A 61,067-nucleotide genomic window follows, 5' to 3' on the forward strand; every position below is an offset into this window, starting at 1 on the left:
CGTAGGTACCTACCGGTGGCGGCAAGAGCACGCTAGATTAAAATTCTAAGCGGTTAAAAGGTTAAACCTCTCACAAGCGAAATTCACTAATATTATATTATGTCTTCCACTTGTTAACAATAGATTACATGAGACAATACTGTACAATAGGGTAAGATTGGCAGTAAAGTTAATTTATATTTAGTATGGCAATTGAACACACATCTTACACAAAAGCAACAAGCAGCTGGAGGTTTTTTAAGCAAAGAAATGTGCAATCCTAATCAATACCTACAAAGCTGGCAGCGATTTTGATAGCCCAGACGGTGCAAGTGTTATTTTGAACGTCAATCTTCGCACCGCTGGTATGTATATCAAAATCGCTGCTTAGCTTGGTCAAACTCTAGTGATTTTAAGGTAAATACCACTTACGCTTAAGACAGACTACTATTTTCTAAATTCAGAGTGAAGTTTATAGCCGTAACATTAACATACTACCGCACCGCACCGCGACGTTGGGTTGGTAGTGTGTTACGGCTTTTAGAAGACAACTCTCTGTTGGGACTTGGGAGATAATTCTTTTATTTTATTATTTATTTCATTTTAATTCATTTAGAACACAAACAGTCACATACTCAAAATTATTAGGGATCAAGTCGCAATTGTGTGAGACATCTTTCATCCCTTTCGTAAATTACTAATTAGAAAGAGGTGGGTGGTCTTTATCGCGTGAGACTTAAGCTAAAGAGAGCCACATCATTTCTTTGAATACTCGTAGTTGGCATATTTTTAAACTTCTTTGCCTTCGTTAGAGCGTTTTCACATTGTCCAATCCGATATCGGATGTCGGAAGGAGTAAAATGTAGGAAATATGTCTCTGTATTTATTTATATACATCTAATAAATCATTATTCCAAAAAAACGATAGACAACACAAAAAAAGGCGGACTTAATGCCAATGGCACTCGTCTGCAGCTGTTTTTGTCATAGCCGCCTTCCGATATCGGAAAGGCGCTTCCGTCGCCGTCCGTCGGAAGCCCATGTTTGCGTGCGTATGTGTAGGCATAATGTTTGTTGTAGTGTGCGTGACTGACTACGGGGGTGTAGGATCCTACATCCAATATCGGATCGGACAATGTGAAAACGCTCTTAAAGTAAGGGCGCTAAGCTTGAAGAATTTCGTACATTGACCAGTGATTTGCTGTCTCTATCGCACGCGCATTCCTCTAGTTATATTGCTATGACTGACCGCCAGCCTCATGGGCGGGACAGCAATATGATTGAGTGCGCGAGTATTACGCGTGCGATAGAGATAGTAAATGGCGGGTACGGCAATGTTTGAAATATTTCGTGTTTTGCATCCTTACGTGGAGCATTCCATGAAATTGTCCACCGTTTGTCCCGTACAAACGCGAATTTCTGAAGATTTGCAGGTATAAGAGTTTCCTTTTCTATGACAAATGGTCTAAAAATATGCACAGAAAAATAATCGCCTGCTTTAAACTCCGAAAAAAAGTCGCAACATAGGTATTAAAATGTGTTTGTACGGGACAGCCCGTGGAATGCTCCACTTACTTGATGCCAACCCTAAGGGCTCATTTAGACGATGCGAGTTTCATTACATTGCGGGTTTTGATCAATCGGTTGAATTGGACGTAACCAACAGTACGCAATGTAACTAAAATCGCGTGCGAGTTCGCGCGCTGTCTAAATCAGCCCTAACAGATCCTTTTCATAGTGTAAGAGCATAGTCTAATAAAACATGGTGTTCTCTTCCCAGAGTGACACAAGCCTACGTCACAATAACCTAGCCGCTATATATAGCGCTATCGCATATTATCATATAGCGCTGTCGCATGATGACGTAGGCTTGTGTCAGTCAGGTGACCTAGAAAAGACGGGAAGAGAGTACCAGGCGGAGTATATTATTATACCATGGTGTAAGAGCTTCATTACTATAGTTCGTTTTTTTTAGCATTAGAAAGAACTCCACAGAAGTAAGCGTGCAGTTTTTATCAAGCTCTTTAATTGTTAATAATTATTGAATTATCTAATGTAGCATGGTCAGTACATATAATTTACTTCAAATTATTACCGCTAAAAGTGCCGGATTTGGAACCACACGCTTACTTCTGCGAAGTTCTTTCTAATGCAAAAAAAAACGAACTATAAGTAATATACTTAATAACTTTGAAGGGTTAATAAAATATGAGGGTATGTTTGTACCATCGCCCACAATGTTAACCTTTTGAACGCCACAGACGGCAATTGACGTCAACGCAAAATCGTGACAACGACGCCAAAGACCGCATTTGACGTCAATCGTTTTTTGATGAAAATTTACTGAAAACGCCCCACTTTTAGGTTGGCATTATTTATTCACAAAACTAAATTTTACCTCCCTGGCGTCAGTGGCAAACGGATGCGCCGTTTGACGTTCAAAAGGTTAACTGTACATAGGCGGACCTTATGCCTTTAGTAATAAGGTCCACCAATGTACAGTTAGGAGTGTTGCTGTTGTACCCTCTTGTAAATCAGTCAGACCGCAGATCCAAGTTGCAGTAAAATTATTATCTTGTTAAGGCCTCAATACTTGAGTCACAACTGAAAATTGGGTTGGAAGTTTCTTGAGGGTTTGGGTTTGTTTATGGGAAGTCCAGCATCTGAAAATGGTCAACAAATAAATTAATTGTTTATTGTTAATATAATTTGTCATTCATTATGATATAGATGTCTGAATGGAATCTTTCTAAAGTCTCTTCTCGCCCTTCCGGGCAGGCAACAGGACTATGCCTCACAGTCTTTCACAGTAGGTTGAGGAACGAAATATTTAATGTGTTGTTTAACACATTCATTGCCACCCAGCACCCAGCCAAACAAGATATCTGAGCCAGGCCATAACAACTTTGTCATATAAAGCAGTAGTAAGTACCAAGATCCTGACTATAGATTTGTCAGGCCTGGGAATAAAATCATAAAATACCCGATAGTCGGGTTTTCGGCACTTAATGTGTTAAAGCTTGAGTATAAATTATCTTACCAGCTGCGGTAGGCATTTTTCAACATGCTCAATGTCAACTTTGTCACAAGATTCCCGCAGTGCCTGGCTCGAGGCACGGAGACAAGTCTCCGTAACAAGGCATTTGGCCACTTCCACAACCAGAGACAACGCATCATTGCCCAGCTTCGTCTTGTTGTCTTCGAAAGAGCTGTTCAGAAGCTCCTTTATGACGTCCTATGTATTTAGAAAAAACTGATTATTTAAAATTCTAGGATCAAGTTATGGCATTTATACCTAAACTTGCTATTGCATTTATAACAGATGAACGGTTTCTGATTCATAAGAAGATTCATTGAACCGAGAAATACGAGTTTTCAATACTTTATTACTTATATGTTATGCTTCATCGAGTTTTGTCAATAATATCTACCTGTTTGAAGGTATTTTTGACGTTAGAGGCCACGGAAGCTGGATCGATGTTGTCGTCTTTGTTTTCATTGCTGTTTCGAGCCATGGCACACCTTCTGTATTATTTACTTGCCACAAAAATTGCGAAAAGTATACAAACGCAACACGGAATGCAGCTGTGCAGCAAAATAATCTAAACTTAATCGAAATCGAACTGACTGATTTGACATTGACGTCATCGACATTTGTGATACGTTCAGAAACTTGTGTACAGAGCAGCTACCGCAAAAACCGAAATTCGTTGTCGATTATCGTAACGATTTGTCATACACACGGTTCGATTTATCTGCACAGTCGGACTGCACAGTTTTATCGCAACGATTTATCGTTACGTATGTAGCCGACATTACAGAATAAAACGATTGCACACGTTGGATGTAACATACATACGTAATATAAGAAGTAGAGTTGGTAAAAAGCGGTGTAAATAATAGTGTGGTTTGAATTATAGCCTGACAAGTTCTTTTTTAGCCCTGATATAATGTCGCTACAAACAGCTTACATATAGCAACAATACGTGTACGTCATGAATAGTCGGGACAGTGTGTATTGGCATCGTGCAAGAGCGAGTGAGGTATACAATTATGTACATGTGAGTTGTAGAAGTATGTTTCCCAATCGAAACCCAATCGAAAGAGCATGTTTAGTTGATAATTAAGTATGAATAATTTACCTATCCGCCATAATTTGATTCTAAATATTCGACCTCCGTATATATATTTACCAGATTCAGTCACTCGTGGTGGTAATGGCTCATTCTTATAATAAATATTTTTGATTATAGCACTAAAGACGCCTTAAATGAGAAAAATAATAATTTAATAATTAATATTCATATTTAGTACAAAACTAACCAGTTTATTACAAACTCACTATGAAAATCAGTACCCGTCATAGACCTAGGATTCGCTTGCGCTTGACAGACAGCTGAAGTGTGCGAAAGGGAAGCCATCACGTATATGAACATCCCATGAGTGCGAAAGAGTCAGACTACCAATGAGAAAACGTAACCACTTTTGAGTTTGACGACGGCCGCGGACGGCCAAGAGCGTATCACGGTAATTTTCAAATTGAAAAATATACACGGATTAGGACGAAAAGTATTAAATAAAGTAATTCAGTGAAGATGGTGTCTTGTAGTGTGCCGGATTGCAGTGTCAGAGGGCCAAATAATCCAAGCAAATACTCATTTCAGAGGATTTATGATATTCCGAACGAAATTTTCATAACGATATTGTGTCAAATTAACAGCGTAAAAAGTGTAAGAAGCCGGTTTATACAGTTTATTATAAGTTTTTCTTCCGTTCCGTGCTAATATTTTATCATATTAGTCAATAATTTAGGATATTTTGTGTAAAAACATAAACTGTTCGTTTACGCTAGGGCTTGACAAAATGTTCATATGACAGTATCGATAACTTGTCGGTATATTAATAGCTATGTAATTATTTCTTCACAAGACATCATTAAGATTTTAGTTTTTATAACCGACTTCAAATAATAACGATTGTTATACCTTTTTGAAGGTGTTCATGTTTAGCGTGTCATGATAACTTCACTTTGCAACACAGTAAGAGTTACATTAAGATAAGTCTGTAACGATTTTGATGGCAAACGCAGTGCAATTGTTATTTATACGTCATAATGTCGAAGAATTTTAATGTTTAAAATAACACATTTGAAAAAGTAGTCGATAAAGCAATCAAACATCGACAGATTAGTAATATGTTGTAACATGACATCACTATTTTTGATCTCACATAGACAATTTACGCACACACTTGCATTTCATTTTTGGTCACACTTTTGAAGATTGAGAGTTGTTCTTTGTCATATAATTCTTTGGTACCCGTCATGTCAACAAATAATTTCACAACATTGTTTAATGGAATGCTACTGAATCCCGTATCCTTTTTCTGTCGCAAGTATTTTAATGTATTTAAAATTATTTGTTTAGCATCGGTGTGAATTATTTTGGGCATTTTGATTGCAAAATCTATTATTATCCTGAAATATTTACAATCATTTTCGATTTGTTTACATCGGTGACATTCAATGACTTTCAATGTCGGATGTCAAACAAAATAATTGCCATTAAAATAAATTAGTTCCATCGAAAATCCGCAACGTGGCGAGGGCTAAAAAGGAACTTGTTAGGCTTTACCTGCGCATATTCTTTGGTAGAAGTCCTCAACATGCGCTGTGTGCAATTATACACAATCTTATTCTAGTCCAAACCAAAGAATATAATACTCACTAGGAGAAGAACGATAACTCCATAGATAGTTCTAGTCTGTCAAGCCATTTCCGTCAGCGATTCTGATTTCCGCCCTTAGAGAATATAACCCAACGGAGTGGTCATTAACAGGCGTTCCCCACTGTCGAAAATAGGCGGCCAATGGTCAACTACATGTCAACCACATGTATGGACTGACGTTTATCTGACATGATGTACCTATACATTTGATGTGCCCCTCCCCCGCAAAAAACGGCAGACTATTTTGTACTGAAAATTATAGACATGGCGTCTCCGTTGGTTATATCCTCTAAGTTTCCGCCGGTAAAACAAAGCGGCAAATAAAATAAAAATATATACACAAAGGGTTAATGACCCATAGCAGCATAGAAAATTTGAATTTCGCGTCTTTCTCTACTGACAAAGTTATTTGACAGGCTGTTCTGCTTGTTATCCTGCACAAGGATCTACTCACCCATTATTATGATAGTAGTAGGATATTTCGAACCGATTTCAAAAAACTTCAGTTTCATTGAGCATAGCTTCTAAATAAATAAAACAATACCAATCAATAATTATACCATTATAATTAAGTAGTGAATTACTGTTAGCTTATCAACTGATCATTTGTTCATTAAGCACTAAAAACTCTAACAAGTACAGCATTCGTTCCCTAACATCGTCCAAGGATTTCTCTGGTAGGCTCTCAGAGGCCAGCTGCACGACTTTTTTCTGCTCAATGATTTCCAAAATAGTTTTATCCTTCATCTCTTCTGGGGTCAAGCTCTGCTTCAATACTTCTAGAAGTGTTTTATCTTCGTCTCTTTTCCACTCAGGGGCCTCGGTTTTGACTGTGTGTTCGTCTTCTGACATGATCATCATGGACATTTCGGAATCGGAGTAATTTCGGACTTCGGTTTTGTTTATGGTAAGATTTGGTGTGTCTATCATGTTTTCTGATACAGGCTCCTCCTGAAATATATAATACAAGAATTTTAAATATAAGTTCTAATTCAGGGTGAAATTAATTACAATACGATTAAGGGTGAAAGAAAACAAAAAATGTTTTTTTGAGTACAATATATAATATCATAGGTGTCTTCCCTGTGCCATAAGCAAATTGTATTATATAGTGGAAGAAGTGACTTTAAACAACCCCCATGTAACTCACGAAGTTGTACCTTATTACAATGCGTTAAGGTACATTTTACAGCTCGTGTTTCAATATGACAACAAGCCTTTTAATAAATTATGATTGAAATGCGACCAATGCCCATAGTGGTCCATAGCTGTCTTGCACATGGTCGACATATACACGAATTTAAACTGTCGTGAGCTGTACGCGGCGCGCGGCTCTCGTGAACTGTTAGTGCTTGAAAATAGAAACGCTTTCCAAAACATGTCGCGTGAGCGACTAAAAATACGTGAGCCTGAGCACAGTATGTGAGCCTGAGCACAGGATAAATAATAGTACTGCCGTACAGAAAGGAAACTTCCTACAAAACCGAAGTTTGACAGCGGTTCAGGGTCGAATCATGCTGTCCCTTTCTAATATATGGCACTATCCCTTTCGGCTATTTAGGGTTGTCAAAATTCGAGCCATTGTCTTATCTGTGGTCGTGCACGCAAAAGGGACGTCAAGTTGTGTCAACCCTAATAATTGCTCGAAGCAATGTTGAGCCGAGCGGAGCCGAGTTTGGCCGAAGTCAGGAGTTTCGCACCCCTGACATGAGCTAAACCGCTTACCCCCTTATTCATAAACGCGCTACAAACCTCATTTAGTTAATAATCGTTCGCCTTTGTCTGTCATTTTAACTTATGTATTTGTAAGAAAGGAATAAAACATAATTTAACTAAATCAGGCCCGTAAAATTTTATGAATAAGGGGGTTAGTGTATGATTAATTAAAATTTAAATGTACTTACTGTTTTAATATCACTGCTTTGTATTTCAGTTAATTCTTCGGGATTTTCATTAATTATTAAACTATCATTCCTTGAGTCGTCATCACTGAAACAAAAGTTGTAATTTACGTACAGTTATTCAATATTTAGATAAATTTAGAATTTACAATTTTTTTGTGATGTTAAAATCCACAACAGCTCTTGCAAATTAAACTAAATATTTTACTAATAATTGAATTTTCATTCACTTAAGTATTTGAATTTAATATCACTTTTGTTGCATTCAGACTTCACGTAAATTTTATAATAATGAATTTTTGTAATACCTGGCAGAATGATCAGCTTCATAGTCCATCGCTTGTGATTCAGACTCTTCCACATTCTCTGTGGTTTTATCATTGTCTACCTCCATATTATCTGTACGTTGCTCTAATCTGTGCTCTACATTATCTGTGCTTTGAGCCTTAATGTCTATGGTTTGTGGTGCACTATTCTGTATGTTATCTGTGACTTGCGAGACAGTGCTATCTTCTTCGTCTGAAAGTAATGACACTACAGCTTTTTCTACGTGTGTAGATTGGGGGCCATTATTTTTCGCCATTTTGCTCTTCGATCGTAGAATTCTACTACTCTGTTCAGGGACGGCACTATCTTTCCCTGTATTATTTTTAGTATTATTCGGAGTCGTATTTATTACTATTCGAGAACTTTGCACTGGTGCGCTTTTGTTTTGTTCACGGATCGCCACTTTATTCTGATTCTTTGGATCAAGTCTGTAAATATACAAATATTAAATGTTAATACTGTTACTATAGTAATTATATCAACAACATAATTACATATTCAATTAAAGTGTTATATAACAACATAATTATTTATGAGTAGTAGTATTTTTTGTGTGCGCTACCCACTGCGCTTAAGCTCTGATTTCCTAGGATAGCGGTGCCATCATATAGCGGCCGTCTTCCTACAAAATGCTACGACATCCATATTTAGCAGTATTATTTTGTATAGACGGCCGCTATATGACAGCACTGCTATTCTAGGAAAACAAAGATTTCCCGCTGACTTCATGAAAGAGGTTATTTAAATTTAAAAAAAAAAAAAAAAAAAAAATCCCATAGAAAATGGACCAGCCAAAATGTATGAAACCGCCAAAAATTTTTTCGCGTTTGCGGGTTTGGTCTCATAGTAAAAGTTGCTTAGTATAATCCCAAAACCTCCCTGGCAACGGAAATGCAGTTATTTTTTAGCCATCATGTATAACTATCATATTCCAAATGTACCTGTGTGACCTGTAAAATATTTTTTACCTATAAACTGAACTGGTCACTCACGGGTTAGACCGGTCACTCACGGGTTAATCTGATCACTCACGGGTCAGTCGGGTTACTCACATTGGGTTAGTGTGCGGGAACAGCGAGAATACGTATTCCGCCAGCGACGGGTACCCGTCACACGTGTCAAGGATTCGGGAGCAAATGTCACACGCGTTTCTTCGTTGGACCACTAGAGTGTTGTACACGCATTGCAGGATTTCATATTTACGCTTCCTGCATAGTACTACCTCCTGAAGTAAATACATCAAAAACATGAATCTAGTATACACGGTGTAACATGAGGAAACCGAATAATTTCAACCACGCATTTCTTAGGTCAAAACAAGAAAAAAATTGTAATATGAGTTTAGGTCAATTTCGCTAAAAAAATTTTTTTTTTGTTTTGTTATTTCCACTTTTTGAATGTATTTGTACATAAAAAATAAATGTTATTGGTAAACTTGTCACTTAAAAACGATTTTTAAATTTTTTTTCGTAAAACCTACTTTTTGCAAAGTGTTACTTGTCACTTTTTGACATCTATCAATAAGGATGTTTAGACTACGTCCCATAGCAGCAACATCGCCATCAAAAAGGCGTTTTGCACTATGTAACAGTAAAAACATGTTTTTTTTTTAAATTGGTATTAACTCTGAAAGTACGCGAAGTTTAAAAAAGTTTATAGGACATTTTTGTCTCTAAATATGATCAGGATTACGCTGTTGAAATTATTCGGTTTCGTCATGTTACACCGTGTATAACTGGATCAGGCATGAGGGGTGGGGGGAAATGACCGAACGGGATAGTCTTATGTATCTTTCAGTGGGAATAGCAGCGAACACGCTATTGTTGTTTGTCCTTGTCACAGTCTTACATTTTTTGATTCCCCAGCATTTAATATGGATTATGGTGGCAACAAATAAATTCGACCAATCATAGTGTCGCATTGCGTATGTTTTGTCCCTCACGGAGGCACGCGTGTAGCACATCTATAGGATCCTACCATCTATGATCAAAAATTTATTTATTTTAACACGTGACACTAACCAAGGAAGTCATGTTGCTCGCACATTGACTATTATACAATGTTATATAACATCGTGTGACAGTGACAACATACGTCCGCGTTCGGTATTGATAGTGCTTTATTATGTTGTTCCTGTCACACCATTTTATATATCATTTTATAACAGCCAATGTGAAAGCACTAACTTTCGCCATTTGATTCAATCAAATCAATTTTTATTTTATTTTAATACACGTCTAGCATTTGATTCACAAACTTATATTGGTTATTAATAAATAATGATGATGTTTGACGTGACGACTTGTAAAAGTTATATACTTATTTATTTGAAAAAAAGTCCAATTAATACTTACCTCAACCTTCTTCATCAAGCCCGTAAGGCACTCTTGGTTAAAATAATCCACATAATTCCCAATCTTATCCGCCTGTTCCATCGTCAGAAACCCCAAGAACTCCTTGTAAACATCCACTCCCTCCGTGTCCAGTATTTTCTCGATATTTCTCATGAATGTGTAGATGTCATCAGTGTCAGGGTTGAATTGGGCGATGGTGGTGTATATCTTTTTTTTAACCCATACGCTGCGCGCTACGTTGGAGCGCATTGTTAGTTTGAGTTGGAATGATGTCACGGCAGCTGAAATGTTGGACTTATTTAATATAGTGAAAGCTTTATACTTATTTATTATAAGACCAAAAAGGGTTATTAATTGCAGAAAATTTAGAAAGTCTAAGAAAATTCGATCCATGGAGTTTGACAGCTGAAGTAGATGGCGCTGTACGGTGCCAAGTTTTGTTGTAAATGCATTGTTGGATTAATAAGTCTTAGATATAAGAAAGCTAATAAAGTTTACTTCACCCTCTTCTTGACAACGTATATTGTAAGTTTACATTATATATAATATACAAGAGGGAGTAAAACTATGTATCTTGTAATCTTACAATTATTGTAAGATTACAAGATACATAGTTTTACAATTATTGTAAGATTACAAGATACATAGTTTTACAATTATTGTAAGATTACAAGATACATAGTTTTACAATTATTGTAAGATTACAAGATACATAGTTTTACAATTATTGTAAGATTATAAGATACATAGTTTTACACCCTCTTTTTTTGTAAGTGTATTTTGTTGCTTTATCAGGCGCAAGAGAAGCTGGACTCACGAAAAAAAAAGGGGGACGTTGTAGGCACAATAACTAAAGATTATTTTAAGTATGAAAAAATATGTTGTCCACTAATAAATTCAACCGTAAAAAATATGAAAAACATACCTATCTCCTCCAAACTATACTGCACAGGCACCATAGGTTTCTGGGCCTTGAAACTCAAGCTTTTCTTCAGCATTTTCACCTGACCATCCAACGCGCTCCACGCCAGTGTGTACTTCGCCTTATAACTGTTCACGAGCAACCTCAATTTCTTCGTGGCTCTCGGATACTTCGTACTTTTCTTCTCTTTACACGGACAACCTGGCCTTTTCTTTGGTATTTTTAAGAAGTCCGTTATCAAAGTCTGTTTTAGTTTACTAATCCTTCTTAGTTTTATACAGCAAAGGCAATGGTCACCTATAGGTACTTCTTCAACTAAGTTTTTATTAACAGGAGTCATCGGTATAGACACGGAGACTCTTTTACTCTGTGGCGTCTCGTTGACTTCTGAGGAGCATATAGGAGTTGTTGCGCTGTTAGTGACGTTGGTCGCCACTGGTATTAAGAAGGCTCCGCTAGGAGTGTTTACTACACTGTAGTTGAATATTTGGATTTCGGTTTCGGTGGTTGTTACCGGGGTTATAGTGGTACATGGGGTATTTTGGTCTTGGGTTGGGGCTACTTGGATGTCGAACCTGTCCTGTTTGTTTTGATCGGGCTTGGGGAGGTCGGAGGGTCGGTTGGTGTGGTACTGCTTGGTGAAGTCGATGGGGAGGGGGTTCTTGGGGGGGGCGGCGACGGCGGCGCCGAGCTCCACGGGCACCCCGGCGGGGGCCTGGCCGAAGTGGTGGAGGAAGGTCGTGCGACGGTATCTGGCATCCTGAAAACAAAAAGGACATTCGTTTTTGTGTAATATGATACATCTTCATCATGACATTCATGACGTTTACGCTCCGCTAACACAAGTCAAAAACAATATTTCAAATTGTATTAATTTATAAGTTCTTGTTTATTTTTTTCCTGTCTTGAAAACGATGTTAGAACTACTTCCTAATACTTTTGACTCTAGCATACTTATAGTCCAGTGACAATGCATCCCTATAGTTAGTTTTTTTAGCATTAGAAATAAGGTAAACAATCTTGATGTGTCTTTTAATTGAAAAACACATTTTAAAAATAAGTTACGGCAAATATGTAACAATTATGAATCTAATACAATCATTTATATTCTTCTGCTTTCATAAGTAATAGTTACTGATTTAAAAAAAGCGTTTTTTTAAAAGATCGCTTAAAATAAAATAAAATCATATTAATCTTTTTTGGGGGAAATAAAAACTTGGCAAAAACGTACCATGAACCGCTTGCTGCTCTGCGATAAATGCCGAACCCAAATCCTTGGTATTTCGTTTTCGGGCTGTTCATATAACGTCAAGTTAGGGTTGAACGGCAGCAGTGTGTGTTTCACCGGCGTCACTTCTCGCTTCTCGAAGAATTTCTGGAAGTTTATAAGTACATAAATGTAAATGTATTTTTTTGGAATTGTTGAAAACATGTGTTTTTTGTTCATGTAGATATTGTGTTGTGTGATCTGATAGGTTTTGTAAATATTTGTTTAATATTTTTATATTTTACGTGGCCTCCGCTCTGCGCACCGCGTCGTCGCGTCCTTGCCAGCCGGTAACTGTGAGGTAACCGAGAGCGGGTGGGCGGCACTTTCAAGGGGAGGCAGGGAGTGTCGATACTGTACGTTAGTACTCTTTATTAACCGACTTCCAAATCTCAAAGAAGGAGGTTATCAATTCGGTTGTATGTTTTTTTTTATTTTTTTTTTTATTTTTTTTTATGTTTGTTACTCCATAACTCCGTCATTACTGGACCGATTTTGAAAATTCTTTTTTTGATTGAATGTATATGCATACAGATTGGTCCCTTTTTTGTCAAAATCCAGTTCTGATGATGGAATCCATGAGGAATCGAGGGAACTCCTCAAATCTTAAAGGCATACACATAGTGATTTTTGATTTTTTATCAACGAATCAAGCATATACATCCAAAAAAGTGACATTTGATGAAGTGGAACTGCTGATGATGATCAGAACGGAACTCTTCAACGACGCATAGTTCACGGTTGGCGATTTGTCCTCTTCGTTATGTTTGTTAAGCAAGTTAAGTTTTTAAGCCACATTTTTGTCAAGCTCGAGTTCTGATGATGGGATCCATGAAGAATCAAGGGAACTCCTCAAATCTTAAAGGCATGCGTATAGAGATTTTTGTATTTACATCAGAAAATCAAGCATTTTCATTAAAAACTGTTGCATTTGATGAAGTGGAACTGCTGATGATGATCAGAACAGAACTCTTCAACGACGCATAGTTCACGGTTGGCGATTTGTCCTCGTCGTTATGTTTGTTAAGCAAGTTAAGTTTTTAAGCCACATTTTTGTCAAGCTCGAGTTCTGATGATGGGATCCATGAGGAATCAAGGGAACTCCTCAAATCTTAAAGGCATGCGTATAGAGATTTTTGTATTTACATCATAAAATCAAGCATTTTCATTAAAAACTGTTGCATTTGATGAAGTGGAACTGCTGATGATGATCAGAACAGAACTCTTAAACGACGCATAGTTCACGTTTGGTGATTTTTCCTTTTCGTTATGTTCGTTAAGCAAGTTAAGTTTTTAAGCCACATTTTTGTCAAGCTCGAGTTCTGATGATGAGATCCATAATAAACAACTATGATTACCTACCATAAAATTAATGTAGGTATAAAGTACGATGATGCCAATCTTACTAGCCCCTCCCGCTTAAACCCCCGTACACCGCACGGCATGCGCCATTAAGTGGGTTAGGTTAGGTTTGGACTGCGATCCTCACAGAACCGAACAAGGATTAGGTTAGGTTAGAACTGCGAGCCTTACAGAAACGAAATGCTACTTGAAAAGTGGGTTTGATTAGGTTCGAACTGCGATCCGCACAGAACCGAACTGCTATCTGAGGAGTGGGTTAGGTTAGGCTAGAACTACGACCCTCATGGCTCCTCTTCACGATGGGCCAACGCCGGCCACTCCAAGGGACGCATTTATGCGTTAGAGGGAGCAAGTGATAGTGCATGGCTGCGTCCCTTGGAGTGGCCGGCGTTGCTAGTAAAAAAGTGGGTGGTTTTACCTCCTTTTCTACATAGTGTACCATCTACAATAATCTTTCATCGGCCCCCATGGAAGACGGTTTTTTTTTCTTAAAAATTATTATACTGTGGTGCCACTGACGCCACGGGGGTAAAATTTAGTTTTGTGAATAAATAATGCTAACCTTAAAAGTGGGGTGTTATTCAGTAGATTTTCATCAAAAAACGGTCAACGTCAAATACCGTCTTTGGCGTCGTTGTCACGATTTTGCGTTGACGTCAATTGCCGTCTGTGGCGTTCAAAAGGTTAAATAAGAAAAAAAATACTATCACCTCAAATTCCTCTTCTTTCTCTTGTTTATCAGTGTTATTTCATGTTAGGATTGTCTTTGTTATTATTGCTACCTATTTATTACCGACATTAATAACTTACACTATTATTAATATTGAGGAGTTCAGGATTCTCTAACAGAAAAAAAACTCCCTGTTTTCGGGGTTGGAGGGTTTTATGAATTTTTTTATTTATCATTCTTCTTAGGCTAGGTCATTTATTTGAATTTTATTGTTATTTAAATGCAAACCCTAGTCTACATACTAAATATCGGCTTTCTACGTCTTCAGAAAGTTCCTAATAATATTGATGATCGTCAGTGAGTCAGTAGCAAAATACAATACTTACAATGATAGGATTGTCCTTATTATCCTTCCTAAACTGCCTGACGTGTCGTATATGAGCCAGCAGCCCCTTCGGCTTGATCCAGGGGAACATGTGCTTGCAGACCAGTTGTAGCGTGGCGATGAGACCGGCGCGGTGCACGGAGTTAGTGGGCTGGATGTTGAATAAGGTAGGGTTGTCTTCAGTGAGTCAGTAGCGAAATACAATACTTACAATGATAGGATTGTCCTTATTATCCTTCCTAAACTGCCTGACGTGTCGTATATGAGCCAGCAGCCCCTTGGGCTTGATCCAGGGGAACATGTGCTTGCAGACCAGTTGTAGCGTGGCGATGAGACCGGCGCGGTGCACGGAGTTAGTGGGCTGGATGTTGAATAAGGTAGGGTTGTCTTCAGTGAGTCAGTAGCGAAATACAATACTTACAATGATAGGATTGTCCTTATTATCCTTCCTAAACTGCCTGACGTGTCGTATATGAGCCAGCAGCCCCTTGGGCTTGATCCAGGGGAACATGTGCTTGCAGACCAGTTGTAGCGTGGCGATGAGACCGGCGCGGTGCACGGAGTTAGTGGGCTGGATGTTGAATAAGGTAGGGTTGTCTTCAGTGAGTCAGTAGCGAAATACAATACTTACAATGATAGGATTGTCCTTATTATCCTTCCTAAACTGCCTGACGTGTCGTATATGAGCCAGCAGCCCCTTGGGCTTGATCCAGGGGAACATGTGCTTGCAGACCAGTTGTAGCGTGGCGATGAGACCGGCGCGGTGCACGGAGTTAGTGGGCTGGATGTTGAATAAATCGGGGTTGTCTTCTACGTATTGCCAGAATTGGTCCATGCCGAGGGTTAGCAGTCTGGAAAATTTGTTGAAAATATACTGTTAAACAGCTCAAAAACGATTCTTTTTGTTGTTAAAGTTTATCTCAACTTACTCATCTTCGCAGCGTAGGTACCCGAACTTCCTGAAGACGTCCGAACGGAAGGGCAAGGGCGGCAGCAGATGAGGGTACAGGAACACGGGACTGTTGGACACCACGTTCATGAATGTTTTCGGGAAGTCCCCCACGTACAAATTGTTCTGGGCGGCGCGGCGACGACTGAAAAAAATATGGTAATAATTACACTGTACTGAAAATCAGATGGGCAGGCGGAGACACCAGGCTAGATAGAATTAAAAATGAACATGTTAAAGGCAGTTTTACAGTCACGCCAATCCCAGACAAACTCCACTAAAGCTAACTCCGATGGTACGGGCATGTAATGCGTCGGGAAAAAGATCATCCAGTAAAAATTGCTCTTTAAATTGACATAGGCAAACCAAGGCTCGGAACCGGTTGTTTCTTCATACAAAAAATACCGGTAAAATTACGTTCTTTTTCGTTCTTTGGTTTATTATTTAATTTTTAACGGGACAATCTAATAATATGAAGTTGCTTCCTAAATACATGATTCAGTCCTATGTAAAGAGCATAAAATGATTAAAAATATTGGGCTGTTTCGGGGTTTTGAAAAAAACCGGTTCCGAGCCTTGAGGCAAACAACTATCAGGACGCCCAAAAGCCACCTGGTGGAGAAACCTGGAGAAACAGTCGCTAAAAATACCAGCAACTACTATATGACAGACGGCTCGATTCGGGAAATGAATTAGACACTCATTAGATATGAAATAGTAAAGATATGTGACGTCCCACTGCAAAAGGTACCGTACAGGTAGGATTCGGAAAATTAATTAGAGATTCACTAGATATTAAATAAATAGTGAATGTAACGTTCTAGGTACCCTGTGGCGACCGCCGCTTACGTCGCAAAGCGCTGCAATAATATTGGAGCGGCGTTAATAATAGCGTAAGCGCCAACCGCCAAAAGGTACCTTTAACCGTGGGACGTCACATATCTTTACTATTACACCAGAAGACCGGCTACACGCTGAGGGTGTTCCAGCTTCGATCGCGCCATTACGTGCACTTCAACTCTTTTGTGGTGCGCGTGCCGCGACCGCTGCAGGGGACCATAGAGTGCACCGACTTCTGGCCGAAAGGTGTCGTGTTTCGGAGGTTCCGGGGCAAACTGCCGAATCCGACACAAGATCAGCCGATGCAACGAAGCCACGCAGTTTTGTCGACTAAATAGTGTTTAGTTTTAAGTTTATAAAATACATTATGTATGTTAGTCTGTAAGGTATTTGTAATATGGGCCTTGTTGCCTGAATTAAATTTCTAAATAAAATAAAAAATATCGTATCTAGTTAATCTCTAATTCATTTCCCGAATCGCGCCGAGAGCCAAATGGCGGAAGCATATTCAGAGGGCCGACTTCAAATAAAACGGGAAGAAGCACGGAAACGAAAAGTAATAATTTCACTGTACAGTCAAGTGTAAAAATATGGGTGCATATAACTTACTCAAAAATATGTCCCATAGTTCTTAATTCGCTGACATAAAAGCTATGGGGCATATATTTGAGTATGTGTGCACCCATATTTTTACACGAATTTGCTTGCAGACACCGAATTTTATTTCGAACTATTTAAAGTTAGTCAAAAAATTAACTTACGATCTTTCTATCTGCTTCTGGACGAACCTGAAATAAAAAGAAATGATATAAACTTATTTTATTCAGTTTTGCTCAGGGTGGTATTCCCCCACATATGTCGACGCGGAATTGGCAAAATCCGACAGGAAAAAGCTTTGATTGCGCAATAAGAGCGAAAGTCGTCGTTCCGCCGCGTCGATATATCTGGGAAGACCCTAACTCTTTCATTCCGCCAAATGTGAGACAAAATACACATTGGACAAAGAAATTGGACAGGTGGAATACCACCCTTAAATTTGAAAAAATCTAAATTTTGTGTGTTGTGCGAGACTTACGAGAACTTTGGCACAATAAAGCCTAGATCCCAATAAGGCCTATAGTTCGTTTTTTTTAGCATTAGAAAGAACTTCGCAGAAGTAAGCTTGTGGTTCCAAATCCGGCACTTTTAGCGGTAATAATTTGAAGTAAATTATATGTATTGACCATGCTACATTAGATAATTCAATAATAATTAACAATTAAAGAGCCTGATAAAAACTGCACGCTTGCTTCTGTGGAGTTCTTTCTAATGCTAAAAAAACGAACTATAGTTTACTCTCTGGGTTGGAAGGTCAGATGGCAGTCGCTTTCGTAAAAACTAGTGCATAGGCCCATTCTTGGGATTCGTTGTCAAGTAGACCCCTTAAGATTAATGGATCCCCCGTTACTTACAAAATAAAGGTACTTACGCAATCATTTCCATATTTTCCGGGGTGTCAGCCGAGACGGACGTTTCCCAGCTCCGCACTAAGTCTACAGCGGGCTTCAGATTGCAGACGTTGGCCACGGATTCCGGGTTGTCCTCCACCATTTTATAAAAGGTTTCCTGGTTGACATAAATAAATCAATAAGTTTATATGGCAAAAATTTCATTTTTGGCACAAGCTTTTATCGCTGACTGTACTTTTCTTACGACAGATAATTAATACTCATCGAGACAATTGTAAAAACCCCTAACACTATTAGGTTGCGTTATTTCATCACAGAGTTCCTATGGCCACCTCCTGTCTCCATCATCAGATCAGCTCGATGGTACCATAATATTGCATTGTCATCCGATTTATACATGCATGCAAAATTTCAGCTCTATCGGAAACCGGGAAGTGGATCAAATTTAACTTGCAAGATTTGATTACAGACCGACCAACAGACAGACAACGGTCAGGTGAAAGTAAATAAAAGCTTGTAAAAAAAGCCTTTTTATTCCGTAACAACTTTGACCGGTCATTATCACCAAAGGCTTTAGGCACGAAAAAAGAAAATTGGTATGTCTTTAGTGGCCTTTCTCTCGCTCGAATATGTAAGAGCGATAGAGATGCAGATAACGAAATTACGATATACAGTCAGTATCAAAGTGATGGCCGAAGTAGCCAAAATTTTTCTTAACACACCTTTGGTACCGTAGAAATAAGGATGTGTAATTTTGCCCCTTTAGCCGTCACTATGTACTCGTATTTGAGGCCGATTGAACCACTGCTGGGCACAGGCATTTTGTTATACAAGAGGGATTTTACATTTTTAACCTTTCATTAGTGTGTAGTGGTCAAAAATAGTTGTAGTTCGGGTAAAACTATTAACCCCTTACCACATACAATGCCATATATGTTATATTCAACTCTATTGACAGCTATTAAAGTTCAAATTTAAACAAATATTTCTTATTACATGTAGTAAGGTGTTAAAAGCTGTCGCTAGATAACATAGATAAGTCATAGATGCTGCTTAAATCATCTGTAAAGATGCACAAGGCCTAATGAAGGTGTTAAAAACTTGTTACACACTCACCAAATTCTCTTTATAGGTGGGTGCAAGCGCCCAGTGCACGGGATGCACGAACAGCTGCAGGAAATTGGAGGCGCATAGTTGCACGTGCTGCCGCAGCTGCTGCTGGTATATCGCTATTTGTTCGGGTAATACCTGGAAAATATATATAAATTTATAAGAGAATTTCTGGAGATTTTATTTTGGGTGTACGGAACCCTCGGTGGGCGTTTCCGACTCGCACTTGGCCGGTTTTTTTTCTTATTCTTACAAGTATTCTCGCGGAGCCCCAACAGAGGCTTTGCGGAGCCCTAAGACTAGAAGAATCCTATAGTTCGTTTTTTTAGCATTAGAAATAAGGTAAACAATCTTGCTGTGTCTTATAATTGAAAAACATATTTTAAAAATAAGTTGCGGCAAATATGTAACAATTATGAATCTAATACGATCATTTATATTCTTCTGCTTTCATAAGTAATAGTTACTGATTTTTAAAAAGCGTTTTTCAATTAAAAGACATGTCAAAATCGCTTATATTCTTTTAAGTTCTTTCTAATGCTAAAAAAACGAACTATAGAAGAATCTTACGTAAGTAGTCCTAAAAGTATGTGGTTACCTTGACGCCCTGTTCGACTTGCACGACGACGGTCTGGGTGCTGACGAGGAGGTTCTGCAGCGGGGCGGGAGGGACGGGCGGCCCGGCGGCGCCCGGGACCGCGTTGAGCCCGTGCTCCACCACCGATATCGTCACTGCCGTTGGAACCTAGTATCATGCTACAAGTATGTGGTTACCTTGACGCCCTGTTCGACTTGCACGACGACGGTCTGGGTGCTGACGAGCAGGCTCTGCAGCGGGGCGGGAGGGACGGGCGGCCCGGCGGCGCCCGGGACCGCGTTGAGTCCGTGCTCCACCACCGATATCGTCGCTGCCGTTGGAACCTAGTATCATCGGCTACAAGTATGTGGTTACCTTGACGCCCTGTTCGACTTGCACGACGACGGTCTGGGTGCTGACGAGCAGGCTCTGCAGCGGGGCGGGAGGGACGGTCGGCCCGGCGGCGCCCGGGACCGCGTTGAGTCCGTGCTCCACCACCGATATCGTCGCTGCCGTTGGAACCTAGTATCATCGGCTACAAGTATGTGGTTACCTTGACGCCCTGTTCGACTTGCACGACGACGGTCTGGGTGCTGACGAGCAGGCTCTGCAGCGGGGCGGGAGGGACGGTCGGCCCGGCGGCGCCCGGGACCGCGTTGAGCCCGTGCTCCACCACCGATATCGTCACTGCCGTTGGAACCTAGTATCATGCTACAAGTATGTGGTTACCTTGACGCCCTGTTCGACTTGCACGACGACGGTCTGGGTGCTGACGAGGAGGTTCTGCAGCGGGGCGGGAGGGACGGGCGGCCCGGCGGCGCCCGGGACCGCGTTGAGCCCGTGCTCCACCACCGATATCGTCACTTCCGTTGGAGGCCTAACATGACAAGTTAAGCTGATTACTTTCATATTTGATCATGTTTTTTAGGGTTCCGTATCTCAAAAGGAAAAACGAAATCCTTATAGGATCACTCGTGCGTCTGTGTGTCGTGTAAAAAGATCTTAGAATTAACCAGGATGATATTCTAATCACTAGCTATACTCTGCGTAGTGATTTTATAGGTCATACTGAAAAACTTTTAGTATGGGACCAATGCCAAAATCGCAAAAAAATAATTTAACTGTTTCATACGGCTGATGCCGCTGATTTCTATAGGCTAGTGATTAAAATTTCATCCTGTATATATCTCAGAAGAATAAAAGAAACAAGCGATACTCTTAATTGATTTTTGGTGAACCTTATGTCTTATTAGGGTTCCGTACCCAAAGGGTAAAACGGGACCCTATTACTAAGGCTCCGCTGTCCGTCCGTCCGTCCGTCCGTCCGTCCGTCCGTCTGTCACCAGGCTGTATCTCACGAACCGTGATAGCTAGACAGTTGAAATTTTCACAGATGATGTTGCCCCTATAACAACAAATACTAAAAACAGAATAAAATAAAGATTTAAGTGGGGCTCCCATACAGCAAACGTGATTTTTGACCAAAGTTAAGCAACGTCGGACGTGGTCAGTACTTGGATGGGTGACCGTTTTTTTTTTTTGCATTTTTTTCCGTTTTTTTTTTGCTTTATGGTACGGAACCCATCGTGCGCGAGTCCGACTCGCACTTGCCCGGTTTTTTGGTGAACCTTATGTCTTATTTTAATTTTCAACAAGCAGAAACGTCTGCGACCGATGCTATTAAGCTTGGAATATATTTAAAAGTGGAAAAATTACTGTGTTGGGTGAGACTTGAAATCACGGCCTCTGGATCGATACTCCATGCGCCCTGCCATCTGAGCCACCAAGACCTCATCCATAGCCAGCAAATCTTTCCACCATATTATGGGCTACCCAAGCGACATCTACCGTAAGAGTGTTACACTTCTTAAACCTTACCTTATGTCTTCTCACTCAATAAGGTTTACTATGGTTCAAATACTTACGGGGGCCGAGGAGCTTTATTCTTCTCTGTATTTTCCTTCTCACTCTCCTGGCATTCGTTGTCGGTGAGCACCTCACTCTTTCCAATGGATAGCCGCTTCTCTTTCCCTATCGTATGGACCAGGGCCGGGGTTTGTGGCGTTTCTTCTTCGGATGACGGTTCTTGTTTGCAACTTGTTGACGATTGCTAAAAAACAAGAAATAGGTCGATTAAGTAAAAAAAAAACAAGAAATAAAACGTAACAAATATAAGGGCCTCGGTAGACAGTACCATTTTGAATCATTTGGAGTTGAAACTCTAGGTCCATGGGGTCCCAGCGCGCATAAGTTGTTCGCAGAAATCGCGAAGCGTCTGGTTGACGTAACTGGTGACCGAAGAACTGGTGGCTACTTCGCTCAACGTATTAGCATTGCGATAAAGCGAGGAAATGCCGCCAGCATCTTTGGCACAATAACTCAAGGGCCTAGTAATTAATTTCTTTTAGCAATACCACTGTATATATCTTGCTTGTAAATAAATGCAGCATTAAAAACACCGAAAAGTATGAAATCCATTTATGAATGAATAGGGTTTCTGGTTTCTCGACCTTTTTAATTTCTCGAGGCACGGGAATTCTCGTCCAAGATTTCTCGAGTTTCTCGAGTATCTCGAGAAATTTTGAAAGCTCCAAAAACACCGTGTTATTTAATTTTTATTACTTTTTTTACAAATCAGACTCGTAGGAATCGTAGGTGACATCAATAATCAAACATATGGTACATTTTAGTCACCATAAAATTGCACTTAATAATCAAAAATACAACAACAAAAAAAAACTATAGGTGCAGGCGTGCGCACCGGCGATGTGTTATGCTATAGTGTATTTCTTTAGGTATTCAACAAAATGTAAACAAACCACAGTATGTTTTTTTATTAGGCAGCAATATTCAAGTCAATAAATTTAACTCGATGTGACAAAATTTACAGAAGTTACGTAGTAAACGTAATGTTAATTACTCGTACTTACTCAAGTACTCAACGTAGCAATAAAGCTGCTAAAATTGTAATATTTTGCTAATATTAATATATCGGGATGATTTGATTTATCAATAGTAATTTCGTTTTGTAATATTTGTTATTACACTTATTACATGGTCCTATAATTCGTTACAAAATTTTTTAAAGCGTTTTTCAATAAAAAGACACTACATGAATGTCATGAATCATGATAGTTCAAAAGTTTCAAAACATGAAAATCGGTTAAAGCTAGAACGATAGGGGACGGATCAAGATAGTTTTTAATTTTTTGTTTGGTAATAATAAATGTTTTAAGTAGGTTCCTACCTGAAAATGTAAAAAAAAAAACATTGTTCATATTTATTTAACTACCTAAAGAAATGCATTATTGACACATCATGTGTTATACGCGTGTTTTCTTTTTACTTATCACAAGAGATTTATTTCTCGAGTTCTCGAGGCATTGAATATTTTTTTCCCGTCTCGACTTAGGAACAATTTCTCGAGATTTCTCGCCTCGGGAATTCTCGAGCAGAAACCCTATGAATGAATTAATGAAAACATTTATTTTCAGGCAACTATTGGCCCATAGATAAATACCTTAAAACTAGCATACATATTATTACAAAATATATCTTAAAACTAAAAACACAATTATGGCTGCGATGCAGCCAACATGTCAACATGTCTATTCTTGAGATTAGGTTGCGTACAAGCGGAACGATGGCTTATTCTTTAGGATGCACCTATTGCGCCTGAGAAAAATTAAAAACATTTCTTCTTCCTCGCGTCGTCCCGACATTTTTACCACGGCTCATGGGAGCCTGCGGTCCGATTGACAACTACTCCCAAAAATTGACGAAGGCACTAGTTTTAGCGAAAGCCATCTGACCTTCCAACCCAGAGGGGAAACTAAGACCTTAATGGGATTAGTCCGGTTTCCTCACGATGTTTTCCTTCACCTAAAACCAACTGGTAAATATCAGAATGATATTTCGTACATAAGTTCTGAAAAACTCATTGGTGCGAGCCGGGATTTGAACCTCCGGATTGAAAGTCGCAAGCTCTTACCGCTACGCCACCAGCGCTCTATAGTTATTTTTTTTAGCATTAGAAAGAAGGTAAGCGATTTTGATATGTCTTTTAAACTTCTTCTTCCTCGCGTTATCCCGGCATTTCGCCACGGCTCGTGAGAGCCTGGGGTCCGCTTGACAAGTAATCCCATGATTGGACGTAGGCACTAGTTTTTACGAAAGCGACTGCCATCTGACCTTCCAACCCAGAGGGTAAACTAGGCCTTATTGGGAACACATACATGTCTTTTAAACTATTACTTACATATGAAAGCAGAAGAATATAAATGACCGTACTAGATACATAAATTGTTACATATTTGCCGTGACTTATTTTTAAAACGAGTTTTTCAATTGAAAGACACCAAGATTGTTTACCTTTTTTCTAGTGCTATAAAACTAACTCTAAAAAAAAACATTCATGAAGTTGAAGTGTAGGTACTTACATTAAGTTCAGTCCCGTTATTTTTCCCTGTTTCGCTGACCAGTTTACCGCCCAGTTCATCGCCCAAGCCCTCATCAGGCATAACGTTAAATAGTTCCGTGACTAGATCGTTCAATTCCTTCTTCGATATCGTCATTATGTTCTCTAGGCCTTCCTCGTCTTCGTCATCTGCAAATTTTGACAAAACTAAATTATTTGCGTGCGGTAATGAGCTATTTGTGCCGATATTTTTTTTAATTTATTTACACAAATGATTTAAGAGGGGAGTTTTGTATAGTCACAGAATAAATAGTACTAGGTGCAGAAGGTTCACTGTGTAACAAAACTCGGATATTACGACAAATATGACCGCAAGCAGCGTTGTGAAACTCCTGACTTCGGCCAAACTCGGCTCCACTCGGCTCAGCATTGCTCCGAGTAATTATTAGGGTTGGCGTCACTTGACTTCCTATTGCGTGCACGATCACAGATAAGATAATCACTTGAATTTTGATATTAGAAATGGATAGCATGATTCGACCCTGAACCGCTGTCAAACTTCGGTTCTGTAGGAATTTTCCTTTCTGTACGGCAGTATTATTATTTATTCTGTATCGCAAGGCGGCGCAAGCGCGAGCAGGCGTGCGTTCCTTAGCGGCAACTACTACTAGCTGCTAGACACCAAAACTGGTGCATGTACAGTCAAAGAATTTAATTTACTACCCATTTTGTACTTTGTCACAGTGACAACCGTATGAGGTCTCTAGCGGCTTTCATATTGATTGTCACTGTGACAAAGTACGAAATGGGTCGGAAATTAAATTCTTTGACTTTACTTGAGCGACGCGATGAAATCGTGGAGTGAGCCACTCCTGGTATAGTTGTGCATGTACTTACCAGGGATGTTGCGAATATTCGCATCCGCATCCGCATCCGCGGAACATCCGCATTAGTTTGAACATCCGCATCTGCATCCGCATCAGCATAAAATCGATGCGGAGCATCCGCATGATGCGGATGTCGACCAAGTCGGTAACAGGCACGTATTAGCGGCGGCGCCGCCGGCGTAAGTGCTAGGTAATTTCGTCATTATATATAACGAAATCGTCTAGATCCCGAAAAGTCGGCCAAGTTACTGTTTATTAAATAAAACGCACCACCATTCCTGCTCAAATACTAAACGTTTTTTTTAAAATAAAAAGTGCTAAAAATGTAAAAATTGACGTTTTTTAAGTACCAAATCTTGACATCCGCATCCGCATCCGCGGATGTGAGGCTTTAAATATCCGCATCCGCATCCGCGGATGTCAAAAAATCTGCATCCGCAACATCCCTGGTACTTACGGGCATCAGGATCCTGCGCCACATTATATTCAGGATCATCATCATCATCCTGCGCCTCGGTTTCAGGGTTGAGGCATATCTGCAGGAACTCCGTCCAGACGTCATCAGCGGCCGGCATGGGGAGCTCGTCGGGGGGCACGAAGGAGCCCTCGATGTGGTCGATGGGCACGGAGGACAGGGAGAGTTTGGAGCGAGTCCGGAGGGCGATTGTGGCTTCTTCGTCCATGTCGAGTTTGCGGCGGGGTGTTGAAATCTCCTGAATGCGAAATGAAAATGAACCTTATTCATAAACGTTTACTAAAGTTGACAAGCCGATAATAATCGTATGTCCCTTTCCATCATACCAATACGTCGGAAAGGGACAAACGTTTATTATTGGCTTGTTAACTTTAGCAAACGTTTATGAATAAGGGGGTAAGTTTTTTGTCAAAAAAATATTATTGGTAAGACAAGTTTTTGTCGCTGACTGTAGTTATTATTGCTATTCTTTCAACACGACGTACATTGCGTCTTTTCAAAACGACGCACAAACACACAAACATACAGACGCGGCAGGGGACTTTGTTTTATAAGGTGTAGTGATCTAGTCAGACACATTAATAAAATTACAACAAGTTTATACCCCGTTTCTTTCTGCCAACGCGATATCGCGTCCGCGGAACTCGAAGAGTTAAATTAACACTTTACCAGGCTAAGGGATATAGATTTCCCACATAGAGCACATGTGTTCTATTTTCGATCAGTCTAGTTCTAGATTCGATTGTCATTTTTAGGGTTCCGTACCCAAAGGGTAAAACGGGATCCTATTACTAAGACTTCGCTGTCCGTCCGTCCGTCCGTCTGTCACCAGGCTGTATCTCACGAACCGTCATAGCTGACAATTTTAATTTTCACAGATGATGTATTTCTGTTGCCGCTATAACAACAAATACTAAAAACAGAATAAAATAAAGATTTAAGTGGGACTCCCATACGACAAACGTGATTTTTGACTGAAGTTAAGCAACGTCGGGCGGGGTCAGTACTTGGATGGGTGACCGTTTTTTTTTGCCTTTTTTTTTGCATTATGGTACGGATCTACGGATTCCTTCGTGCGCGAGTCCGACTCGCACTTGCCCGGTTTTTTGAACTATCAGCCTGGTAAAGGGTTAAAGTTAAATAAACTAAACGGCATACCTGTGGTACTTTAAAGGGTCCGTCTTTGACGATCCTGGGGCTAGCGGTCCGGCGCGGCGTGGCCGGCGTGCGGGGCTGCGAGTCAAGGTCGCTGCACGACTCCAGAGTATGGTCATCGTCACTCTGAAAAAAATCCAACAAGGATTGTTTAAATTGATCAAATTTTCTTCAAATAAGTGTGTTGTTAGTTGTTAACAAGATGGTCCAGGGATATCATAGCCACAGCCGGAGAAAATTGGCTAATCAAGGCTAAAGACAGAGAAAGGTGGAAAGATATGGAGGAGGCCTATACCCGACAGGGGTCCTTAATATATTAAAAATTACAACAAAATAATTAGAAACCTTTACTACGAAAAACTATTTAAGGAAAAATAAAGGCTTAAATAAAAAAAAAATAAGTGTGTTAGAATATGTTGAGGAAAACCGGCCAAGAGCGAGTCCAAGTTTTGTCTTATTTAACAGACCATGGCGAAATGAGCCCAATTTTTTACCCGACTACGGCAACGCAAAAGGAGGGTTATGATTTTGACCGGTATGTATGTGGGTATGTATGTATGTATGTTCATCTGTTCCCTCATAACTTCTAAAGTACTTATTATAATTTAACAAACGATGTGTCATTCGAATCGTCTTAATCGTCCGCTGGTTATAGGCTATATGGCGTCACAAAAAAATGAACACGGCGCCCTCTAGAGGTCATAAAGTCACGAACCAAAAAAATAAAATTAAGTAATGATGACGTGTTATACATCATTTTAAAGAGCTCAATTAGCACATTTCAAATATATAAATATTGTTAGCTTTTGCACCCGGCTTTGCTTGCATGCACCATATAAAACATTAATTTATCGGTTAGGTAATTCGAACTATGAATCTACAAGCGCTCTGGATTCTATCCGCGTGTTACGCGACTACGGCGATACAAGAAGGTTTTTGCAAAAGAAATTTGTTTGGCCGCTATAGTACATGGTGTTTTTTTAATGTCCGGCAACATTTTATAACGTGAATAGGTATAGAAGTCCTGACCAGCCAAAATGTATGAAACAGTAAATTTTTTTACAAGATACGTACGCGTTCCGAAGACGGGCGCCTTCGGCGCCCTCATACTAAAAGTGTCGGGCGTAGCCCGACGTACGCGTTCCAAAGCCGGGCGCCTTGAAGGCGCCCTCATACTAAAAGAGTCGGGCGTAGCCCGACGTACGCGTTCCAATGCCGGGCGCCTTCGGCGCCCTCATACTAAAAGTGTCGGGCGTAGCCCGACGTACGCGTTCCAAAGCCGGGCGCCTTCGGCGCCCTCATACTAAAAGTGTCGGGCGTAGCCCGACGTATGCGTTCCAAAGTCTGGCGCCTTCGGCGCCCTCATACTAAAAGTGTCGGGCGTAGCCCGACGTACGCGTTCCAAAGCCGGGCGCCTTCGGCGCCCTCATACTAAAAGTGTCGGGCGTAGCCCGACGTATGCGTTCCAATGCTGGGCGCCGAAGGCGCCCTCATACTAAAAGTGTCGGGCGTAGCCCGACGTGCGCGTTCCAATGCCGGGCGCCTTCGGCGCCCTCATACTAAAAGAGTCGGGCGGAGCCCGACGTACGCGTTCCGAAGCCGGGCGCCTTCGGCGCCCTCATACTAAAAGTGTCGGGTGTAGCCCGACGTACGTGTTCCAATGCCGAGCGCCGAAGGCACCCTTATACTAAAAGAGTCGGGCGGAGCCCGACGTACGCGTTCCAGAGCCGGGCGCCTTCGGCGCCCTCATACTAAAAGTGTCGGGCGGAGCCCGACGTATGCGTTCCAAAGCTGGGCGCCTTCGGAGCCCTCATACTAAAAGAGTCGGGCGTAGCCCAACGTACGTGTTCCAATGCCGGGCGCCGAAGGCGCCCTCATACCAAAAGAGTCGGGCGTAGCCCGACGTATGCGTTCCAATGCCGGGCGCCTTCGGCGCCCTCATACTAAAAGTGTCGGGCGTAGCCCGACGTACGCGTTCCAAAGTCGGGCGCCGAAGGCGCCCTCATACTAAAAGTGTCGGGCGTAGCCCGACCTACGCGTTCCAATGCCGGGCGCCTTCGGCGCCTTCATACTAAAAGAGTCGGGCGTAGCCCCACGTACGCGTTTCAAAGCTGGGCGCCTTCGGCGCCCTCATACTAAAAGTGTCGGGCGTAGCCCGACGTACGCGTTCCAATGCTGGGCGCCGAAGGCGCCCTCATACTAAAAGTGTCGGGCGTAGCCCGACGTGCGCGTTCCAAAGTCTGGCGCCTTCGGCGCCCTCATACTAAAAATGTCGGGCGTAGCCCGACGTACGCGTTCCAAAGCCGAGGGCGCCGAACGGCGCCCTCATACTAAAAGAGTCGGGCGTAGCCCGACGTACGCGTTCCAAAGCCGGGCGCCTTCGGCGCCCCCATACTAAAAGAGTCGGGCAGAGCCCGACGTACGCGTTCCGAAGCCGGGCGCCTTCGGCGTCCTCATACTAAAAGAGTCGGGCGTAGCCCGACGTACGCGTTCCAAAGCCCTCATACTACTGCGTGCATTTCTGTACTGAGGACGCCCTCGCAAAAGTAATATAAAGTGACTTCAAAAAGTTAGTAACGAAATCATGACCCCAAAATTAATTAAATAAAAAATAAGTTCAAAAACTAAAACCCGACTACTGCAAATCGCGCTCTAAAAAGTATGAAACAAGATAGAATTCTTATCTGAAATTATCAAGCAGGAAATATTTTAAATGTTACCATTTTTTTTATATAAAAAATACAACGTAATATAATTTACTAATTTTTTATATATTTACAGAGGTTCAGAGGATAGCCGTGGTCGTATGCCATATTACTTTTAAGTTTATAATCGTGGCATACGACCACGGCGATCCTCTGAACCTATCTTGAGAACCTATAAGAATTCTATCTTGTTTCATACTTTTTAGAGCGCGATTTGCAGTAGTCGGGTTTTAGTTTTTGAACTTATTTTTTTGTCTTTATATCAGTCTATGGCGGTTAAAAGGTTAATAGGCACTGCTACTCCCGGATCCCTTTGGTGACGCCCTTGCCAGATTCTTTCAATGCTACTCAAGACTCCGTAAGCGAGTTCAGCAGCAAAATATCTGACTTAGGGCCCCCCCACATCTGGCGTCTTTCGAGCGTCGGCGTCTGTTGGCGTCGGTCCAGTGCTATGGAAAATGACGTTGCTGCGCAGTTGCGTCGACGCTGCGTCGACGTTGCGTCGACGTCGGCCATAGAATTGTAGACGCCGACGCTCGAAAGACGCCAGATGTGGGGGGGCCCTTACCGCTACATCATCAGCCCTGGGGTCATACTCTTCATCATCCTCGTCTTCGGGCAGCTCCTGAGCGATCAGAGCGGTGACCTCCGGCCGGGTCTTTACTGGTATATGCTTGATGGGTGTTAGCTCTAGGTTCTCAAGGTTCCAAGCTGTTTTTGGTGACACTTTCCGCAGCTCTCTAGAAAAAAATTACTTGTTATAAGCTTTTAAGCAACATTAGCAACGGTTTATTAATTTTATAGAAAGAACAAACAGATTATTTGGTTTTGAAAACTACAGATTTTTTTTAAACTGTTTTGAAATGTGTTATTTATTTATTTATTATTGACAAGCTGTATCTAATGTATGTGTCCTGCCATGACTGATATTATGACCAATATCTTTTAATATTTTTTTAGGACAAGTCACATAGACAATTACTGTATCTTCTTAACACTTCAGGGCCGGGCACCCCGTTTCCAGTACAAAATGAATACACATACGTTCTTGGCAATTAATTTCTTTTTTTTGTTAGTCTGGTTAAGTACCCTACTGGCAATTATTAAATTGGAATTATCAAAAGGTGATTTTTGATGGGGTTAGTTTGAGATTTTTTTATGTTTTTTTGTATATTTTGACAAAGCATGTTGTGGATACTATTTTGAGTATAGCCACTGTGACGAAACCTACGCTGTGGATTGAACATTCATAACTGGCATGTAAGTTTTCTTCGTAAAAGAAATATAAAATAACTACTCACTTAGCCTTAGACCTAGTAAGCTTGGGCTTGGGAGTATCCGAGTGGGATTCCATGTTTTCTTCTTCCTCTTGAAGTTTGACCAGTGCCAGCACATGGTCATTTGTGACTACAGTCTGAAATAAAAAGATGCCTAATGTAAAATCAAACCTTTTTAGGGTTCCGTACCTCAAAAGGAAAAAATGGAACCCTTATAGGATCACTCGTGCGTCTGTCTGTCTGTCTGTCCCTCTGTCACAGCTGATTTTCTCTGGAACTACTGGACCAATTAAGTTCAAATTTGGTACACATATGTAAGTTTGTGAGCCAAATACGGACATGTAACGTAAACAAATGAATTTTAAACATGGGGGCCACTTTTGGGGGGTAAATGAGAAAATTAAAAAATAAAGTTTTTTAAACTATATCATGTTACATATTAAATGAAAGAGCCTACTGTAAGGATCTAAAATATCTTTTTTTTATAATTTTCGAATAAACAGTTTAGAAGTAATTCAAGAGAATAGGCAAAAAATGACTATTCCTCCCCCTTTATCTCTGAAACTACTGGGTCTAAAATTTTGAAAAAAATACACAAATAGGTTTATACCACAACACAGGAACATCTATTACAAATGTACAGTCAAGTGTGAGTCGGACTTAATTACTTAGTTTTTGGTCCGACCCCTACGGATTTTTTAAAGAGATTTCACTCACGTTTCACATAAAAAAATACATTATTAAAAATTGTGTAATGTACGGAACCCTTGGAACGCGAGTCCGACTCGCACTTGGCCTGTTTTTTTTCTCTCGTTGTATCTGCAATCAGTCAGATTATAAGCAGATTGGTTGAGTACTTTATACTTAATTTCTCGACTGGCCAATTTATAAGAAAAAATAAATCGTCTCATATATCAGAATCCAGGAACTTTCAGTATGTCCCACATATCAGGATGAGGGAGTCCTCCAGCGAGGGCTTCTACGCATTTAGCTTTGAAAATTGGGTGGGTATCAACCAAAAATCAAACCTACAAAGAAATTTTCAGTCTCAGTTTTAGCCAATTTCATCATAAAGTCTTATTGTGGCCAAAGGATCAGTTTCGGCAGAAACTAGAGCAAAACCAAACCTTCGGTTTTGACAAAAAGTCGGGTAACTATTAATTAGGTAATTAGGTTAGTCAGTTTTGAATATACCTACCTATTAGATAGATAGATTTATTTATTTCATATGATAGTTTTTATATTTATTTATTTGATATGATGGTTGAATATGATTTATTTATATGCTCACCTTTAAAATCTTCTTTACACTGACATCATCCAGATTATTTTTCACAGCAGAAGCGTGGAGATTCTTTTCTACCTCTAGAAGGTTCTCCGGCAGCACAGGGTCAGTGTCTGAACTGCTCTCACTTGATACACTAAAAAAATCAAGTCAATAAAAAACATGCGGAACAGAAAAGCAGGACAGGTCTCCACCGAAAACCAGCATTACTTGACAACAATCTATAAATTGTAATTGTATGTATTCTCCCACAATAAAAAACGAAAACTATAAGGTTTACTCGGCTAATTCCGAATGTCCAAAACTGTCGGATAATTATTCCGAAAAGAGACTTTTATTATGATGAAATTAAGGGTGATTTTCATCTGAATTTCGGAATTATCCGACATTCGGTATTACCCGCTTTATGTTATTAATAAAAACATTGTTTTCAATTGAAGCAATATTGTAAGCATACTGAAGCACTGTACTTCACATTCTTAACTGATTATTTTTATAGATACATTTTGCAGTTTGGCCAAGAGGCTAGTCAACCATATTACGACAACAGAACAGATATCCTCAATAGCGGATTTGCCAAGGCCAAGTAGGCCCGGGCCTAGGGCGGCAAATTGTGACCAAAAATTCGCTGATGATAAGAAGAAATAACTCAAAATGTAGTCAATATGACGGGTGCTGAGAAAGGGGCGGCTACAGGGCCTGGGGCCTAGGGCGGCAAAGACTGCAAATCCGCCACTGGATATCCTAGTCCTTCTTATTACGCTTACCACCGTGGTAAGTAGGTACATAATATGTAACCAAAAAAGCTTACTTACCGTTTTCGTTTCCTTGCCCTGGTAAGTCTAGATTTAGATATAATGGATATCCTAGTCCTTCTTATTACGCTTACCACCGTGGTAAGTAGATACATAATATGTAACCAAAAGCTTACTTACCGTTTTCGTTTCCTTGCCCTGGTAAGTCTAGATTTAGATATATTAAGGCTCGAACTTGCCGGCGAAGAATTCTTGCTGGTGCTTGGCTCAGGCTCCATTGTGATTGTGAATGGTCGTCCGCGTTTTATTCACATTTACATAATGATGAAACGTGTCATGTAGCGCCTTAAATACTGTAAAATAGGATAAAAATTGAAAAAAGCTCACATCAACGTTTCAAAACAAATCTCGCTTGAATCTTGAATAAATTTGACACTGACGGTTAACGAATGTCGAAGTCGAATGAAATCGATTAAAAGAATGAATGAAATTGAATGAACACTAGGCATTCCATTATGTTGCCAGTACATTAATCATTCTATGTAAGTACTATTCACTATCAATTATGTTGAGCGTTTTTAAGAAGGCCCCTACGTTTTCTGTTCTCTTTGACGACGCAGCAACTAGTATCATTTCTCTCTCCTCGCTCTTTTAAAATGCCATTTGTCAAAAAAGGACAACCATACTGTTGACAAGGTGAACTTCAAATCAAGTGTTGCCTTTTTTCATAGACTTATAATTATATAAAGACGGTGTCTCAGTGAGCTGTCACTGTTGCCACTTTTGTTTAGTGTACGATTAACAATGAGGCCCACGTTGCTGTAGCCATGTCGATAAAGTCATATCGATAAACTATCGACATTTCTTGCAATTTTAATTTTACTTCAAAGGCTTAACGATACCTAAAATGACCAAATACGCTTTTATTCTTTATTGTGGTTATCAGATCACAATTTTATAGTCACGCCCCAGCAGGGAACCAAGGGAAAGTTCAGATATTTAATTAAAATACATAAATACCTCCTAAAATAGGTGTTCCGCAATAATTGAATTATATTATTATATTATAATATATTCATTATCCATTAGCATTTCAATTATGTTTATGTTTAACGAAGATATTGAAGCTTCACTTAATCGCTATTTCGTTCCGCTGTGTAAAGTTTATCGATATATAACATGATTAAAATCGACTTTTTACATCCCTAAAAGAGCACACATATACGCTTTTACGCACACATACACAGCCTGGGCGCATCAAGAAAGGCAACACTTGATTTGAAGTCCACCTTGTCAACAGTATGGTTGTCCTTTTTTGACAAACGGCATTTTAAAAGAGCGAGGAGAGAGAAATGATACTAGTTGCTGCGTCGTGAAAGAGAACAGAAAAGGTTGGGCCCTTGCCTTTTTTGATGCATCCAGGCTGTGTATGTGTGCGTAAAAACGTGTATGTGTGCTCTTTTAGGGATGTGAAAAGTCGATTTTAATCATGTTATATATCGATAAACGCTACACAGCGGAACGAAATAGCTATTAATTGAAGCTTCAATATCTTCGTTAAACATATACATAATTGAAATGCTAATGAATAATAAATATATTCGAATATAATAAAATATTTCAATTATTGCGGAACACATATCTTAGTAGGTATTTATGTATTTTAATTAAATATCTGAACTTTCCCTTGGTTCCCTGCTGAGGCGTGACGATAAAATTGTGATCTGATAACCACAATAAAGAATAAAAGCGTTTTTGTTCATTTTAGATATCGTCAAACCTTTGAAGTAAAATTAAAATTGTAAGAAATGTCGATAGTTTATCGATATGACTTTATCGACATGGCAAGAGTGCTTTATCGAGCAAGGTGGTGTTAAATTGTTAATCGTACACTAAACTAAAGTGCACCGTCTCTATATATTATAAGTCTATGGTTTTTAAACTATGGTTAAATTAAGTTTAAAAATGCTTCATAAACGTCAGTGAAGTTGAAAATTTGTCAACCAAGACCGGTGTCAAATGGCTATAATAAATAGTAATCTAGTAAGTGATTAAGTGTAAAATTCAATTAAAATCATGTCGCCGACTCGTGCGGCCGGTTTAGTCATCTTCAGAAATATAAATCAAGCGGTACAGTTCCTTTTATTACAAACATCTTATGGGGAACACCACTGGACTCCTCCAAAAGGTACAATGAAAGTTGAAATGTACTTTGCACAGTTAATTAAATTACGTTAAGTACTTCTCTACATGGTATTTGTCTTTATAGTTCTTTACAATATGATATGTTGTTTTATTTAATTTGATATTTCTTACTTGTTTTACTGAGACTTGAAATTTTACCTTTTTGATTTTTATTGTACCTACCAAACTTGTGCTTTTTTACAGGTCATGTTGATCCAGGTGAATCTGATTGGATTACTGCGTTAAGAGAGACAAAAGAAGAAGCTGGTTTATCAGAAAATGAGCTACTAGTAAGCAAATAATTTTAAGTCCACCTACATCTGTAACTCTTAAAATAAATGCCTACATTAATTTAATAATTCTTAATAACAATTGCTTTGTTTCAGGTGTATAAGGATATTTCAAAGACACTGAACTACCAAGTAAAGGGAAAACCTAAAGTAGTTGTGTATTGGTTGGCAAAGTTAAAAAATCCAGAACAAGCGGTGACTCTCTCAGATGAACACCAGCAACTGAAGTGGCTACCATTGGAACAAGCCCAAGAGATATCCGGATTTGATGACATGAAACAACTTCTTGCTGAATTTCATGAACATGCTAAGAAATTACTGTAATATATTATATTTGTAGAATATATTGTTCCACGCCACATTATCAATTTATTGTTTTATAATTGTATATTATATTTTTTGTCAGAGCCTGTACCGCTATGAAAGCATCAATGGACCAGGCATCGATTCCATGGTGGGCGGAAACAGTGGGGATATCACACACACAAGTCCAATACAATGTTAATTGCAATAAACTCACTGACACTAGTAATTACGGTAGTACTATTATTTATTCCGTGGTAACTACGTATAGGTACCAAGTATCACTATAATGGCGTATCCAAAATAGTCACCGATAAAATGAGGTGCGGACGCAAGAATACCAATTTGTGACGCCAGTATTTTCGTTCTGGAGCAATTTTTCAATTTAGAGGGCTCTAATATCACCATAAATCTAAAATTGGAAGATTGACGCCAATTTCAATTCTGATCAAATCGGTCGATTTGATCATCCCGTCTGGATACCGCTTTAATCACAATGACAATTAAGTTCTAGATCACAAAGAAATCACACCAAGTTAATCAAAGCTTACTTACTTTACTCTTTGATGCTTGGCTTGATGATTGATCTCTTAAATGTATCGAAAAACATCTAAACTTCGTAAAAGAAACTGATTTGACTAGTTAGTCATATACCCTATTATAATGTTTCGATCGAGGTCTCTCGAGTGAGCCGGAGTAGCGCCGGGGCGATGGGGGAGAACTCGTGCATACTAGTCACTAATCCCTTGTGATAGAGTACACGCGGCGGCATCCCCCGGCCTGCGCCGAAGTGCTCCGTGGTGCGCCGACCGCGAGCGCCGGACTGTGCGGGCGCTCGCGGTATATCGGGGGATTTTACCTCGCCGGTGTGCGCTGCGCGGCGTAAATTCTCCTCGGTGATCTGCGCTACGCTCCGCCGGTTTGCGCTGGCCTTAAAGCGATCCATAATAATAGGCTTGCTGGTCTGGATCCAAACTAGGACCAAATGTGCCAAATCGTCAATCATTCAAAATGTTTTATAAATAGTAAAGTAGATACGCAACGCATTGAAGAATTATTTTATGTTTTAGTTATTTTCGGAACACGTAAATAAACCTTTATTATTATAGTTGAATTTAAAACATTTAACCATCAGAAATAGGATAGGATAGGTGGGCTAATATAGCCACCAAGTGGATGCCGACGAAGAAGCGTGGGCGGGGCAGGCCCAGGCGGAGATGGCGGGACGACTTTGACGCCTTCCTTAACAACTGGCCGGAGGAAGCGCTAAATCGGGAGTCATGGAGAATCAAGGGAGTTGCCTTTGCCCAGCAGTGGGACACACAAATAGGCTAAGAAAAAAAAACCATCAGAAATATCGTTTTGCACCTAATCTTGCGACCAAGAACACGATGATTTTTTAAAGATTTCTTCGAGTTGCGGCGCGCCTTCCAGCAAATTCCTAAGTGAAAAGGCGCGCGCTGTAGCGAAGATTTCAGGGTCCCTGTCTGTGTCCGACACAGAACCATCTACCACGGCAAACTGATCTTTCGCCTTACCCTGTTTGATATTCATTATCTCAAGGAAAAGCTTATCCAATTCTTCGTCCGAGAAACAAGTGCACAACTTATCAAATTCTTGGTCAGAGTATTGTGTACCCACGTCTTTAGTTTTGGACGGGACTTTGGCGAGAGGAGGCGGTGGTTTACGTTTGCCTTGAGCTTTCCGAACCAACTTTTTCAGAGTATCGAGGTCGCAAGGCTCGTAGTTAGGCAGGTCAGGTGGATCATAAGGGGACGTGATCCTCATATAGGCAGGTAAGTGCTCCTGCAAGTGATGTTTAGCTAATTTAGCGCATTCGCATCTATTCGGCTTTACGAAGTCCAGGTAGCTTTCCCATTTAGGCTCCCGTTCATGTTTTAGCTCCACTTCCCTCGAATTTATCTTGTTGCCAGATGGCATGGAATGTATGGAAGGAGTTGTATTGATCACATTCTCCGGCTTTGGACTTCTTATTTTAATCGGGCTACAGAAACAGTAAGGTAGTCTGCATACGCAGCATGCAGTCGAGACTCCTTTTATATTAGCTCGTTCTTTTTGTAAGATTTGCATCAGCGAGCTTTCTAGTTGTAATGCTCGCAAATGAGTCGAAGACGTGTATCTAACGGGCACGTCGTAGGTGTAATCGTGATCATCAACAAAATCTGCGTCGTCGCCACGTTTACCTTCCGCGAAATCCTTTATTTTAGATGTGAACAGGTTGAAATTGTCGCAAGCGGCGTATATGCATCGTTTATTGATGATTACTACTGGAAACTGCTCGGCGCTCGAGGTGCAATGAACTGGGCAGAGGCTCTTATCAATTTGCGGCTTATATCCTTTCTCGCAGCAGAGATAATAAGGGTGCGGTCGAGGCACTGGCGTCCATACTTTTTCCTTTTCCTCTTCAAACAAACTCTCAGCGCTGGGATTTTGCATGACCTCTTCTAGCTGAATCATCATCAGCTTCTCAATATTGATGAAGAAATCTGCGTACTCCGGGAGTGTTTTAAGACAGTAAGACACAAAAATTTGGAACTTCTTTACGGTGTGACAAACTTTTTTCTGCCAAATCCTGTCGAATTCTCGTACCCTTTTTTCTTTTGCAGCAGCCAGTCCAATCTTTACGTCTTTCATCGCTATGTTTTCGTCGAGACGTTTGACCTTTTTCTCGTGTTTATGTGTGGCACTTTCCATTTCTTTCGCGCACTCCTCTCTCTCCTTGAGTGCAACGTATACTTGACACGCCAAATTCTGACATTCAAGTAGATGTCTCAACTTTTCTATAGCAACGTGTTTCTCAACATTAATATCGTGGATGCGTTTCCAAGTGTCATCATTCGCTTTATTTATCTTCTTTACAAACTGATCTTGCAGTTCTGTCTTTTTCTTTTCAAGTTTTTTAGCGTATCTATCATAAAGCATAATCGCTTGTTGTTTCAGAAGACCTTCATAATGCGATTGCATTTTTTCAAACGCAGCTTCTCTAGTTCTTTTGATTTCCGCTTCAGCCGCTAGGAAAAGCAGCGATTCAATTTTGTTTATGGAGGTGGAATACAGCATAGTGAACTCATGGAAAGCCTGTTGACACATGGCTGTGTTCTTTTTTTCTGCATCTTTGGCTTCATCGTACCATTGAGCTTCGCAGGCTAATTTAATTCTCATTTTCCACAGTCCGTCGCTTTTCTCTATGGCTCGCTTTTTCTCTTTTTCCATTTCTTGGAAATGCTTCTCGTGTATACGTTCGGCGTAGCCATCTATGCCAATGTAGCTCAGTTTGGAGAGATGTTCTTTCCGTATAGGCTTGAAAACATGTCGACTTTTTAATATCTCGTCTGGTGGCATGTACCAATTTGCTCCGCCGCCCTTCATGACTGGTTCTAAGCCGGCAAGAACCTTCAGCTTTGGGGTCATGGACTTGAAGTAAACGTTTGCTAACGCCTCTCCCATCTTTTTCTTCATCTGTGACTGCGTCGGAACTTGTGGCTCCCTTTCGAAGAAGCATTTTCGGTCATAGTAGTTCTGGTCCAATCTAAACATTTATAAAATATTGGATAAATAAATAAAATAAGTTATCAAAATGACTTATTGATTTGACACTTGCCAAACAAAGAAGAAGTTTAGTTTCATGCCAAAAAAGTTATTTACAAAATGCGGACTTTTTACAATTTGCCTTCGGCATTTCACAAACGGCGTCATTTTACAAACATTTGTCAACTGCGGAATCTTACAAAATGCCAGCGACCAGCGAAATGCTATACATGGAAGTATTCTGTCCGCTCAATTATGACCCAACGCAAACTACCCCGCGATAGGCGGTACTTACAAACTGCTCGATTGGCAATCTCAGTACGACCGAGATGACAGTCAGTGACAAATGGCTAAATTGATTTATAAAAACAACGTTTTTTTGTAATTAAAAATATATTCATGTGTCGTGAAGTGGTGCAGAAGCTATTTTAGTTCATACCAAGGACAGTGGAATCACTTTTCACTTGTAGTAAACAGATAACTTCAGTAGAATTTGGAAAAAACATGACGATTTGTTTTCAATACTACCGTGCTAAGCTAAAACGTAACAACTGCATACGACTTTCATAACAACATACGACTTTTTAAATTGCGAGGATAATAGGGATGGTGTTATGCTAAATGAAGTAGACTATTTTATTAACTTGTGTTTGGTCTAGGTATTTTCTATATAATTATAAATGTAGTGATAAATTCCTTCTTACAGATTTGTATTTTCCTTTTTTATTTCATGAGATGGAGCTATAAAAAAACTACCTAGTTATTTCAAATTAATAATCAAATTTGGTATTGTCATTTTACATTACTTTCCATTCAGATTCCCACAAGATGCTATTCGCAGAGAACTATGGAAAAAAGCTGTCCAATTAGAGAGACATGAAATTGAGTGGATGCCTGGCAAGATATCTAGAATATGTTCTATTCATGAGATATAACCCGTGAGATAATCATACTCGGTCTCCTATATGTAGATACATTTTTCCTATCATGCTTTCACTGAATTAATTTAACAAATACACACATAATCTTAAAATGTTGATCATTTGAATCCACCCTCTACTGTCACATTTATGTAGGTTCTCTCTCAAGCCATTTCCGTCAGTAGAAAAGAGCGGCAAACATATTAACTCACATTATAGACGGGGTCTAACGCGAATTATATTCAATTACCTTGATTTACCGACGTAAATCAGTTTCGTTTCGTATAATGTGAGTTAATATGTGTTCAAAACGCGAAAGTTTAAAATATTATAAGAGCGGCAAATTTAGAAAATGTAAGCGCGCGAACGGCTGTGGTCTTATACAAAATTTTATTTTTGCACCTTTTTCTACTGACAAACTTGCTTGACCGGCTATATACATATAAAATATTCTGAACTGAAAGTGGGGATTTATTGTGACTCCGCCTGTTCAAATATTTTTGACCCGATTCGTGTAACCATGTAAATTTTGCAGACTGTATAGCCAGTCCTATTTCTAAGATCAAGTTCGCCATACATTTACTATGACGTACTTGATCTTAGAAAAACGGACAGACTATACCTGAACGTGACTTCGCACTGCCATGCAGATTGATAATAAAATATACAAAATACTTATTATAGCGGAATACATTTATACAACAATGATATATTTACTTATGTTGAGTTAGTCTGTCATGTCATAACAACATTTTAACTAGTTATCTTTTAATCTGCATTAAATTATTATACGTGAATTATTTGACTGGTTCTTCACTGTATGGCATAAACCTATCCCTGTCCAAGTCATATTCTAATCAAATATGAACCGCGAACTCTCAGCGGCCAGTACGTACAGCAAGAAGGTTATTAGCGGATTAATGTCGCTGATTGGTAGTTATTGACATTATATGCATTTCATCTACACTTAGCTATGTACCATTAGTGTAATAAAGATGACTATTATTTCGTTTATCAGCTTTGATTACAGGCTCTGTAAACGCGTCGTCTTATTTGAATGTAGGCGTAATTGTGTATGTGTGCTAATTTGGCCCGAGAATTTGAACGGTAATGTTCCTAAAGGCGGTATCCTTAGTTATATATGATCGCAGCCAGCGACATATACAGCGGCTATAGAACGTGCAGATTCGACCTATATATTTACTTACTATACCTAATACCAATTAAATATTCGCACGCAATAATACCAAGTAAATATTCAAACATAGAAACGCAGTGCAAGTGTTATTTTAAACGTCTAACTTGTATGAAATTATGAGGTTTAAAATAACACTTGCACTGCGTGGGCTATCAAAATCGGTGCCGACTTTTCTTGATCGACATACATGTTTTTTCTTAATCACAAACGTAGTTTATACCGGTTGAAAACGCCGTGAAAAAAAACGTTCAAGTCCACCTTGGGGGCGGAGCTTAGACGCGTGGCCAATGAAGGCATCACAAGCCAAATTGTATAAAACGTACAAAGGCCCTTTTACAACTTCGACCAACTGGCGACTGAGATCATAAATGCTATCTCCTTTACCTTTGTTAAGACCTATCAAGAGTGAAAGAGATGGCATTATGACCTACTCGCCTCTTAGTTTTGCAGCAATTATAACTATAGCTTTAGCTGAATGAAACATCAAAGTCTAAAAGTCAAAAATAAATTTATTCATTAAAAAATTATAAATACACTTAACAATAATCAGTTCGGGTTACTACGTGACCTCACCAACGGCCATCTCTTGGAGCAAACTCATGACATGGCAGAACCTCTCCTTGATTTCCGTATACGATCTATGGGGGAGGGATTCCTGTATCCTTCCAAATACTTGTTCGGATCCCGCTTCGCCTTTTAATACTTGCAACATAGTCTTATCTTCTTCCCTAGTCCAGTTACTTTTCAATTCTTTTTTAATTTCAGTCGCTGTGACTTCGATCTTCGCGATTTTCGGTTTGGGAGCCTCCGGGATTACAGTCTTGTCTTTTTTCTCTCTTTTTAATGCTTCCCTCTCTTTTTTCTTTACGTTCTTTTTCGGGCTTTTAAGTACTTCCTTTTTTGTGTTGTCGTTGACGTCTTTGATGTTCTTGGTGGGTGATTTGGGGGTTTTCTTTTTCTTCTGGGGTTTGGGTTTGGGGGGATCGTCGGGTCGCACCCGATAGGGCTCCTTGCTGTATGGGTAGGTGACGCAGGCCGCGCGGAGCATCCTACCGTGTTGGAGGAACACCCGACCGTGCAGGTACTGGAAATAATAACTTTGTCTTATTATGCTTTTCTTCAATAAGGTGACATGGCTAATGTATACATTTCATGGGTATGGCTAAGTGAAAGTCCTAAAGCGAATAAAAATGGCGTTTTGTGTTTATTACCGAAAACCAGTTCAAAAAGCGACTTTAAACTCTAATCCCTATGGGTCGAAAATTTAAAATCATAATGGCTATTTTCGGAGTAAAACTTGAGTCATGTAGGACAGTCAAGCAGTAAAGCAGGTACTCTTCGAATGAGCTGTTAATATGAATATGAACTGTATTAATAAGACGGCAAAATTGATTTTTAAACGTGGTTGTTTGTTTTTACTCAGAATGGAACGTCGTTGTTGTCAGTGGGCTGCCCCTGGTTGTACTTTTCCTCGGAAAATGTCCACACATCGTAACGTGTCAGTAAGGAAACTCAATGTGTCCACACCGGTTTCGTATAAACTGCAACATCTCCCGCACCCCGCATGCGGGGCCTATCGACCAATAGATACTCACCACAGTGTCAAGCCCCTTGTCATCGGGCTGCCTCCGATTGTACTTTTCTTCGAGAAACGTCCATCCATCATAGCCCTTGTTGTCAGTAAGGAAACTCTCATGCAGCGTGTCTACCCCGGTTTCGTATAAACTGCAACATCTCCCGCACCCCGCATGCGGGGCCTATCGACCAATAGATACTCACCACAGTGTCAAGCTCCTTGTTGTCGGTGAGGACGCTCTCGTGCAACGTGTCCACACCGGTTTCGTATAAGCTGCAACATCTCCCGCACCCCGCATGCGGGGCCTATCGACCAATAGATACTCACCACAGTGTCAAGCCCCTTGTTGTCATAGGGCTGCCTCCGATTGTACTTTTCTTCGGGAAACGTCCATACATCGTAACCCTTCTCGTCAGTAAGGAAACTCTCATGCAGCGTGTCTACCCCGGTTTCGTATAAACTGCAACCTCCCGCACCCCGCATGCGGGGCGCCTATCGACCAATAGATACTCACCACAGTGTCAAGCCCCTTGTTGTCATCAGGCTGCCGCCGATTGTACTTTTCTTCGGGAAACGTCCATACATCGTAACCCTTGTCGTCAGTAAGGAAACTCTCATGCAGCGTGTCTACACCAGTTTCGTATAAACTGCAACAAAAAAGCTCAGATTAGAGCGTTTTCACATTCTCATATACTTGCCGCAATACCAACTGGCGACTAAGATCGTAATGCTATCTCCTATAACCTTGTTAAGACCAAACAAGAGTGAAAGACATGGCATTATGACCTGACTCGCGATTTAGTTTTGCAGCAAGTTGTGTTCTTTGTTACTTTACCCTTTAATGATTGACAAGACTCTTGGAAAGGACCTAATTGGTAGTTAACAAGCATATAGCGTAAGGTAACATCATCATCATTTGACACTGGGCTAACTGTTTAACCGGATAACTCCGGGTTAGTGGGATGGTGTAAGTGGGGCTAAGACTACCTATCCGGTGGCCGTTCGTCCGGGAACAGCGACTTGAACATGGCTGCGAGCTTCGGGTGCGCGCGCAGGTGCGGCGTCACGCGGGTCTTGAGCTCGGCGCCGGCGCCGCCGACGAGCGCGCTCGAGATGGCGCGGAGAACCTTACGGAGCACCGTCGGTTTGCGGGACAGGGACGACTGGAAAGAGAGACAACATGAGTTTTTGGGGTTTTAGAAATTAGCTCTCTCAGAGTTAACACATTGACCGCTATCGCCAGTCCAAATCGGATAAACCACGTAATTCTAGATGAGGAAGGCAAGAAAGGCGCTCTCGACGATGGTATTTTCTTTAATGGCTCCTCTAGACGATGAGCCAGCGCCGCCCACTCCAAGGGACGCATTTATGCATTTGAAGTGATATTGCTATCTCATTCTACTGCATGGCTGCGTTCCTTAGAGTAGCCGGCGCTGGTCCATCGTGTAGAGGAGCCATAACATAAAGCCAATTGTAATGGCATTCTCGACCATTGTAATTTTTTTATGGAATTCGACAATGCCATATTGGCAATGTTGTCATTTGCCTTATACATATTAAGAGCACCGTATTTCAACTTTCTGCAGACGCAACACTATTAGCATTTAACAGATTATGTATATGTATTATTGATGTATGTTTGTAAGGTATCGGGACTTTCGCGACACCTTTACAGGGCGGCTACCGCGAAAACCGAAATTCGCAAATTGCGGGGACCTTTCTCTTTTACTCCTCTCTCTCTCGATGAAGGCGTAATTAGAGTGACAGAGAAAAATCCCCGCAATTGACGATTTTCGGTATTGGCGGTAGCCCTACAGAGGTTTCACGACCCCCGTCCGTAAGGGCTCTCGACCCACAGTTTCACATACCCTTTATCAAGTGTATTATCCAACAAAACAGGATGTCCACTTAGTTATCTAATGTACGGACGGTTGAAAGTTCATGTTTGTCTAATGTACGGTCGAAATCGAAAGTATTAATTTATGACCCATTTCGTACCTTGTCACAGTGATAATAGTGCATAGACTAGGAATCTTCTAGACCGAGTTTAGAGCAATTATTTCATGCAACCGATGATGCCAAAAATGCGGGGGTTCGCGGGATGAGGTGAGCGAAATTCCGTGCCGTGATTGGTCCGTTCAAAGACACGGACGTCACACAAAGACTTTCGACTCGAACATGCGAGTAAAACTACCGTATGTGTGGCAGAGGGGGTAGCGCGACTATGCTCAGTCTGGAGGATGTTTTGTCTGTGCAATAGTATGAGGTATCTAGCGGCTTTAATATTGATTGTCACTGTAACAAGGTACAAAATGGGTCAAAAACTCATAAATTAATACTTTCGACCGAACACTGGCGTTCAAGTGCATGGAAATGTTTCAACCGTAATATTAAGGTATTACGTTCGACATTTATCCATGCACATTTGAACGCCACTTTACATTAGACAAACATGAACTTTCAACGGTATCAGACACAACCACAGACAAAACATCCACCAGACTGAGCATAGTCGCGCTACCCCCTCTGCCACGCATACGGTAATTTTACTCCATGTTCGAGTCGAAAGTGTCTTTGTGTGACTTCCGTGTCTTTGAACGGACCAATCACGGCACGGGACTTCGCTCACCTCGTCCCGCGCACCCCCGCATTTTTGGCATCATTGGATGCATGGAATAATTGCTCTAAACTCGGTCTAGAGGATTCCTAGCCTATGGACACAACACAATATAATGTACAGCTTAGCATAGTGCATATAATTGAACAATATAACAAAAGCACAGGTATAGTAGAACGTGATTCGCTCAGCATACAAATAAATATTCTGTACAGACACCTGCAATAATATGTTACACATCGAAGGCCGCAAAAATATCAGACACGATCTTATTTGTAGAGCCATAAGAGCTTATCACATATTTTTGCGGACTTCGAACAGTAACATATTATTATTATTTAGTTGTCAAGCGGACCCCAGGCTCCCATGAGTCGTGGCAAAATGCCGTGATAAGTGATAACGCGTATGTTGTGTATGTTGGTACTAACAAGCCAATGCAATTAAACATTTGGTGCAAAATGATTAAAAAGCAAGCAATGCAACTTTATGAAACAAAATAATCGGGATTGTGGTACTACGAGGGTTGCACTGAAAATGTCGGGAATAGAGAAAACTGTCGCATCTAGACAGTCAATCTTTATTTTAATGCATACTTAAACTCAAACTGACCACGCATATAAATTTTCTTTTGAAAGTAATCATTCTGTAATGCACACGGCTCATAATCCCAAAGTCCTTTTTGTATGGCGATTTTGGGGCCTTAGTGGTTTTGTATGAAATTCGTGGAGTAGCCAACGGAATTGAAGTTTTTTTTACATATATATGTATATAAAAGATTTTTTTACTGTTGTCATATGAATATTTAGGAATGTCGAAATCTGCCGATATGCAACTTTTTTGGCAGTCTTTTTAATTAACAGCACAAATGCGATTTTAATTTTTGACGTCGCTTTGGAATGACATGCTTCTTTAAGATCACCCATGGGATAAAATGAAAGTGACTTTCATATTTAATTTTAACTGCAAACGAACGTACGATGAAATCTAGTTCATAAAAAAATAACAGAAGCCCTTTGTAACTTTTATTTGTTCGATGAGGGCATATTGAGAACCGTTTAAAAATATGATTCGAAAAATCACTTGGTCAAAAATTCAAATAATGTTCGACATACAATTTTCAAATTGCCAGTAATTCTTAAATACAAATGACAACCAAATGGAATATACCTTAAAAGTTTTATAAAGAGTTACATTTTTATAAATTATATGCCTCTTTCTATTATGTTATTTCTAAGTGTCCCATTCCCGAATATTTCAGTGCGACCCTCGTACTGCTTTATATGGCGAAATTGATGTGGCCTGGCGCGGACGTCTTGTTTGGCTGGATGGCAATGAATGTGTTAAATAGAAAATTGGGTCATTTTCATCATAGTATTACAATGTTTTACTAAATTGTCATACATATGACAATTAGTAGCTTATAGACCAGACCATGATTGGCAATGTAATAAATATCAGTTGGAATGTTTAAGGCTGGCCAAATCCGGTTATGCTAAAATTTTACAGTTATGCAGTGTCACATTTACGGAGCATGATCATTCTTGTTGTTCATGAATGAAATGCTGTGACAGATGGACAGACAGATGCACAAGTAATCCTAGGATTCCGTATTTTCCTTTTGAGGTACAGAACCCTAAAAAAGACATCAACAAACTTCAAAGGAAAAATCATGCATAGCTCTAATATGAGTAAATGAAGTGATACTATACTTACTTGTAACAACTCTATAAAATTTGTCATCCTCATCAACATTAAATGGTCGGAGAACCTTCCCACTTGTGCTGCCTGTCCCGGCTTTAAAAACAATAAGAAGTCCTCTACAAAATCCTTATGCTCTACACCGAATAACTGCTCTATCTTCCTATATAACTCTACTGGAGTCTCCTTGGCAGGGTTGAAAGATTTCAATATACTTTGGAACTGTACAAATTTATTGGTAGGCACCGATTGGTTTGAAGAAAACCTTGATTGTACTTTTGTGTAATATGATCTAACTAATGCTGAAACAAATACAAAAAATTATTAAATTGTATAACAGGACTTAATATTTAAGTTTTAAGATTTACCAATTTAATAATGTGTAAATATCATGACAATTTAAATCAGTGAAATACTAAACATGTAAGAAATAAATTATAAAATTATAGATTCATTCACAGTTTGCCCAGGGTTGATACAACACAGAGAGAATCATACGGTCTTTGTCTTACGTTTTTATTAACATAGCATAGCTTGGATTAACAGGGATAAGTATAGTTTATTTCTCTTCTTATTTACTGACAAATTGGGTTTGCCAGACTACATTTACCAATAGTTTTTAAATCTGTTATATTATGAGTAAACATTTAAGTTGAAGCAAAAAAAAAAAGTGCATAGACAAAAATCCCACTAGGTGAATATTATGTTTGTTTGCCTATAAAAATAATGTCTGCTGCCAACTCTTGTGACCTACTTTAATGACACATTTCTTCATCCATACATTCTTAGATTTAAAACTATAATATTCAAATCAGGAACGCTGAGATATTTACCTGCATCTAATGCATTTGTCTCTGTTGTCTCATGAGCCTTAGCTGGCTTTTTATTTTTATCCTGGTTATCATTTTTTAAATCATTCTGCACAGGCAATGAAGGATTTTGATCAGCTTTTTGAGGAGGTGGCTGAAAAAAGCAAAAAACCTAGAGTTAAACACTGAAATTCATACTTTTGATTTTTTTTTTCTTTTGTTATCTTTGTATTGTTTTCTGTAATGAGTGTATATTGTAATGTCATCTTCAGGCTTTAGTGTTTACCAACATCGTGAATTATAAATAATGAGGCTGAATATAATACATTCCAGTACAGTTTTAATATCTGTAAATGACCTATTTACACGAGAAAACTAAACTTTCATTCTACTAAACGTTCTTTAATGAGAATGCAACATATACGAATAATACCATGAATACGCAATAGCTCACATGAACGCCTATACCTGACTCACCTCAGGGTTTATACCAATTTTAGGAGCAAAATACTGACTGGAAGAACTTGTACTCGGCACAATTTTATTACCAAAAGCATCCTGGCTATCTCTCGTAAACAAAATTGGCATAGAAGGCAGCATCTAGAAAAATATATTGGCTCGTCCCGCTAAAACAATGTTAATGGTGGCGAATTCCACTTGTCGAATTAGCTTGTTTCCTTCATTATTTCAGACACAAAACACAAACACTTAAAAAGCGAAACACAGAGCTACACAACGAAGATAAAATTATGCATGATTAGCGCCGAAAACATAGTAGTTTTGATTTATATTTTCCCAAACAACACGAGACACGAGAACGAATGGAAACATTTTTTGACAGATCGCACTGACGAGTCGACGATGGACGCGCTGTTGTCTACGTTTCATTTTAACAAGGTTTTAAAATAATTTTAATTGTGGCTTACCATATTTAATAACTGATTAATTATACATAAAAATAAAGATGATTAAGTAGGTTTTTTGTGCACACATGTAAGAAAACACAACTCTTTTATAATAAAGTTAAATAAAATAGGTAAATGTATGAGAAACTTCGCGCGACTTTTCAAAAGTTACAAGAAAACATAAAGAAGTTTTACTATCAAATTGATCCTGTGTCGAAGAGATGAAATGAAATGTTTGTAAAATGATATTCACTTTTAGTAGCTTTCGTTGCGAGTAGAATACAAGAAAAGTATACCTACTCTTAATTTAAATACAAAAACACTCTTAAAAGTTATCCGTTGCAGACAAGACAAAGAGAGTTAAAGAACCTTTCCACCTTTCCTGTCAAAAATTAGTGATTGGCAAAATGAAATATCGATATGTATGTTATCGATGATACCTTAATGTTATTTAACATGTTTAATATTGTGAAAAAAAATAGCTATTAGCAGGTCAAGCTAGATCTTGTCAGTAGAAAAAAGTGGTAAATATGAAAAACTTAGGCGCGAAGGGATGTCAGCCCATAGAAAATTTGGATTTCGCGCCTTTTTTTACTGACAAGATTTGCTTGATCCGCTATACCAACGGAGCACGTCCGATATCTTCTGTTATATATTGGTAGTTTATTAATATTATTGTTTATTAATTTGGGCACTGTTTAATACAGTTTATGTTTTTATATATTATGTACAGAATGATTTCTTTATAATTGTGTACGTAAAACTGAACAACTTTTACTAGGGTACCAACCCCGAAATCGCAAAATAAGCGCTGGTGGCTTAGCGGTAATAGCGTGTCAATTCTGAGGTCACGGGTTCAAACCTCGGCTCGTATCGTACCAATGAGTTTTTCGGAACTTGAGTTGGACATGTCATTTGATATTTATCAGTTGCTTTGCGGTGAAGGAAAACATCGTCAGGAACCGGCATGAATTACCTACTTGTTCACGCGTGTCAAAGTTAGTTTACTTTGCTCAGAAGCTATTCTATTCTATTATATATTCAAAACTTTTCCATTAAATTTTTCCTCTTTAAATTTTTTGCTCAGGTCAATCAGCTCAATTTTGTAAAGTCCTATGATGTAGGTACGTTATATTCAAAGTAGGTACTTACTTTATATACTTGAACTCACCTATCGCCTGACACCACCCTGACACTGACATTTACCAATAGCTATCGCCCTCGTAAATCAGACCCACAATATCGCGGAAGAATTATTGTTTGTCCCCGTTGTCTGGATACCGAATCGATTTTACACCATTGCAAGCATCGGCTTTATACTTCAGCTATGCTAAGGCTCTAAAAATAAAAAAAAGTGGATAACGTTTGAAAATTCTATTTTCAAATGTTTAAAAGTTAACAGGTGTTTAGGAGAATCTCATAATGGCTTCGATTTTGCCCGCTGGTCTGCGAAATGGGGTAAGTTTGTCTTTCAAGGAACGATACGAAATCATAAATTCAGTAGGTATATACCTACTATCTCTTTCATAAACAAGAGACATTCAAGATTGTTTCAATGTTGTTGTACCCTATGAATAGGTTGTACAGCTACTTAATTCTTGTTTAGTTCAGTTCACAGTTTATGATTTCGTATCTGTTAGTTCGTTACAATCTTCATCAAAAATAGAGCCATAGCACAAATTATGGGTCAAATACGCAAAATACTGCCAATTTGACAAAAAGTCTGTTTTTTACCTTGTCTTCTTTTTGTACTCTGTCTTGTTGTCTGTTTTTTTTGTGTTATTGTGGTCGTCTTCTTTGCTCGAATTCCGAAATCGGCTACACTCTTTGATTTCCACTAACAAATTTGTTTGCCAGACTGTAGTAGTTTCTCCTAGGTAGGTGCTTTAAATTATTTGCATACCATATCTAGACACGCGGCAGCGTGTCAAGCCAAGTTCAAGCAAAGGAACTGGCTAGCCAGCGCCGAGTGTAATATTACACGAACCACTTGGTGCCACTTTTGACCCTTCTATAACTCAAAACATCTTTGACGTAAACACATAAAACTACGTGTGTTTAATTATATCCATAAGGATATCTAGAAGCCCAAATTTCATGAAGCTAGCTCAAACGGTTATAAAGGTATGAAGGTCAAAAAGTCGTAAATTTTAAGACTGACTTATGACTTATAGTACCTAAACCTAACCTACTTCCAGATGACCTAGAAGGATGAAATTTGGAATCCAGCTTGGTTATTGTGTGTAACCGTAGGAAAAAATCTAAAAATAAAATAAAGTTAAAAAATAGGGGGGGTCCCCATACAAAAAAAACCACTTTTTATTGGGACTGACATATAAGTACCTAAACCTAACCTACTTCCAGATGACCTAGAAGGATGAAATTTGGAATCCAGCTCGGTTATTGTGTGTAACCGTAGGAAAAAATCTAAAAATAAAATAAAGTTTAAAAATAGGGGGGGGTCCCCATACAAAAAAACCATTTTTTATTGGGACTGATATAAGTACCTAAACCTAACCTACTTCCAGATGACCTAGAAGGATGAAATTTGGAATCCAGCTCGGTTATTGTGTGTAAGCGTAGGAAAAAATCTAAAAATAAAAAAAAGTTAAAAAATAGGGGGGTCCCCATACAAAAAAATATTTTTTTATTGTAGCGTTGGAACCGTTACAAGCAGATATTTGAAACTACCCCAATATATGTATTATTGCGGTCACGAGGTCGGTCACCTACGCGCTGGACAGACCTGATAAAATCTGCGACACAAACCACCATAGTCCAATGTTCCCGTAACGCCGAAGACCGTGGCAAATGGAGGCACATTGCGAGGGCTGCGTTATCCACAATAGATACGTCTCATCATACAACCACGACCACTCTGTCAAGAGTGAACGACTGAGGAGGGAGGGATATGTATTATTATATTTGCTATATTAAAATAAAGTTTAGTCAAAAAATAAGTGGTGTCCCCATACAAAAAACTTTTAATACGCTCTAAACAACCGGCCAACGGTGTGTCGTCGGCGGCGCGCGGTACCACATAATTATACAAAGAACAGAAGTAAAAACCATACAGCGGAAACACAAGAAAAAACATTAAATCTCAATACCTGCCTAGTTTTCTTTACAAAAAGTATTGATATCCCACCAAAAACATAAATGTAAAAAAGGAGAGCCAAGTTCAATACAAAAATTATGCTTGGCTGTGGGGCTCGCCGCAAAAAGAATGGAGATCTAATTGAGTGCCACTGCCAAGTTCTATGCAAAATCCAAATATGTATTTATAGGAACAAAATAACATTATAAACAAGTATTAAACTCTATTTCTTTGCTTTATTGGATACCTATAACAATTGCTGTTATTTAAAAAAATATGAGATCTTAAAGTAGCTTAGATTTGGCTTGGCCAGGTTTTATCAGAATTACAATATATATAAAATGATTGATATAATGAAAACTGGCCAAGTCAAATCTAACCTACTTTAAGATCTCACATTTTTTTAAATAACAGCAATTGTTATAGGTATCCAATAAAGCAAAGAAATAGAGTTTAATACTTGTTTATAATGTTATTTTGTTCCTATAAATACATATTTGGATTTTGCATAGAACTTGGCAGTGGCACTCAATTAGATCTCCATTCTTTTTGCGGCGAGCCCCACAGCCAAGCATATTTTTTGTATTGAACTTGGCTCTCCTTTTTTACATTTATGTTTTTGGTGGGATTTTAATTACCGGGATGCGCTCGCTGAAATTATTTGCAGATTCCATTCAAAATCCTGCAATTTGATGAAAGAATTTAAACAATATTGGTCGATTAAAAGAAGATTTTAACTTTATAAAACTATAGACTAAACTATAGATCAAAACTTGGTATGTACCTAATGTTTATAGAATAACGTATTTATATACTCGTATACAACGTTCCTAAAAACGTAAATATCAATATGTAGTAGTTGATATCTTAATCGTTTGAATATTAGCCTGTCTTAATATCCTATTTTTGATGAATAAGGACCTAAGCGATATGTACATATTTGATTTGAGATAAATTATCATAAAATTCTACCGGGATCCTTCGATATGTAGGTCTTCAATTAGCTCGGGTTAGAAGATTACACAATCCATTGCTCTAGTTTAAGTCTGGTTGATTCATCATACCTACGTTGTGCCTACGCTCAATATAATACGCTGGTAATTATTTAAAATTCGGTTTCACTACCGTGCTCGAAGGCTCATGTTAAAGGAAATAATGAATTTCCTTCGCTCGGCGATAAACGATGCCTCAATGAGAACTTAGTGGCCGTCGGAACGTATACGTGAATAGTTTGATCACTTAAAAATCGAATCGTGTTTTTTATTTATTTTGAAAATGGAACGCAATAAGGACAGTACCGATGCTCCATCCGAACGTGGCGTGGACGTGGACATAGACGAAATGGTAACAAAGGAACAGGATGCGTCCACTGGAGTTCTCAGTACACAAGTAATTTGAGTTTTTTCTTTTTGCTCTCCGATTACAGTAAGTAGAGAACTAGTAAGCCATACGACACGATATTAAATAAGTAATGGCGTGCGTTAGACAAAGATTTGGAATCAAGCAGATTTTTTTTATTTGATAATTTGTCTAAGAAAACCATTGTACGTTTAGTATTTCAAAACGACGTAGCCTTAAAATCTCACTATGTATCTTTCGCGCTTGTGCAAGTATCTTCCTTACTAAGATAAAAGGAAAGTGATAATTTCACAAGTAGTAAAAAGAAAGAGCAATGACCCTTGTAGTTAGGTTCACATTATTAACGAATTTTATAAAAAACACCTGTTATACTCTACTATCCTTTTCCTACGCCCAAGAAAAAGGCTAAATACCATTTGTAACTCTTATTCATAATGGAAATACTTTACCCAGGTAAAAGGCCTCGACGCCAACCGCTATGCCACCAAGAAGACCGTGGCACAAGGTATGCTGGACATCGCGCTACTCACGTCTAATGCTTCGCAGCTGAAGTACGTGCTCCAAGTTGGCCCTAAGCATGAGTTCTACACGTTGTTGGTCGTTCTCATATCTGTTTCTATAGTGCTGCAGGTAAGCATTTCTGCATAAAGTTTGATTTTCGTATGGAAGATTTATTTACGCCTATCGTTTTAAAAGATATCAGGTGTAAGTAAATCGTCCTCTCAACTCCAACGCATCGCAATTCGCAGATTGTATACATTTTGAGCTTATGAGTCGTGACTCGTGACACGAATGCTACATTTTAACGTATGTGCGTATATATCTAGGTACAAATACGGCAGGTATATAGATTGCACTACCTTTAGATCATCAAAAAAATCTGCAGGTAAGAATTTATACTTAAAAACGTAATAGGAACCTAGAACTACTAGAACTGTAATCTCAGACAAGGTTCTGCGTATACCTAATGAAATTTTTTCCACCGGCATTTTGATTTTGAACTATAGGTAGCAATGGGGATGGTGCTGCTGTCTCTAAACCTGCTCCGCGACTGTCGTTTCCACGAGGCTCGGCACCGCGTCTCAGCCCAGCGCGTCAACTACGCTACCACGGCCTCTGCCTTTGTGATCACCGTCCTCAATGTGCTTGTGTCTGCCTTTGACTCTTCGCTCGCAAGATACTTGGAGATAGATTATGTGGTTTAGGCTCTCATGCGACGCCACATTTTTGCATTGCTTATACATATCGAGAAGTGATGCAGTACAAGTGTAGATATATGAGTTTTAAAAACATAATTGGGGAAAAAATAATTTGTACAAAACTGTTTCCTTCCATTTATTTTTTTTGGGTAAACTCTGTTCCCCAGACCTTAAAGCCGACCGAACTTCTCTCGCAAATCGATTTAAAAGATCAGGCCCTAGGTCCTATACAGCAGCATATTTATTTTTTAAATAATTTATGTTACTTATAACAGTATAAACTATGAAAACGATTATAATTTTAACACCAAGGTCAGATTTGATTCTTAATTAGGTATAAAATCAACGGCGCAAATCGATTTCTTTGTATATGTAGAGCGAGCGGGAACTTGGCTTATTTCTCAGGCAGTTACGATTTAAAAAACTTAAACTAGCTGAATGTTTGTTTTAGCTGCTGGTTGGTTTGCTCTTCGTCGTCATCGGCGGCTTGGACCTGAATGACGACGACGACCAACCCTCGGCGGTGATCCTCAATGACGTCATAGTCATTTTTATATTCGTCATTTCGGTGGTCAATATCGTCATTTCGGCGTTCGGTTTAGAATACTCAAACAGCCCTTTGATTTTAGAACGCCTTAATTATATTAATAATGAATATTTAAGGAAAGGAAATGGCACGGTTTCTTGAAAGTTACCGGCGAAAAACTGTTTAATGTTAATTACGAGTAAGGCCGCAATTATAGTATTTGTCAATAGGGGCTCAAATGTGTTTAATAGTTAATAAGTACTTAGGTAAACTTGAAAAAAAATACTTATTAATATTTTTTTTTATATTCCTAGATTTTTCACTTAAAGTTTTACTCTATGCAGGCGAGCGCGGGAGTTTTGGCAATAATCATATCATTCATGGACAATGAGGGAAGCCATAGAGAGAAGAAGACCGCTGATTGGCTGTACCATGGTTCGGTGGGGCTCATGACATGCGCAGTCTTCTGTGACGTCATGAAAATGACGTTCGGCCTCGACCCCGCGCTCTCCACGCAAGATTTCTATGGAAATAGGACAACGAGCATTGTTGATAAGTTCTTGAACATGAAAGCGTAGTGATGCAAAGTGCCACTTAAATCAACGTAGACGTTGTAGATAATTTAGCCGTAAGGGTAGAATTGAGTCGAATGAAATCGTCAGAGTATCGATATATTTATTTTAGCTGTGTGACAACCCTTTATTTCTTTATTTTTTTCTAATCACTTCTTTGCTTTGCCTATATTCGTATTTATTTTTACATAGAATTTTACCATGTGTTTGCTATTTTTTTCTGATGTTGTTTTGACGCACATTTTTATTTTGTGTTTTTTTTTGTTTATTTTTAGGTTGTGTCAGCTATCGTGGCGGTAGTGCTTAGTCTCATTTTCAATATAAACCGCGAACATCACCTGCGCAAGGCCAATGCTCTGAACGACACCAGTTTATTATTTAAGATTATGGGAATCACTGTAAATGTAATTATAAGCGTATTCTTTTCAATGGAAATGGATAGCGTATTAAAATATAACGCAAGTAACATGACATGTGCAGAATGTTAGAAAAATCAGATTATTTTCTTTAGTTTTGATTACATTACTTCTCTTTTTCTCTACATCACATTTACAATTACATAAGTTCAATTATAAGATAACGATCATGAGAATGTTTAATTAAAATTAGGAGCTAATTAGTGATTCAGGTTCATTCATTTACATTAATGTTTAAACTATAAATTATGCATAAAAGCATTGTATAAGTACATTTAAAACCTGCACTGTGATATTTTAAGAATTAAAACTTAAGATTTTTATCAATACTCATAAATTGAAATAATAAAAACTTTGTTTGATATTGTTGGGTTTCTTTCTAGCGCCTAATATTGTCACACTTCCGCCAGTCCCGCCTATTTTTTCAACAGAATCAATGCTAGTCCAACAAGTAACTTTTCTACCAATCACAATTGAGGATTATACGGATATGGATATATACATACTGCCAACCGCAAGATGATTTCCCTTTCCTCATCCGCTCGCTCCGATTTACGCAGCTTGGTTCTAAACTTCTAAAATTTACCACGAACGATTTAATTATTTACGAAATATTCTGGAAAGGGTGCAATCTAGATTTTCTTTCATTTTCATTCCACGGCCATATCACAACACAATAAAATCTATCAAAAATCAATAATCAATGAACGAGCACGTCATGACGTAAAGTTGAATTGATGACGTCATTTGTCAGGCTGTTTTTCTGTCAAATGAAACTGAGTAAACTATCTTAGAAGAGCTCGCAACAAGTGAAAATCAATACTTAACTTAAAATACAGTATAAAGACAAGTTGCATGATAACTTAATTTCTTCCCACAGTAATACAGCGATAATAATTATCTAACTGCCCTTCGTGGCGTTCCGCTCATTCGTGCCGCTGCGTTCGGTAAAAAAGTGAGAGGCGAGGTTACCGCAGCACAGATAACGAGGTTGCATTTCGCTCGCAAATAACTAATTAGTTGTCCCCGGGCTCCAGTCGCGGTAGCACGTCACAATGGCCAGCGGAAGGATCGTTGTTTACGGCGGCAGAGGCGCGCTCGGCGCGGCGTGCGTGAATCACTTTAAATCGGCAAACTGGTGGGTTGCTAACGTCGATTTGAACCCGAACGAGACTGCTGATGTGAACATTACTGTCCCTAAAGACGCTTCGTGGGTCCAGCAAGAGGAACACGTGGTGAACGAGCTCGCGGCCGCGCTGCAAGGTCAGAAAGTGAATGCGGTTATCTGTGTAGCCGGCGGCTGGGCTGGCGGCAACGCCGCTAAAGAGCTGAGCAAGCAAGCGGATCTGATGTGGCGTCAGTCCGTATGGAGCTCAAGCATTGCTGCTACTCTCGCTGCTAAGTACCTGGCCCCGGGTGGTTTACTTGCTCTTACCGGAGCTAAGGCTGCATTGGATGCCACACCTGGCATGATTGGCTACGGCATGGCTAAGGCCGCTGTCCATCAGCTCACAAAGTCCCTTGGAGCCAAAGATTCAGGTTTACCTGAAAATTCTTTAGCTGTTGCAATCATGCCTATAACACTGGACACTGAGATGAACCGGAAATGGATGCCTAAAGCCGACCACAGCACATGGACGCCATTGTCATATGTGGCTCAACTGTTTGATAAATGGATCAAGGGAGAGGAAAGGCCGCAAAGTGGCAGCTTGGTGGCCCTCGTTACCAAGGCTAATGTCACTGAATTAGTTGTAGAATAAAATAATGTTAGCTCAAAGAGATTATGATCAGAACTTATGAAAAAGTGGAGTCCAGAAAAAGTTTAAATGTCTTGCCGTACATAGTATGTGAGATATATGTTGCATTTTATTTTTGATGCTATTTAAAATATATTTGAATGTTGTGATTTGTGATGTATACAAAGTAATATTAATATCAGACAATAAGGGGAACAATCTCAATAAGTATCAAAGAATGTAATGAAAAAAAAAGAATGCAATGAATGTGTAGGTGAAATATTTATGCATGTATTAAATATCGTTACAATACATTGTTTTTTTTTATTTCCTTGAATAGTATTGAAGAAAAAAACTAATTGAATAAAATTCTTAATGACTATAATGACTACTTAACCTTGGTATGATAATAAGAAAAACTATGTTGGAGCCTCCATTTATAAACCTTATTTTCAATAGTCTCATTGTGACAAGGGTCTTATATTATAGAAACTTTATATTATACACTTATACAGCTTACAATATTTCCTGTTTATACTTATGGCTTAGTCATCAAAAGTAACAAATAGGTGGGTATTCTATGACCACTTTAATATAATAAATAATCATAGAATCAATCACCTTTTAATTGTATTATCAAATATCTGTGTCGAGTTACGTTTGACATTACATGTAACGATAAAGAGGTCATTGTGGTATTCACAACAAGTAACAATGATTGTAATTTTAACTAATTATACCTAATTTTATAAATTGTTGTGATAAAACTTGGGCCAATTTTAATATGACTTCCGTCTCATTTACAACCCGATTTATTTTACCATATGTAGTCTACCTACTATACCATCATACCATACCTACACAGTGTTTCATTAATTGGGTATCGTCTTTGGTCGTCCCATTCGTTTTTCGTCAAGTTGATGATACCTTGTTTGTGTCATTTGCTCATTTGTTTGCATTTCAATCTATTTCACAACTCGAGCTTTAATGGGTTTAATCATTATTCGTTAAAAAATGTGATAGCTTGGATACCTATTGGTTTAGTTAGGTAAACAATACGTTATGAAATATTATTTTATTATTTACGTTTTACTTAAAAACTATTTTACGGATTGTATCCCGTGTAGGCGCAGTTGCCCCTATCACCCCTATATGAGAACACCTGACTTACTTATACGTAATTATAGCATCAGACCATTATATTATAATTAACTTTATGAGGTTGACAATAAATGAGGCAGTTCTGGGAACTATGCTTACGCAGTTTCTGTTCGGTAAAAACCTTCCGATAGTTCTATAAGTACGTCGGTAATTCCCCGGCAGAGTTATGAGGGTATATTTTCCCTAATCGGAAGATGCCGTAGTACATAGAGGTATTTATCTATATCTATTTACCTCTATATTCACGCATGAAACAACACGCAATATACGCATTCTAAGAAGAGATCGATTAACTAGATCTATATTAGATTTAACTTGTCAGTATCTACCTTGTTATCTACTTAGTACACCTGCATGTGTGTAATGATTTCTAATGATTGCAAAATTCCTAATAAGTCTACCTTTTAATGGATTCGCATTATTGTAGCTAAATAGATAGATAGATCATAAATAGTACCTAAGTACGAAGCTATATAGTAACTAAGTAGCTAGTGTACCTATAATAATACTATACTACCTACCAAAGATTTATTGTCTAAGTCTCAAAAAAGTAAGAAAAATAATTGACAGCTGAAGAAGATGGCGCTGTACGGTGCCATGATATGATTGGTGGTAACAGCATTGTCAAACGTTAACTTTTGACAATCGGAGTGACGAGTGACTGCATTAACGTAGGCATTAGCAGTGTAAAAAGTAACAGTGGTCTGACGGCCTTTGACGTGTAGCTATACCGCGCGAGCTTACTATATATAAGTACAGTGCGGAAAAATAAGTCGGGTCCTGGAGGGAAACTACCTAAATCCTTAATTTGGCTCATTTTACTTAAAGGAGACATTCCTTTATTTTTAAAAAGAAACAAAACTGCATTCAAATAAGGACATTCGGAGCACGAACACACACCTTGCATCAAAGAATCTTTGCTTACGGTAGGTATCTACAACCAGTGTAGCGCCTACGCGTAAAATTTTGGCCATGATTCTGTTATAACACTTAAGTATAACACTCTTATTAGTCTTATTACCTACCTATAATAATAAGTATTATAATCATACTACGTAACTTGAAGTAACGGAGGCGCTTTCTCTTTAGCCCGGTTTTTGAAAGTAACACGAGTCGAAAATTGTCACAGCCACTAGGTGGTTGTTTCACCTAAATACGACGGTGATCGATCAATTATCAGTAACTGAGTGTGCAGGATTAGTCCTGCTCACGTCTCCTGAATCACCCTGTATTATAGCAACCAGCAAGACACTGAGCATTGATGTACATTTGTGATCTACATACTACTCGTACAATCGCTTGCTAGTAGGCGTGATGGTTCTATAGGGACTGATAAAACCGACCTACTTACTTATTTTTCATCACACTCGCTCAGTAAATGTGGAATTGCACGCAGGTTTAGCGGGAGTTATAGAAAAAGCGTTCTCCCTAGGGAGTTATGAAGTTTCTAGTGCCATCATTGACAGTTTTTTGTCTTTATACTTAATTTTTGTATCGCGAGTGTGATGAAAAACATTGTGTGTAACTCGGGGCGTAATAATATTGCAAACTCGAGTCTATAAATCGCTCCGGCAAGCCGTCGCGAATTAACTTACTCTCGTTTGCAATATTCAACGCCCCATGTTGCACAATGTACTATTTCATTTCTCATGCTCTGGAAGAGGGTCATTGTTGACATTGTTGTTCTAAAAGGTGTTCAGAAAGTGATACGTTTCTGATTCCAAGTACTAGTATATTTTTTTTGGATAAGCAATAGAAATTTAGGTTTAAATAGATTTGTTATACAATTTCCATTCTGATATGAATCCCCCCATTCCATAAATAACGTTACTTTTGCCTAAATTGTTAATTGAAAGTACCCTCAAGATTAACTATAAAAATGTCTAATACTTTCTCAAGTTTTTAAAAAAACACTTGCTATTTATACGTTCCTCTTATTCGAAATGAAAAGTAGAGTGTTTAACCCGGGTGAAAGACATAATTTCAGCCTCGGACTAGGTAGTCTGAGGCTGAAATTATGCAGTAGAAATGAGTGCCTTTCATCCCTTGGTTAACAATCTACTATAGGTACTTATTATAAACTTTTTGCAGAACCTTCTCTTAACACTATTTTGTAGTAACCGCATAGTTAGACCAACAAAAGTCTGCAGCGATTTTGGTAGCCCACGCAGTGACAGTG

The 61,067-nt window shown here is 39.2% G+C and overlaps 7 protein-coding genes across 11 annotated transcripts; 3 read left to right on the top strand and 4 right to left on the bottom strand.

Annotated features, from left to right (window-relative positions):
* Positions 1-2,507: 2,507 nt before the first annotated feature.
* On the bottom strand, positions 2,508-3,577 carry LOC134672106 (centromere protein X-like). Its single transcript, XM_063530020.1, has 3 exons — positions 3,411-3,577; positions 3,020-3,214; positions 2,508-2,642 (listed from the first exon to the last, which is right to left on the bottom strand). Exons 1-3 carry the CDS (start codon positions 3,492-3,494, stop codon positions 2,625-2,627), a joined length of 297 nt encoding a protein of 98 aa, XP_063386090.1. The 5' UTR covers positions 3,495-3,577; the 3' UTR covers positions 2,508-2,624.
* Positions 3,578-6,289: 2,712 nt separating this feature from the next.
* LOC134672239 (uncharacterized) lies at positions 6,290-33,179 on the bottom strand. Its single transcript, XM_063530139.1, has 28 exons — positions 32,954-33,179; positions 32,025-32,154; positions 30,758-30,870; positions 30,025-30,196; positions 26,755-26,877; positions 25,579-25,834; positions 24,257-24,423; positions 21,743-21,927; positions 20,547-20,694; positions 20,371-20,484; positions 20,193-20,339; positions 20,033-20,161; positions 19,839-19,985; positions 19,247-19,378; positions 18,151-18,287; positions 17,444-17,470; positions 15,823-15,987; positions 15,525-15,744; positions 15,315-15,464; positions 15,101-15,254; positions 14,895-15,070; positions 12,441-12,584; positions 11,213-11,969; positions 10,288-10,568; positions 8,986-9,158; positions 7,915-8,361; positions 7,610-7,694; positions 6,290-6,656 (listed from the first exon to the last, which is right to left on the bottom strand). The coding sequence occupies exons 1-28, from the start codon at positions 33,049-33,051 to the stop codon at positions 6,300-6,302; spliced, it is 5,334 nt and encodes a 1,777-aa protein (XP_063386209.1). The 5' UTR covers positions 33,052-33,179; the 3' UTR covers positions 6,290-6,299.
* Positions 15,757-35,615, top strand: LOC134672103 (bis(5'-nucleosyl)-tetraphosphatase [asymmetrical]). The gene is made up of 4 exons (XM_063530015.1): positions 15,757-15,769; positions 34,818-34,961; positions 35,162-35,247; positions 35,344-35,615. The coding sequence occupies exons 2-4, from the start codon at positions 34,850-34,852 to the stop codon at positions 35,569-35,571; spliced, it is 426 nt and encodes a 141-aa protein (XP_063386085.1). The 5' UTR covers positions 15,757-15,769; positions 34,818-34,849; the 3' UTR covers positions 35,572-35,615.
* A 1,299-nt stretch (positions 35,616-36,914) lies between these two features.
* LOC134672014 (uncharacterized) lies at positions 36,915-39,184 on the bottom strand. Its single transcript, XM_063529914.1, has one exon. It carries the CDS (start codon positions 39,106-39,108, stop codon positions 36,919-36,921), a length of 2,190 nt encoding a protein of 729 aa, XP_063385984.1. The 5' UTR covers positions 39,109-39,184; the 3' UTR covers positions 36,915-36,918.
* Positions 39,185-41,706: 2,522 nt separating this feature from the next.
* Positions 41,707-48,772, bottom strand: LOC134672079 (uncharacterized). 2 transcript variants are annotated; one of them, XM_063529984.1, is made up of 6 exons: positions 48,395-48,772; positions 47,942-48,071; positions 47,124-47,410; positions 43,781-43,956; positions 43,308-43,440; positions 41,707-42,301 (listed from the first exon to the last, which is right to left on the bottom strand). In XM_063529984.1, the coding sequence occupies exons 1-6, from the start codon at positions 48,515-48,517 to the stop codon at positions 41,777-41,779; spliced, it is 1,374 nt and encodes a 457-aa protein (XP_063386054.1). In that variant the 5' UTR covers positions 48,518-48,772; the 3' UTR covers positions 41,707-41,776. The 2 variants fall into 2 exon arrangements, with proteins under 2 accessions (XP_063386054.1, XP_063386053.1); XM_063529983.1 differs by lacking the exon at positions 43,308-43,440 and adding an exon at positions 43,121-43,253 and having other exon boundaries at positions 48,395-48,768.
* Positions 48,773-50,057: 1,285 nt separating this feature from the next.
* LOC134672101 (ninjurin-2) lies at positions 50,058-56,355 on the top strand. Of its 4 annotated transcripts, none has more exons than XM_063530010.1 (3): positions 50,058-50,280; positions 53,732-53,908; positions 54,929-55,485. In XM_063530010.1, the coding sequence occupies exons 1-3, from the start codon at positions 50,245-50,247 to the stop codon at positions 55,163-55,165; spliced, it is 450 nt and encodes a 149-aa protein (XP_063386080.1). In that variant the 5' UTR covers positions 50,058-50,244; the 3' UTR covers positions 55,166-55,485. The 4 variants fall into 4 exon arrangements, with proteins under 4 accessions (XP_063386080.1, XP_063386083.1, XP_063386081.1 ...); XM_063530013.1 differs by lacking the exon at positions 54,929-55,485 and adding an exon at positions 54,286-54,922 and having other exon boundaries at positions 50,061-50,280; XM_063530011.1 differs by having other exon boundaries at positions 50,070-50,280; positions 55,348-55,993.
* A 417-nt stretch (positions 56,356-56,772) lies between these two features.
* LOC134672098 (dihydropteridine reductase) lies at positions 56,773-58,039 on the top strand. The gene has a single exon (XM_063530007.1). It carries the CDS (start codon positions 57,047-57,049, stop codon positions 57,749-57,751), a length of 705 nt encoding a protein of 234 aa, XP_063386077.1. The 5' UTR covers positions 56,773-57,046; the 3' UTR covers positions 57,752-58,039.
* Positions 58,040-61,067: the final 3,028 nt, after the last annotated feature.

The sequence above is a fragment of the Cydia fagiglandana genome, chromosome 16 (genome assembly GCF_963556715.1).
Source record: "Cydia fagiglandana chromosome 16, ilCydFagi1.1, whole genome shotgun sequence".
NCBI lineage: Eukaryota > Metazoa > Arthropoda > Insecta > Lepidoptera > Tortricidae > Cydia > Cydia fagiglandana.

Bases quoted from the DNA above. Each gene is read 5' to 3' on its own strand.
- LOC134672106 (XM_063530020.1), bottom strand. From the start codon at position 3,494: ATGGCTCGAAACAGCAATGAAAACAAAGACGACAACATCGATCCAGCT. The intron at 3,215-3,410 runs GTAGATATTATT...CTAAATACATAG, and splicing joins TCAAAAATACCTTCAAACAG to GACGTCATAAAGGAGCTTCT.
- LOC134672239 (XM_063530139.1), bottom strand. From the start codon at position 33,051: ATGGAGCCTGAGCCAAGCACCAGCAAGAATTCTTCGCCGGCAAGTTCG. The intron at 26,878-30,024 runs GTAAGGGCCCCC...GATTTTTTTCAG, and splicing joins CCAGGGCTGATGATGTAGCG to AGTGACGATGACCATACTCT. The intron at 20,695-21,742 runs GTAAGTATTTGA...TTGTCATGTTAG, and splicing joins AATAAAGCTCCTCGGCCCCC to GCCTCCAACGGAAGTGACGA.
- LOC134672103 (XM_063530015.1), top strand. From the start codon at position 34,850: ATGTCGCCGACTCGTGCGGCCGGTTTAGTCATCTTCAGAAATATAAAT. The intron at 34,962-35,161 runs GTACAATGAAAG...GCTTTTTTACAG, and splicing joins CCACTGGACTCCTCCAAAAG to GTCATGTTGATCCAGGTGAA. The intron at 35,248-35,343 runs GTAAGCAAATAA...GCTTTGTTTCAG, and splicing joins TATCAGAAAATGAGCTACTA to GTGTATAAGGATATTTCAAA.
- LOC134672014 (XM_063529914.1), bottom strand. From the start codon at position 39,108: ATGTTTAGATTGGACCAGAACTACTATGACCGAAAATGCTTCTTCGAA.
- LOC134672079 (XM_063529984.1), bottom strand. From the start codon at position 48,517: ATGCTGCCTTCTATGCCAATTTTGTTTACGAGAGATAGCCAGGATGCT. The intron at 43,441-43,780 runs GTAGTCTTAGCC...TTTTTGTTGCAG, and splicing joins GACGAACGGCCACCGGATAG to TTTATACGAAACTGGTGTAG. The intron at 42,302-43,307 runs GTGAGTATCTAT...TATTATTTCCAG, and splicing joins ACAAGGGGCTTGACACTGTG to TACCTGCACGGTCGGGTGTT.
- LOC134672101 (XM_063530010.1), top strand. From the start codon at position 50,245: ATGGCTTCGATTTTGCCCGCTGGTCTGCGAAATGGG. The intron at 50,281-53,731 runs GTAAGTTTGTCT...TACTTTACCCAG, and splicing joins CCGCTGGTCTGCGAAATGGG to GTAAAAGGCCTCGACGCCAA. The intron at 53,909-54,928 runs GTAAGCATTTCT...TGTTTGTTTTAG, and splicing joins CTGTTTCTATAGTGCTGCAG to CTGCTGGTTGGTTTGCTCTT.
- LOC134672098 (XM_063530007.1), top strand. From the start codon at position 57,047: ATGGCCAGCGGAAGGATCGTTGTTTACGGCGGCAGAGGCGCGCTCGGC.